Here is a 72,089-nt window from a genome sequence, read left to right on the forward strand (position 1 = left end):
ACAGCCCTTAGCGTATCTACTGGGCTTTCTAAGTAAAAAAATAAATAATGAATAGCACTGCAACTGTCAAATATATAGGAGAATGTAATTGTAACACGTCAATCAGAGTCAATAAATTGCTTTACTTTGTATTTTACTAATTACATGTTGTGTAATGTACTTTCTAATTATACAGGCTTCTGATGTTTGTACTTCATAAAGACTTGTCCTATTAGTTGAAGGATTGAACTTATTTTTTTAGGAACAAAGGGTTACAACAATTACAAAGTTCACATTTTTTTCATAATTTGGAAGCAGAAAACAAGATAAGCACAAGAACAAGTCAAGATTATTTTTCCATGTTTCTTTCTTTATCTTCAAATTTAATATTCAGTGGAGAACTCAAAATATTCATTATTTTTTTTATATTCATGATATACACATGCAGTACTATGAAAATTGTGTGGATAGTCAAACACAGATGAGTACAAACCGTTGGCATAATGTAAAGACAAGTAAAGACAAGTAATGACTATTAGTGGAGATACAGAAATACCCTTTTGGCAGTAAAGCTGATGTAGTAGATTGGCAATTACAGGGAAAAAGAGTGCACTGGACACAGGTCTGAACTTCATGCAGCTTTATTTACCCTAAAATGGCTGCCTCGGCATCCCCTATTAAACCACGGCTCACTGTGAGAGAGCCTGTAACATAACCCTTTATAGTACACCCCCCCCCCCCATTCACAGAAAGCAACATATCACTGTACGAAAATTCCCATTGTCAATGCATTAACAGATGTGAGACAGATTGAACTACAGTATATATTACAAACACAGCATCAAACTGTCTGTCAAGTTAGCTTGGACAAATGGCGCAGATGTGTCCTGTGTTGGTGTTTACATGGTGGGGGACCAACAAAACATTTATACTTCTTCCTTCCATTGGCAGTGTCAATTAGTTTCTGCTGACCATTAGGACATTAGGCAGAGATTGCACCGAACCAGCCCTTTTGCCATCTGAACAAGTTAAGACCTTGGAATTTCTGCCTTGCGGAACATTGAACCAGGACGATAGTTATCCAAACTCTCTGTCCCTGACTACGTTCTTACAATGCACAGGTACAATGTCATTAATTGTAATGTAACTCTTGACATCTTAGAGTGACTGCTTCCCTTCTTCGTAACGCTTTTAAGTTTGGTGATTTAAGGTTCAGAAAAGATGTTAGCTGCAGGACAGGGACATGTAGTTGTCATCCCATTAATAGTTGTACAGATGACAATCCATATAATAATGGTATTGCTCAGTAAGCCAATAGCACATTACTACGATCTGCTGCCTTATTCTACTTTACTCTTTACTGTTCCCACAGTTCTCCCAGCTTCAACGTTAGCTTGTTGGCATCATTGACTGATAGTCATTCGTGTAAATTCAAAGTCTTTAGCAAATGCCTGAAAGAATTTATTTATTTATAAAATATTTTACCAGGAAGTAATACATTGAGAGTTACCTCTCGTTTTCAAGCATGTCCTGGGCACAGAGTTAAGACCAATAATACATGGTTACAAATACTGTTGGTAGTATATAGGGGAGTGAACCCCAAATGTCCGGTGCTCCAAATGTCCACAACAGGACTGGTTCTGTAGAAAATCTCTGATGTGTATGTAAAATGAATGGCTACTAGGCAAGCATGAATATCCTGCACAGAGGGGAAACAACAGCCAGGCTCCGGCAAATAACGATATCAAGTGCAACCTGGGTGGGGGGCTAGTGCACAGGGAAAATCCGAGACCAGAGAAGGGGCAACCGGAGGATACCCCTCTCGAGTACTCACACTGGAGATGCCTGCTGCCCTTACCCGACCCGGTCTCTTCACCGCCTGTGCCTGGCTGGTCCCGTCTCCTCGGGTGTCGTGCTGGCGTCTGACGTCATCACCGAGGGCCGACGGCTATGCGACGGACGTGTGGAGGGAAATGCTGCATCTCAGCAATCCTGTATCTCCGTGAGCAGGCGGAATTTGAAGATAGAAGTCTGCTCACCAGGGGGAGGGAAATCTTGAGGGTCAGCTCCCAGCTCCGCGTAGTAGCCTGCGTGCTCCACACCGATAATTGCAGGAATGTAAAATGTAGTTGGTGGGTGGTCACAGCCTCAGGAACTCAGCTGGATACAATATGAATAAAAGCAATTTTATTGCACTGTAGTGCTGCACATCACATCACAGAGAACACCTCTGACGCATTTCGTTCCGTTCAGGAACTTTATCAAAGAGTAATGTACTCTTTGATAAAGTTCCTGAACGGAACGAAACGCGTCAGAGGTGTTCTCTGTGATGTGATGTGCAGCACTACAGTGCAATAAAATTGCTTTTATTCATACTGCTGCGGCACAGTTTATTCGAGCATTTGCCCGTTCTGTGCCGCAGCAGTAGCCTGGCGCGCGCCCGAGTGTGACGGGCGCACGCCGAAGCAGCGGAAGAGCGCCCTCCGATCGGGGCGCTCTCCCTACCGCTGCCGGGTCCGCCGGGTCCCCCGGAACTCCCTGCCGCTGTCCCGCGATCGCGGGACACCAGGGCTCCCTCGGGGAGCCCCTGGACACGCGTGCAGGGGGCGCACGCTCCCGATGACGCGTGACCGCGCGTCTATGACGCGCGGCACGCCGAGGGGCGGCCACTAGCAAGCCGGGAGATTTCCCGGCTTGCGGTACCGACCACACTTCAATAAAGTGTGTCGGTAGTGTATTGTATCCGGCTGAGTTCCTGAGACTGTGACCACCCACCAACTACATTTTACATGGTTACAAATATAGTTACATAAATGAACAGGGTATACATTATATACAACACATTGCATGCACAGTTAAAGAAAATATATGTTATGGGCGTATGAAACAGTTACAGACCAGATTAAAATGTGTGACAGCCTTAGATTTGAAAGAACTTAAACTGGTGGTGGATGTGAGAGTCTCTGGTAGGTTGTTCCAGTTTTGGGGTGCACGGTAAGAGAAGGAGGAACGGCCGGATACTTTGTTGAGCCTTGGGACCATGAACAGTCTTTTGGAGTCTGATCACAGATGATAAGTGCTGCATGTGGTAGGGGTGAGGAGCTTGTTCAGATAGCTGGGTAGCTTGCCCATAAAGAATTTGAAGGCAAGATAGGAAAGGTAAACTTTGCGCCTAGACTCGAGTGATGACCAATCTAGTTTTTGAGCATTTCGCAGTGATGTGTGTTGTAGTTGCATTGGAGAACAAAATGACAAATTGAATTGTAGAGGGTGTCAAGTTTGCTAAGATGGGTTTGAGGTGCCAAGCCATATACTATGTCTCCATAGTCAATAATTGGCACTAGCATCTGCTGTGCGATACGCTTTCTGACCAGGAGACTTAGGGAGGATTTGTTCTGTAAAGTACCCCTAGTTTGGCATAGGTCTTGGTTGTCAGGGTATCAATGTGCATCCGAATGTTAAGTGGGAGTCAAACCATATGCCCAGGTATTTCAAACTAGCGACAGGGGTTAGGGTGGTGTTAGCGTTGGTTCTAATCTGGAGCTCAGTCGCTGGAAGCTTTAAAAATTTAGTCTTGGTCCCAAATACCATTGTTACAGTCTTGTCAGTGTTTAAAAACAGTTTGTTTTGGGAAATCCAGTTTTCGAGTCTCAAAAAGTCAGACGGAAGTATGTGTTGAAGGTCAGGGAGGCTATGGCTGTGTGCATATAGGATTGTGTCATCTGCATACACGTGTATTGAGGCTTCCTTACAAGCTGTGGGAAGATCATTGATAAACACTGAGAAGAGTAGGGGCCCCAGAACAGAGCCTTGCGAGACACCACAGGTGATATCCAAGGGGTTAGAGTTAGAGCCTGAGATGGACACATGTTGGAATCTACCTGATACTGTAGGTAGGACTGAAACCAGTTTAAAGCATGCTTCCCTATTCCAGAGCTCTGGCGTTTGTTAAGCAGGATACCATGATTAATAATTGAACTGCGGACCATTGTCAGAATCTACAAACTCTTGAACATCATTTCTAACAAAAATTTAAAAATATTGATGACCATATCAGTTGAAGTAAAATAAAATACTTTTGCTATGGCTATTTAGGAAGGTTGTTGAGATGATTGGTTCTTTTCTTGGCATACCGCGCATTTGAAAAATGTCATGACTTCGATGTAAAACAGATCTGCATACTGAGGTCAGGCCATCAATTTACCTGCTCTGCCCAAGTTCTTCATGGCGTTTATCTAATATTTCTTGTCTCAGGTAAAATGGAATCACCAACCCTTTAAAAGAATGGTCTCTTATATGATGAAGGTCTTCCTTGACTTGCCAGAATTGAATCACACCCTTGTCTATGCTCCACGTTTCTGGTCAACAGTCTTTACAATAGTAAACAAAAACAGCAGTGGTATACCCAAGCAAGCAAGAAATCAAGATAACATAAGTCTGATATGGAAATGTGAGTCTGAAAATCTGCAGTAGCCCATCCAGAAATACAGGGAGGGACAAGCCTTGTACAGGGAATTAAAGTCAGGGTCTGAAATGGCGATAAAAGGTACTGCAGGGAAGGCTTTTTTTTTAAAAGGGAATTCTTCTCAGGGATAAAATGTCACCAAAAAAAACTCTGCAGAACCCTTTGCAGCAACAAAACCTTTAGGATCCCAACTGGGATTTCAAAAACCATAGTACTTATCTGCCTCCAAACGGATGGGATCAGCTGAAGCAGGCAGGAAAAGGATCTGTTCCAGAGAGGTCCAGAATTAGCCTTAGTTTTCTGTCACGGGTACTCCTGTAGTGGGTAGGACCTCAGTGGCCGGAACAGCGGGAGCAGGCAAAGATTGTTGGGGTCACAGGGTGAGGTCGGTGGCAGGCAGCAAAACAGGAACAACAGGGTCACACACTTAGATCAGAGGCAGGCAGCAAGCGGAAAGGTCGAGGTCTCACACAGAGGTCGGAGGCAGGCGGCAAGCAGGAACGTTTGGGTCACATGCGGAGTTCGGCAAATAGAAGGCAGGAGCAGGACAGGGGAGCATGAACTGGGCAGGGGAGCAGGAACTGAGACTAGGGAGCAGGGATAGGTCTGGGACTTGCTAGCAGGAAACGGACTGTGGCAATCTAGTTAAATAGCAAGGGCATTTAAAATGAACAGGACTCCAATACAGAACAGGACTGGTACAGGAACAGATCACAGGCAGAAGCATGGGCTTAGTAGTCTGACACAAAACAAAGGCAAGGGAGGAAAAGGAAACAGCAACTATAAGGACAGAGGACAGGAGCAACAAGAAGACAGACAGACAGAGGAACCCCAGAGTACGCAGAAAACAGCAGCACATCCAGTGGACATAGAATGGAACTGGAAGAGAGGGAGAAGTAGGAAAATATATGTCAGGGCAAATTCCTGACATTTTCTTTACTGGTACACAACTAAAAACATATATATACAGGCCTAGCACGGCCATGCCCACACAGTGCCCCACTGTCCAACCACCACCTTATACACCCTAGTGCGGTTCCCCCAAAGTACTGAGGTGCCCTTTGCACCTAACCACCCGGTGTCCACGGGAGCCAACCCCACAACAAAATGTGCGGTAGTGCTACCCAAAGAATGTGTGTGATCATTGGTGCACTTGTAGGGTGTGATACCTGCCTGGTGCTCCAGCACCCAGGTACCACAAATTGTTGACAAGACCAGTCTGATCACACATCGTTGTCATCAGCAAAGGCGTCCGCGTCTGCGTGGTGTGGACTCCCGCTTGAGTGTCCCACCTGAAGAGAGTCTCTGTCTTGTGGTGGTGGTGGTCTGGTCCCAGATCACAGTCCGCAATTCTATGCGCAGCGTCACCGCTGTGTCCCTGACACTATAGAGCTAAATAGAAACTGTCCCTATCTCAGGGACCTTTTCCTACAGCACTAACAAGCTGGTATGGACTCGGGGCCTAACTGGGACCTAAGGAGGCAAACTAGGCCTAGTCCAAGGAAACACAGCTCCCTGGACACTACCTGCTCTGTTCTTCTCCCCCTTCCATCTGTCGTTGCTGCAAACACGCCAAATGTTAGTCCTCCGTGATCATCACAGCCCTATTGGCTGTTGTGTGCCATGTTACAAGCAGCCCGTGGGGCTGCTGGAGATTGTAGTTCCCTTTTCAGTGCCTGTGTAATGGCTACCGCAACTATTGAGCCACTGCGCATGCGCAAGCCTCCTATCACGCATACGCGATATAAAAAATGGCGGCCCCCGCTTGCCGAGTACGCCACGGAGGCTCCGGAGCATCGGAGCGCTCCCTACATTGCCCGAACTGCTTTCTGCAACCTCCCTGACTACCGGTGGGTACGCATCTATCTCCGATGGCTCCCAAACTAGCCACAGCTTCCCGGGCCACAGCGGAGGTGTGTGGGGGCCAGAGGGGGGTACCAAGTGGACCCAGAGGGAACCTGGCTATACAGGCATTGGTGTATGGGATGTTTTGGGGGCTCTGTAAGCTGCAGTCTCACCGCCCGCTCAACATCAGCCGCTTACCTCCACGTCCGTGGTTCCCGTCATGTCACTTCCTGTTGGTCACTTTTGGTTCACAGTTTCTGATTTCGGCCTCACTTAGGGGAAGAGAAACACTGCTCGCACTGCCCAGATCCTCAGCTGTCACCGGTAGAACTCCAAAATTCGCTTCCTCGGGAGTCCCAACATAGCAAAAGTTTTGGAGTCACATATATCTCCTAGATCAGGGGGGCATAAACTTTTTTCCTTGCGCCCCCCTGCCGGCGGTCCCCCTCTCTCCGTACCCCCACCCCACTTACCTCGGCTCCGGCAACATGGCATCATGTTGCCATAGCAACGTGACGTCACATGACATGACGCTGCGTTGCCCAGGCAACACGTCTAAGAAGCCGCCAATCAGGTTTACAGAGGCCTTTGCTGCTCCCCCTGCACTTAATTTAAGTGCCTTCGGGAAACGCTCGGGGACTCTGTAAACCCTGTGCCCCCCAAAGGGGGGGGGGGGCGCGACCCCAGTTTGTGCACCGCTCTCCTAGATTGTGATATAGTTACCAATACTCAACATGCCTTTAAAACATCCTTGTACATGAAGCATTCTGTTTCCACGCTCATACAGATGTTTGCTTTGTTACCCTCTCAGACTTTAGTAAACAGTTCTGCTGGAATTGCTGTGGCAACTGCTTCCATATCAAGTTTAAAGTTTAGAAATTCTCCATTAATAACTAAATGTTGGAACCACTCTGTAGTTAAGTTTATTGCCACATCCCCTAGGGATACCAAATCATCCTCCTCTCCTGTGATTGCTTTATGTCCATGAGATTATCAATTTTCCTAATAGTGTGGCACACGGTTGCATTTTGTTATACCTGTGGCATATTGCCTTTTTGGCAAAGCATTCTTTAAAATTATGTCTTTTAGTAGAACCACAAAACACTCTCCTTTTCTGAAGCTGTATCATCATTAATCTGTTGTATTGGTTTATCACTGTGTCTCATTTGCAGACACTTCTCCTAGCATTACAAGTTCCTTTGACTCATATTGAGCTTTCTATTTCCATTTTATCTAGTGCTGTTTCATTCTGCAGTGCATATTGTATTGCTCTGGATAATGACAGTTCTAAATCAGGCTACAGCCTCTAAACTGTTTTGTGTCCCTTATACCAACTAAAATTCTGTCTCCTATAAACTCTTCCCTGAGAGAACAAAAATCGCAGTGCTCTACCAAAGTGTGTACATCTGTGATGAATGTTTCCACACTATCCTCTTGTTCCTGTTGTCTCATGTTACATCTGGCCCTCATCATCATTGTGTTTTGCCATAAAATGCAAATAAAGACGTCCTTAACTTTATCATACTGCTTTTTTGCTCCTCCCCCAGAGGTTGGGCACATAAGATGCCATCTGCCATATCCCCCAATACAGTACATACAGCAGGAAATATACTTGATATTCATGATGTGATCATTTGGCAGTGGAGAGGATACATTTAAAACCTTAATTGGGACACTGCGGTCAGGAATGGGCTGTGTTCTCAACTCCATGACGCTATTTGATTAACACTTCTGGAAACGTTTTGGTTAGTGTGTTTGTTGTGGTACAAATCCTTAACAACACACAGAAGTCCCATTCCATTGCTTAATAAACAGAATTACTGTTGAGCTGTACCAGTATATGGATATCGGAATATGGATATCGGTACCAGCAGGACAAACTGTGAGGGCAAATCACTGTCTGCATCACTAAGCATTTGGTTGAGTTATTCCAGACCCCAGGTTGTAAAACTGTCAAATAGCCAGGAGAAAGTGACAGATGACTACCAGGGCACAGCCCTAAAGATCATGACATCCTATGGGATTGTAGCATAGATAAAAGAGAAATTGAGTATACAAATTAATGTCTGAATCTCACACATCAGATTCATCTTGGGGATACACTTAAATGTGTGTGACTCTCCCATATTCTCCTCCTAATCTCCTAATTGCAGTGGTTCCCAACTCCCATCCTCAAGAACCCCGGACAGGTCAGGTTTTATGGATATCACCTTGCTCACAGTATGATAATAACTCTGATTTCCAGGTGCCTCCCCAATGGCTATTTTTATACAATTTCATCCATATGAAATAATGTAATTGAAAACTGTGACAAATTAATTTCCAGCGTATCTTTAAGAAAATTGTAACTACAGTATCAAGTAATAAATAACACTTTTATTCTACTGTGCATTGCAAGCCACTTTAGCAGAGAATGTGTTTATAAGTCTATAGTCAAAAGAATACATTAACCACACCATCAATTTTGAAAGCATGTAGGTATTTGAACTCCCTTGTTAAAAACACAGAGGATAGAAACATTATTATATTAACATATCTTGCAAAGCTGCATCCAATTGGCAAACCTGCTAAATTGGATTTTTTAGTAGTGAGATGTTAAAAGCAAGTCACATTGACATAACGCTCTGTTGCAAAGTACAAAATGCCAAAGCAATAAACAGAATGATGGTCCCTTTTGATTTAATATATCATTAAAGTTAACAAGGAATAATGTTGAAAAATGAACATGGCAGATCCCTCCTACTGTAACTTAAAATTAGTTTTAAGTTACAAAACGTGGGTTCAAAATATAGTTTCACGGGTCTGAATTATATATTTTATATCAGAGGGCTGTGCTCCAAAGAAATATCATAAGGAAACAAACAGCAATATAATCAAATCACTGACTGCTATTAAATTAAGCATTACTGTACATACAGTATTGTTTAGATTAGGGTAAAGGGGGGTTTAAGCTCACATAACGTTAGCAGTGATAAATCAAGTGAACACACTTGTGAATAGTGCAATTCCGTATAGATCAATATGTGCAATGATGACTGAAAAAGTATCTCACTCACAATTGTGAAGTTAAATATAGGCGGTGCGGTTATTCGGTGTCACCAACTCATAGAAGATTTCTTCAGATGTGTATTGGAGGGCATCGCTCAGGAACAGGATAGGAGGATGGTGAAGTTCCCATATGTGAAGAACAGAACAGAAAAGACACATTGATTGTTTTATATTGGTAAAATTAATCGGCGCAGATTCCGGCTTGGGGAGTTCAATAAAATGACTGCAGAGGAGTGTCACGGGAGACCAGGCAGTTTACTCATTTTTACCAGGATCATACATTGAGCAAAACAAGATAATGAAATAATTGTAGTTTATTCACTAAAAATAGTCATGCACACAATGGAGCACAAAATACATAAGAAATACACACTGAATGGGGGTCTGTGCTACAAAACTAACCTTTCCTACTGTAGCCACTGGGCATTTTAAAACAGAGTTTTACCTTGACCGGGACTTAGCTCAAAACGTCCTGGAACTAAAATCGGCTTGAAATCCCTGCCGCAACTGCAACGTTCGTTTTTGGCTTGTTCCCAAAACGCCGGACTTACAAAATATTTAGACTTGAAATTTCAGAAGCCGGTCTCTTGCTATTTCCCCAAGAGCATCTTTTGGACATTTCAAATTTGACGCTACTGTTTTCGCGCTTAGAATCTGCTGACCGGAATGGCTGAGGGATTCTTATAGTATTTTGCAACTCATTCACAAAATACTACAGCCAATCCCAGCATGGGAACTTTCTCACCAGCCAATCAGAGCGATGCCAATCTTCTGAAGCCGGGCAAGTGGGACTTCTGAATCAGCCAAGGGCATGCGCAAGTGTGCCACCTTAGACACTTGCCATTCAGAAGCCACCCGCTGGGTTAGGCTCCTCACAGTCTGGTGGGGCAAATGGTAGTCCCGGGGACTTCCATTCATCCCAGGACGTGGGTACTTGAGCCAAGTTATCCCGTCCAAATGTCCTTCACACTACTGGCATCCTCTGTGGTTTTCATGTCCGATGTTTGAGTAGATTTACTGGCACCAGTTGGTAGGCCAGTGGCCTGTCAGAACATTGGATCTAAAATTCCCAGCTCATAATACTGTGCACAAAGCATATATGTATTCTAAAAACACTTTAAACTATTCTTCTGGTATGGGAAATAGAATAAAAAGCTGCACATTATTTAGTTACTAGCCATATTCCCCATACACTATAAAATATACTTAGGCTTTGAAAACTCCTCACAACCTTATCTATGTTTGGAGCCCCTCAGAACCCCTATACAGGTTCTGGGTGATCTGGGCATTAACTGGGTATCCCCCTTAACCTAGGGCCCCCTTGACCATTCCAGGGACACCTGACATCCCTATGCCCCTTTTACCTTTCTGGGCTTTGCTGAAGCAGGGAATCCTAGCGGTGAGTCGCGCAAGTGTTCTCAAGGGGAGATTTTGCCAGGACAATGTGCCTATATGTATCCGGAAATCAAGCAGGATTCTCAGGTACATTTTTGGGGTATCCAGCAACTCTGGAACCTGACTACTGTACCTAGAAACATTCTGACAATACTTTCTCCACAAAACCCACCTTGCAACTCATAGCCCAGAAACCTCTGCTTGCTGGCTCTCCTGGAAAGGTAAAAACACATAAAATCTTTATTGTCGCATAATTTTACAATATGGTTATACAACAGTTAGGCTTAAGAGCTGACACTCTAGAACCCCAATACATGGATCAGAGGTAACCAAACGGGCTTAACCTTTGTTAGTGAGCCTGTTTACCCCCTCATCGTCACAAGGAGTAATCTGCAGTCAGTGTGACTTTGTAAATGATTGCTATAGAAACAAAAAAAGGCTTGTTCCATTGTAATCCATTAAAAATGTCATTCAGAGTTGTATAAAAAAAAGAAGTATTTTCTCATAGTACAGAACTGATTTATTTAAAAAAAAAAAAAGGCAAATTTAGGATATTGCTGGGTCTGCAGCTTTAATATATGACAATGTGTTGTAAACATTTGTATGACTTTTGCAAGTCATTTTTAGTGCCTTGTGTGTTAATGATATTCTATACTGTACAACAATCAACATACACATGTTGGTATCTTTGCATTTATCCCTTCAAAATACCCCATGATCAGTTCAAGGTTACCACTGAAAAAGTGACTCTGCGATGAAACATGTAAGGTTTATTTGGAAGCAATGTTTGATCCAGGACATTTTCTGATACACTACAAATTCTAGCTCTTGGGGCATACATAGGAATTTGTTTGTCTGTTTGGATATAGAACTTTATTGTCCCTATCTAAGTCAGACCTCTGGTTCTCGGCTAGTTGCTATCGAGGGCTGGGAACAAGATCACAATGTGGGGGCTATGCACTAAGCAGTGATAAGTCGTTTTAAGAGCGCAAAGTGCTTTTAGAACGTGAAGTTCCGCCGAGCGCTATGCACTAAGCCACGCAAACAGGCACTTTGCGCTCTAAAACGGGCTTTTCTTGAAATTTTTTCAAAGTCCAACTTTGATCGTACGATCAGCTGTTTGCGCTGAATCCTGCCCTTCTGCGGGTTTCACTAAGCAATGCAAACTGATCGTACGTGAAAGTTGCGCTGAATAAAGCTCACCAGCTAAAGGCAGGTGATAAAAAAAGCTGGACTTAGAAAAAATTATCTGTTTACCTTTTTGCAGGCGCAAAACCAATACAACAGGCCTGCGGGTGTCCCCGGCTGACCCCGCAGGGGTCCCCTAGGGAGGCCGGGGGTCGCGTGTGTCCCCCCGGCTGACCCCGGTTGCGTGTGTGTCCCCGGCTGACCCCGCGGCCGTCCCGGGGTCCCCGCGGGAGTCCCGGGGGCCTGCGGTACCAATGTTGTGCCAACAAAAATACTAAACAATATTTCTAACTAAATACACCCCCCTAACACATACAGTACAATAATGTGCAAAATTACTATTATCCAGATATGGATAATAGATTATTTTCCCATTATTAAACACTGCATTAGCATACCTAAATAAAGTCAATAAAAACAGTAGCCAGCTAATCCAATGAATACAAGCAGTAACAACATCAACAATGAATTAATGAAACCATTAACCAATGAAACCAATTCATTCCTAAACCAACTCAAAATGAATAGTAACACTAACCAATCAAACCAATTAATTACAACAACATTAATCAATGTAAACATTAAAAGACAAATAAATACATTCAAACAATCTCTGAAAGAACCATAAAACACATTAGCCAACATAATACAACATTAACTACAAACGAACATCAATCGCAAACATTTTATTACATTAAGCAGGAAAAATACAAACAATTACATCCACATAAGAAACTGACATTAAAAAACCAACAGTAATACCAAGCCAGAAATGCCCCCCAAATATTGAAATAATAATGTATTAATCTGTACCCTAAAGTGGTACAGATTAATATATTATCAGTCAATGTGCCTCCCCCAAAAAATCAACAATCACATCCAGTGAACAAACCTGTAAAAAAAAGACATTTACAAACATTCTATATATTACTTACCATTAGAATCGTTGGCCCTCTGACTCCCGGGGAAACAGGAAGCTCATGTACCTTGAAGGCCTCCAACAGCATCCGATACCATCCGCCATGAAGATCCGGATCAGGTACCCCAATCTTCTTTTTTCTTTCTTTAATCACCTTCTTCTATCTTCATCTGTAACCATTTCTTGTTCTTCTTTATCTTCTTTCTTCACCTGTCAATCCAAAATACCCATGTTAAATCCCAGCCGATGCTGTCTCGTCAGCTTCATGGGCTCAAATGAGGCGTCACGGCCTTAAATATGGCTTGTGACGTCACATTTAGCCTCAAAATGGTTAACAGCCACCTGATTAATTGTTCAAACCATGTTCCGACTTAAAAAAATTTTTTTTTACATGACGTCACTTAAAGGGAATGATGCCAGCCAATCAGAATGGCTGTGCTTCATTTGCCTTTAAGATGACGTCACGAAATCCAAGATGGCCGGCGTCACATGGTATTTCAGCCAATCAGAGTGTGGAATTGGTTCCCAAAATCTGATTGGCTGAAATACCATGTGACGCCGGCTTCGTGACGTCATCTTAAAGGCAAATGAAGCACAGCCATTCTGATTGGCGGGCATCATTCCCTTTAAGTGACGTCATATCAAAAAAAAAAAAATTAAGTCGGAACATGGTTTCAACAGCCAATCAGGTTGCTGTTAACCATTTTGAGGCTAAATGTGACGTCACAAGCCATATTTAAGGCCGTGACGCCTCATTTGAGCCCATGAAGCCGAGGAGACAGCATCGGCTGGGATTTAACATGGGTATTTTGGATTAACAGGTGAAGAAAGAAGATAAAGAAGAACAAGAAATGGTTACAGATGAAGATAGAAGAAGGTGATTAAAGAAAGAAAAAAGGAGATTGGGGTACCTGATCCGGATCTTCATGGCGGATGGCATCGGATGCTGTTGGAGGCCTTCAAGGTACGTGAGCTTCCTGTTTCCCCGGGAGTCAGAGGGCCAACGATTCTAATGGTAAGTAATATATAGAATGTTTGTAAATGTCTTTTTTTTACAGGTTTGTTCACTGGATGTGATTGTTGATTTTTTGGGGGAGGCACATTGACTGATAATATATTAATCTGTACCACTTTAGGGTACAGATTAATACATTATTATTACAATATTTGGGGGGCATTTCTGGCTTGGTATTGCTGTTGGTTTTTTTAATGTCAGTTTCTTATGTGGATGTAATTGTTTGTATTTTTCATGCTTAATGTAATAAAATGTTTGCGATTGGTGTTCGTTTGTAGTTAATGTTGTATTATGTTGGCTAATGCATTTTATGGTTCTTTCAGAGATTGTTTGAATGTATTTATTTGTCTTTTAATGTTTACATTCAATAATGTTGTTGTAATTAATTGGTTTGATTGGTTAGTGTTAGTATTCATTTTGAGTTGGTTTAGGAATTAATTGGTTTCATTGGTTAATGGTTTCATTAATTCATTGTTGATGTTGTTACTGCTTGTATTCATTGGATTAGCTGGCTGCTGTTTTTATTGACTTTATTTAGGTATGCTAATGCAGTGTTTAATAATGGGCAAATAATCTATTATCTATATCTGGATAATAGTTATTTTGCACATTATTGTACTGTATGTGTTAGGGAGGAGGGCGGGACGGGGGTCGTGTATTGATGTTTGTTAATTCTTTTTTAAATATACATTTTAATTATAGTGTAGATGTGCAGGGGGTCTCCGGAGCTGACCCGCATTGGTTTCAGGTCCGAGGACCCCTTACTTCAGGAGATACAGGCCCCATTATGGGGTGCCTGTATCCCCTGCACTTTCAAGCGTCCGCGTCACGTGACCGGGACATTGAAATTCTGCAGGGGATACCGGCACCCCATAACGGGGCCTGTATCTCCTGAAGTAGGGGTCCTCGGACCTGAAACCAATGCGGTTCAGCTCAGGAGACCCCCTGCTCATGTGCACTATAATTAAAATGTATTTATTTATTGTATGATCGCCTGTAACAGCCTTGCATGGAGATGGCAAATCTCCATGCAAATGTTACAAGCGGCTTTTTTTTCAATCAGCTAGCGTACGGGAACTTTAAGTGCGATAGCAGGGGGGAAATACATTGCACGCACGATAAGCCAGTTTTGGGCACGTCCGATAAAAAATGGGCTGCAGTACTTAGTGAATCGCGCCGCCGGCTTCATTTTTTATCGGACGTGCTAATTTTTTTCAGGCCAGCGCAAAAGCTCGGAGCTTAGTGCATTGCCCCCTGTGTGTGCAGTTCCAATTTGTCCTTCTCCCACCACCTCTAGTCTATGTGCGTGCTGTGAGAGCACGCCCCTTGTGGGGCAGAGGACCCTTTTTGAGCCGATTCTAAACTCCCCTACTCCCAAACGTGTGGTGTGACTCAGAAACTACCATCAATACAACGTCCGACTACCGAAGTGGACTCTAATAAGCTGATATTTAATTTATATTTTGTAAGGGCACTCGCATATATTGACTGTATTTTTCTGGATTGAATCATCAGTGTATCTGCTACTTTTATTACTTTTTTGTATCCACTGCAGTGTTTTCTCTTTTTACTACATTTCATTTTATTTATGTTTTTGTTACCAGGCGGTCTGGTATTTTTTCTAAAACCGTTTCATACTTTTACAGTTAATACATTAAATCTGGATCACACTATGGGAGTTTGCGCTTCTTTTTCTTTGTTTTTGCATGTTTTACTAATAGGACTCAAAAGAGTGTACCTATGAGCAAACAAGTACTTCCTCACATTTCCTCACCTCTTGTTCTAGTACTCCTCTTTCCTTGGAATATGCTTCCCTCCAGTACTTTGTTGAATCCCTTTATATATTTGACATGTTCTACCATACAGTATTCCTCCTCTCTCTTCTCTCCGTAAGCTGAACATAATAGAGTCTTGTAGTATTTCCTGATGTCTTATGCTTTAGATCAGGGGAGCGCAAACTTTTGCCGTGTGCCCAAATGCCTGCTCTCCCGCAGTGCTCGTGCCCCCCCTTACATTCTCTAGAGCGTCCAATGATGGCGCAAATCACGCGACCTCACGTCACGTGACCATGTGGCGTCATTTGACGCTGCATTGCCATGGCAACGCGGTGCCACATGACGCTGCGGGTTGTGTGACATCATGTGACCCCGTGGCGTCATTTGACACCGCCTTGCCATGGCGACATGTTGCCAAAGCCGTCTGAGTCAAGGAGAAAGTTACAGAGGCCTCGCGTGGTCCCCTGGCATTTAATTTAAATGCTTTGGGGAAGAGAGCGGGGCCTCTTTAACCATTTTAGTAGCCATTTTTTGCACAATCTCACATTTTGTTTCCTACCTTAATCTCAAGAAACGCATGAACAGTACAAAAATAGCAGTTGACTGTCACATGAGACTGGAAAAGCACAGACTTTCTGTTGCTTGATGCAGGAAGTCTATGGTAAACTCGAAATAGGGTAATGTGCTTCTTGTTCTTTCCTTCCCCCTGCACCCATCCGATAGAGGCTCACGTGACCCAAAACATTATAGGACTAATATACTCACCAGCTTGTTACGAAACAAACATATGTTTCCACCTTTTCTGCCTTAGAAAGTTAATTGGGTTGGACTTTAAAAACAGGCTGATGCAATTCATTGGTGTTTAAAAGGATATTTAAGCTGCTTTTGCTGATGCAATTACTTGATTCTGTATACTAAATTGTAACCTTTTTCCCTTTTGTCACTTTGTCTTTTGGAATAAATTTTGTTTGCATGTTTTAAATGTACCTGGGGAAGAAATTATTCAGAAGTGTGTGTCCTGGAGCAATACTCTGAAAATTTATGTTGTAACCACAGAACGGATAAAACCTCCGAAATTCTAATAGATCACAAAACAAATTCTATTAGAAGAGAAAGAGTCAGACTTATTGTAGGTCCTCAGGCAGCTGTTAAAGGAACAAGGGCAAGTTCTTAGTTGAATGGCAAATGCACATAAAAAAAAACTGTGCATTAATGTGTTTCTAGATTTTAGCATGGAGACACCATTTCATTAATAACCCATCAAATTTATTCATAGCTGGGATATCAAATAAAATAAAGACTATTTATAACACGTTAAAAAAAAAATAATAAAAAAAATAATAAGGGAGGTTGCAGAAACAAAACTGGATAATGTGCTAGAGTGAATGTAATCCCAATGCCCATGGTACAGTAGATGTGTCCTATTGAAACTGGGTGATGGTCAAATATTTACATCAGTGCATTTGAGAAATGGTTTTGGGCAGGTTCCCATAAGGTGGGAATTCCAGAAGAAAATAATATTTTGCCATTTCCTTTCAGGTACATTTTTTTCCCTCAATCTCATTTATACATAAGGAGCCTAGGACACATTCTTAAAGATAGTGGACGACAGCTAAATTTACTAAGCAGTGCTACGTCATAGGACTCCATAGAGCACCATAACACAAAACACAGAGCTATTGATTTGAATGGGCCCTAAAGTGTCCAATTGCAATATTAGGTGTCTTATGATATAGCACCGCTTAGTTTATATGGCCCCAGAGCTTATACTAACACTAATGTTGCTTATACTTACTATACTGTATGTGGTTCTCGGGGTGGTACTAAGGACGTAGCTTTTTATTTAACCATTAAATAATTGGACTGGGGAAAGATGCAGACAAGCCACTCCTCCGTTTCCAGGTGGCCATAGCCGGAAACTGCAAGTGACGCGAGCGAGACGGACCCACATACACAGGAGCGGTTAGACCGCAGATCACCCGGTTTATGAGGATATTGTCTATTCAGGAGGCTTTAAAGAATTGATGTTGTGTAAGCCTTGAATTCAAAGTATTTGTTCTATAAATTTTACATCTTTGCCCTTTCATCTGCACTATTGTTGTGTTTCTCTTCCTGAGATTTCCGGGACCACCTGATATCTTACCTATGTAGCAGGGTCCCCCCTGGCCTTCCTCACCTGTGCAGAGTAGCGGGTACCCCTGCACCATATCAGGCAGTTGCAGGGGCTCCAGGCGACATCAGTGCCAGGGCGCTGCCGTTTTGCGTGCGTTCGCGCATGTACGGGAAGTCGTGCATGTGCAGTGTAGCCCCAGGAGTACCGGTGGCCATGTTCCACTGGCGCGGGGTTCACACATGCGCGGTGCGTATGAGGAGTCGCAGCGGCCATTACCTGTAGTGCAGTGCCCCCTAGATGTTGCACATGTGCAGGAAAGTGGCGCGGCGGCCATTAGTCTAGCGCAGGTGCAGATAGAGGGAGGTAGGCAGACATTAGAGAGGCGCCCATGCAGGAAAAGCCCCAGAGTGGACTACAACTCCCAGCAGCCTCTGGGGACTGCACTTTCACTCAGATAAAATGCAGCCAGACAGCCACTGAGGCTTACAGATTCTCATGCTGCATGTGGATACATTGTTGTGTGCAGAGTCAGGAAGCTGAGAGTGAAGCACATGAGTTAGTTGGAGCTGGGTAAGGGGGAGGGAGGTACGTGTAGGGAGCAAGTGGCTTCTTACACTAGGCCAGGTTACTCCCAGGCCCCAGCTAGGCCCAACTCACCTTAGTTGTAGCTGCTGTGTAGGGAAGGCACTAACGTAGGGACTTTACCCTTTTAGCAGTAGCTTAGTCAGTGAGACAGACGCTGCTGTGTGCTCTGACAAGGAGGGAGCAGTGTGACAAGTGTGTCTGGGATCAGACCTGCATCACTCAATATAGAGACTGTGAGGTGATATTATCTGGATTGGGAGAGGACCCCATTGCTGCGGATTCAGCATTGGACGCAGACGGGTCCTTTCCTGTTGTTGCTGTATCCGGGCGCAGGAGCCTGGGCAGGTATTTCTACAAGTGCACCAACTTTAACCTACATACCGGTTTCCTTACAGGCGCTGATCACGCCTAGTGGGTGGGTTGCTGGACTATTGGGACACTTGAGTATAGTGGTGGGGTTTGTGGCCCAGTGAGGCCAGGTTAAGGGTGACACAGCTGTGTTGCTATTATTGATGTGATTGTTGTTATGCCCATATAGTAAACAGTTACATGTATATACTCCATTGTATGTGTTTCCCATTTGTGGGTCCTGTGTCAGGGGTCATTCTATACACCTGGAATCCCTGCACAGGTGGAGGCGCTGTAAGTATACGTTCCAGGATACACCCCAGGCTCCCACTGACGGAGATTCAGGCCTCCTGTGAGCCTAACAGGTATTGCACCACACTGGTAACAGATGTAGATTTCCCCACATGGTCCCTATCTGCGATTGGGGGGGGGGGGGGGGGGAATACCCATACACCTACAATTGGAATAACATTTTCCACTTTTTGGGATATGCTTATTCTCAACACTCTTTTGTGAGTAGAAACTTTGAAGGTTACATTACATGTTTCAATTGATGTACAAACAGTATTCACTATGTAGATTTGTTTCTTCTCTTCACATGGTGCGCTCCACCGCTCCCCTTACCTTTTGGGGAACACGTTCTGGAAAGACAGCTGGAAACAGTCTTTACGAGGGTTGAGTGGAGATTAACACCTCAAATATATTTTATACGGTTGTGATTTCAGCACTGACGTGTGAGGTCACTGTTTGATGACACATTTATTAGTTACACACTTGTTGTTTGAGAAATGCACATTGATTGCTCACTGATCACTATTGTGTCACTTTTTCACTAAGACCTTTACATTTTATGAGAGTATAGAGCGCCGCCCTTCGGTTTTGTTATTTAGCCTTACTGTATGACCTAGTTATCCATTTTATGTCTGTGGTACAAATATATGAATGATTGCATCATAGTTAAAATCAAATAGAGAGACATGGCTCAGTACCAACCCAGCAAAATATTGGACTGGAAAGAAGTGAGACAAGATGCTGTATTTGGGTTAAAGTCAAGTGGCCATTTAAAACTTCAACTAACAAGGCATAAGCTTACATTAATTTTCCTGCCCCAACAATAAGAAAGTAGCGAGAGCCGTTTATCAGCTACAGTATGGCTACAAATAACTTAGTATTAAAGTGAATGTGAAAATAAACACCTTTTAAGTAATTAATGACCACAACCTGTCTGCCATTGAAATACTACAATAACATCCTTCCTGAATTTCATCATTCCGTGTGTAACCTTAAATGTTTTCTTTTTTTTTGATAACTGTGAACTGCTTTCATTTTCATTGAGAGAAAAGCGCTATATAAATAAAGTTATTTTTGTTATTATTTTTTGCTCAGATTTTGACTGGCTAGTATCCTAAATATGTACCCAAGTTGTTAACTGTACAGTAGCTCTCCACATTTCAGTAGACAAGAGAATATGAATAATCCTTTCAACGTACATCCAATGTCACCGCAATGTCACTCCCCCTTAACCTCTACATAATTTAAGACAATAATATCAGTCTACACCCCTAGGGAAAAGTTCAATAAATATTTTGTGTGTCCTGCATAATATGTAAATATGCGTTAACCATTTATATAAAAGATTGTGTTGAGAATTTGCCTGGCTATTATTAGAAATGTGTCTAGTTTTTCCGTACTGACTTCTCTTATTTCTTCATATTGTGGGGAGCACTGAATCCCACCAATAATATAAGAGCCAGAGGAAACATAGTGACTGTAAACAGATGGCAATCTTATGATACCAAAACTCACATGGCCCCAATATGTTTACGGCAGTAGGTAAATTCAATGGATTAGGTCCAGGAATCCTCCCAAATATAACTCCTTCTCTTCCAACACTTTTAGACTGAGATGTGCTCAGGTGTATGTGGCTGGTGTAAGGGGCAGTAATCCAGCTCTCCCAGAGACAGAGGAAAACAGATTTGTGTAGATTGTTTTCAGAATTCTAAAAAATATATGCAATGTTTAAAAATTAACTCTCACATTCTAAACAAATCTTTAAAACTTATAATAGTAACATATTTGACCACTGCTGTATCCAAACACAGCCCCGTCTCTCACTCAGCATAGCTTCCAGTCTCATGGTCTCTGAGTCCCGAGGGTGTTCATCAGATGTGCTCTCTCCTCTCTGTGAATAGCAACTCACACTTTTCAAAATGTGACTCAATACAATAGAGAAGCGTCTAAGATTAAAAGCACTATTGCCAAACACTGACATATTTTGAAGAGAGACCCTATTTTAGGACCTTAAACCCCAGACCACCCAAAAATCATTTTTAAGAAGGCCCTGAGTCTCAAAGAGAAATTAGCACTGAGTACCTTCCAGGTTAAAAAAGATGAAGACACAACTTGGCTTCAGAAGCCTATCGGCTTCCAGAAATGTATAATGTGTAAAGCGTGCACTTTTGGTTCAATGGATAGGTGGAATTTTAAATCATAAAATACAGGGGAAAAGTGTCTCCTTCTGGAGTGCCCATGTGGGTTCCAGTATGTCGGACGAAACATGAGACCTTATGCGTTCACATACTGAAGCATATTGGTAGTAACAGGACACAAGTCTTGGCTCAAAGTGCATCAAAACACTCCCATCTAGTCCATCAGGATAAACCCATAGGTACAGTATTTCCTATAATGCAATAGAATCTGTAGAGGCCAATTAAAGAGGAGGAGATCGACTTCTCAGACTCACACTGTAAGAGACGTGTTCAGAGGTACGCAATGGAGATGTTTTTAAGTTGAAAATAAATTAGGCTTTATTGCGCCTGTCCCTTTAACACAGCAAAACATATAAAAATAAGCCAAACAAAACCCTATCTCCGCTTTGGAGACTATCTACACATGTAGCTCAGCCCTCTCTGACTGGGTTGGTTAGCTAAGCTATTTACCAGCCCCAAAATATAAACATATGTACAAATATATAACAGTTCCAAAAGAAAGTCTTATCTGTCTCCTGAAGCTGTAGGGTAAGTCCTCTCTGCTCTCTTGGGTAAGCACCTTTGTGTGCTACAGCAATGTCTGTCCAGGTTTTGAGGTCTGGTCCCCTTGTCTTGCTATCAGCATACAGTGCAGACTTTCTGCAGCTCAAGACAGCCGTTCCTGTGGTCAGTCCTCCCCAATTGTGAGACTCAGGAATCTCTCTTCCTGTCCCAAAGGCAGGCTTTTCTAACAAACCTCTAATCAGCCAGGTGGTGTTGGTTAATGGACTACCAGCAGTTAACCACCACACTGCTGGATTAGAGGCACATTTTTGAACAGGGACAACTCCCCTGTTACACACACAAAGAATAAAAAATGGGGAAAAAAACTATTTTGGTGCTGCAAACACTGTGTCAAACAATGTCCATATAATCATTGAAAAAGGAGACCACTGAGGTATAATAATGACAAATATATCCGGAATCAGAATGGCTAAGTTAGTGAAAGTCCATACAATACGCCAATTGTGTGTGGGATAATGCGGCAGCCACCTCACCTGAACTCCATCCGAAGACAGCAAACTGCAGGGAAAGACAGAATTAAATGACCACCCCGGAGTTGAACCCTGCAGCAATAGAGAAAATCTCACCGGGTGCCTGTCACCTCCCGCTGCTCAGCTGTAGATGAGACACAGTGTCGTGACCACACTGGCTGTGAAGGACCGGAACACTGATGCAAGAAAGCACTGACCATGCAGGTAATCAGCTGTAGTGCCTGGGATCCGGAAAGCGTGCTTCAATACCAGGAATGTAAGCAAAAATCGGTGAGATAGAAGGTAGAGCACTGCAAGGCAATATAAGGACTGGAGGCAAAACAATTAAATGTAAACTATTTTAGGCATGAGAGCCACAAAAAAAGGACACACAGTTAAAACGCGTTTCCCGCCGTGGAGGCGCTTTATCAAACTCGCAAGACTCACACAAAGGGAGACATTCTGGATATACAAATTAAAACCATTGATCCTGGATGGGTTGAATATAGATATCGACATTGGTGCTTTCATTATATGATTTATTATTCCCATCTTAAAACTTGTAATATAGGGTGATTTATATTGAAATTGCTAAGGCCGTGCCTATAGTGCCGTCGTTGGCGACGGCGACACGGCGGGAGACGTCACCCGTCGCCACCGGCGAAAGTTATGTTTCGCCGGACGGCCGGGAAGCGGGATTCCGGCAATTTGATTTGTTCAAAGGCCGTCACATGACGGCCCTTGAAAAATCAAATTTTGCCAGCTTCAGGTTTTCGCGACGTCGCCGTCGCTTGTCGCCGTCGCCTGCTCTATAAGCGCACGTGAATACAAAAAAGGATGTGCTCCCCCATCCTTTTTTGTATTCATTGCCTATAAGGGTCCTGGATAGATCCTGCTGGGGTCCTGAGTCACAGGAAGACATCAATTGAAAACCACTCTCAGGCATACCCTCCCTTTTTCTCTACATTTCCGTATATTCGACAAGCTCCACAGAGATAGCGCCCGGGTTTCTCTTCAAACAACTATAAGCGCACGTGGCGGTGGCAATGTATTTGTTTTCGGGCGACGTCGTGTCACCGGCACTATAAGTGCGGCCTTAGGCTTCATTCACCAAATTTATTATGATATTATTCTGCAAATTAATAAAGTGGTACATTTGTACTAGAATTGCTGATAATCCTGCCTTTTGTAGATTACAGTAGGTTCATTTTTGCTGTTTGAGAGTATTGCGTGAGATAAATGAGGGATTGTGAGACCACGAGATGATGGAAGAACAGGGCCAGGGCCACAGACTATCAGGGTCTGGTTTTAGAAAGTGATCTAGTCTAGATGTATATTGTGAATTGGGGGTGAAACAATTATATTTTTAAATATAAGTAAGATAATGTTTCGTTTTGAGAATAACACAAAAGCAAATATAATGTATAATCTGTTTATTCGTTCTATTATTGTTATTATTGTACTGAGGTTATTTTGACAGTCTAAATGTAAGGTTAACATCATTATTGTCACATGAAAGAAGATAGAAGAAAACGACTAAAGTCTATTTCAATAGCAGGACAACTGCTTTCATAGTTGTGGAAGACCTTAGACTCTCCTAACAGCCAATTATCATGGCAGCTGTTACAGATGTTCACAAGTGGAAAATTAAATAAGAGATAAGGATGGGAGCCGAGCTGAGAACCAAGGTCAACGTGAATGTTTTGAGTAGATCAGACATTGAATAAAATAAAAACATTTAGTGCCTAGTAGAATTGACTCTATACACTCAATAATTGTTATCTATTAGAGACAAAACACAAGGGAAGTTGTTGAGACAAAGCTGTTACATTTTATTCTATTACAGTGCTCTTTGTATTAACACTGTATAAGTTTAGCATTTTTATTTATTACTAAAAAATGTCATTATTAAAATTAATTGCTAGATTATATGTTTTTGCTAAAATTGCTAAAGTAGACTAAAATTGAACATTTCATTCAGCACGATGTGAGCAGTAACCGGATCTGAAAGACCATATATGGTGACAATTGCATTTTTAGGTTAACTTCGCATTTGCCTATAAATACTCTATATGCTGTTTTGATTATCTGGTGAGGCACTCTTTCTGCGAGAGACAGATGTCACCTGGAGCTTCGAAATCAATACAATCATCATTGCTTCAAACTTCCAGAGTGTCAGCCATAACAGATTTGTCCCCTAACAGTTTGGTGTTAGAAGTGGGATACTTTTGAGACTCGCCTCCCTGGTAAGTACAATTAATAATTGCTTATCTGAGGGGGAGGTGCCAAACAAGGTAACTCAGACCGGGAGTTGAGAGGTGATTTTATTGAAAAAGCGCCACCACAGCATAGTCATAAAGCAGGCTCTTGCCCGGCTGTCCAAAAAGAACGCTCCTGCTCTAGTCACATGGTTCCCCAGCTCCCACCGGTATCAGCAGTGTGCTGTATTCCTGCTGCACCCGCCGGCTCAATATGGATCTCTGCTGCTGCCACCACCACCAGCAGGACGTCTCCTGCTCCCACGATATCGCCGCGGTCCTCCTCATCCTCCGCAGCGGTTTTCCACACCCTGCAGGTAAGTACCATCTGGGTAACAGGGTACCCGGCTAGGCACAATGATTAATTTTGCTCGGGTACCCGTTACCCGTTTTTTTGGAAAATCTAGGACCCGGTAACACTAGTTGATGCACATGTGCTTCCTGTTTTTATAAAGTGCATGAGCAATATACTTCTCATTGCACGTGTACAACTCTATTATACAGTATGTTAACGTATATATGCGCCAAAATGTTTAACACACACGTAACAGAGCATTATGCCTATTCCAATACAGTAAAGTTGTACAACTGCTGGTGATTTTGCATATCTATAGCTTTGGGGATATGTGTTGACCTCAGGTAAAATAAAAACAGTTAATGATTTTGATAACGGACCCTACTTAGCACTGAGTTCATGGACCTCTGTGAATCTGGGACATAGTAGTAGTAACCTAAAGAAGCTAGTCTGCTCAAATAGAGGTGATGAATGTAAGAGGAGAAGGAAATGCTTTCCTCTCTCCTGTAAGTATGCTGTTTGATGTACTGTACATTCGCTAAAGTTTGACAGGTATAATGGCTACTCAAATTAATCACTATACATGAGCGATACTGCCAATGGCAATCTAGCAATTCAATCCTGACAGTGTACCAAATGTCAGAAAGGGGAATACAATATTTCAGAAGCTATTTCTGCATTTCTCTTTCTTTGCTCCAGTCTCTTCCAGTGTCAATCACTGAAGCAATCTTTTTGGCATTGACTTAAATTACTATTGGTATATGCATTTTTAGTTAGGTATTTCTCGGATGGTCAACAGAAGTTATTCCCTGTTGCCTTGACATTACATCATGACATTACATTAAATCTAGTAACCCTACTGAGAAATCTTGGTGTTAAAGTTCATTTGTGAAAGTGTACTGCATGTTTTAAAGCAGCAATCCCTCCAAAAACAACCCTTGGGGCAGGACTGTGTTAGTTTGTCTATGACATATACCTGATTCAGCAGATATACTGCTCCATTCCTACTAACCAATAAAAAAGGAGAAGGTAAAAGGTCAAAGATTACTCTGTAACATAAACAATCTACAGTTTACAATTCAATCAGATAACAGATCCAGTGGCAAAGCTTTATCATAAAAACTAGCCACGTATCCTTGGAGAGGAGGGTGATGAAAGTAATAACTCTATTTCCTGCATTTACAAATTGAGGCAGGGAGCTTGGGAGGTCATGCCAATCATAAAAATAAGGATATATAGGTAACAGTTCACAAACTTGCTATATACCATTTCTTGTCCTCCCACCAAACAGCTGAAATAACGTATCTATTATTAAAAATCAATTTCGTGTTAATCTCTATGTATATAGGCAATGAAAGTAAAACAATATTTCAAAGCTAGCAAAAAGCAAAAAAGGAAAAAAATGGAATCACGGAAACATTACTGTATTAGGTGCAGTATTTTGCTTGCGTCATTGACAGTAACTGATATGTGGGCTTCACATAACATTCCAATTGTGCCTTGTTACAGAAATGGTACAGTGCAAGAATCATAAGTAATGCTGAAAGCAAAATTCATCAAATGCTCCCAAGGCAATAACTGCTTAATGGCTCAAATAAAGGCTGTTCATAAAGTATGTTCTAGTAAGCAAGCAGGTGTTGTCTGTTTACTAGCACTATCTGAAAAGGGATGATTTCGCAGAAAAATGAAGGTAGCATTTTCATTTTGTAATCAGCCAAAATAATTACACCGTTTACAGAAAAGCAAAGAGGAAAAGGTAAGGACTTGCAATTTCAAAATCCAAAACAGAAAAGGTAGAAATAAAAATATACAATATTTACCCATTCCAATAAGGTTTGATTCTCAATGTTGTTTAGTTATTATTTTTGTTTCTTTAAAAAAAAAAAAGTCCAGAATGACCTGCTGGTAGTATTTGCTCCATAATTGAATTGCATCTTACTTATTTGTCGATATGATCTTCAAATCCTGGACTGGTACACATCTTCCGATATTCAGAAACTGTAGGCAAGAAAACAATGTGACGGAGAAAGCTTGCCACCAGTGAAATTAAAGTGTTTTCTTTGCTCTGAAATAAAAGGTAATTCTTTCCATTTAAATCCTATTTATATTCATGTGTTATGCTTCTAGCTATGTGTCTCTCATTGGATGTAATGTTTATTTGTCTGCATGCTTGAGCCTTGCAGTTATATACAGTGGATCTTGCAGAGACACTATCTGGATTCTCAAAGTAGAATGCAACTCAATAGGACATAACACAAATGAGTTTTAGCAGTAGAGCAGGAAAAAATTATGATAAGTAAAAAAGTACAAATTTGTTCTAAACCCCAATTGTATTCCCAATGCGTTGTATTAGATTATAGCATACATGAAATAATAATTAGTAATGTAAAGGTGTTCTCTGTTAGTCCATATTTGTTTGGAATGAGTTTTTTTATCAAGATCAAATTGCTCATAATTTATGCTACTTAAACTAAATTATAAAAAGAAAAATGGACCAAAAATATACTGTCGTATTTTTTTTAATGGCCTATTGTAGTAATAGGCAGCATATTTACAAGAATAAAACTCTTCATGGATTCTCTATGCTATGTGTGTCTGCCACTTTAAGCTATTACTAATTTGTCTTTCATATAATCAATGATGAAACTAGAATTGGAGGATGGTAGGAATTATTCTGTATAATAGGCAAACCTCTAAATTCAGTAAACTATATCCTGCTTGTACTATTGTCAGTAAAGAGAATAGCAGCACTAAGACAAAATCCCCTTTTGTGCTTTTACTAAATGTGACCAGTATTTACTACAGTCTTACTACAGTCTTTTGAAGTGAGCCATACAGGAATGTATTGGAGTACAGCATTATTATTGAACTTCTCCCTTTTACCAAACCCAATGAATTTAGAAACCAAAATGTGGTCTTGATTTCATTGTAGTTGATATAGCCATGCCATCTACATGCCATCTATGGCTACTAGTCTGCCCTACTCCCGGCAGTAAGCCCTGGTAAAAGCATGCCTGCCCGTAGTCATTATGGATTTTCCACACTCACTGGTGATGCTCTTGTGTGACAGGATAGGTAGTGACATCAGGCCTGAGCATGTCCAATCATGGGACAGACCTGGTGCTCTATTCCTGGTAGGTCACCCATTAGACAGGCTGAATATTGGGCCTTCTCTGGTCCTCTTCCCCTAGGGAGAGAGTGAGTGTGCACCATACCTCTGATAGAGGAGCAGGGAAGAGGTAGGACTGTTTTGGGTGCCCTTGGCCCGTAGTGAAGGTCCAGGGACCATCCTTCAGCTGGGTAGCCGAGCCTGTTCCTGAGTTATTATACCTCCTGCCTGTGCGTGATTTTACTGGGATGAGAGGGAGTAATTCTACCTTAGGAGATCGCCTCTGTTTATCTGGAGCCTGCGGCAGATGGAGGCGCTGCACTGCTTGAGATACACGTTAGTAATGTACCCCAGAAGCCTAGTCCAGTGTCCCCACTACCATCGGTGGACAACTCAGCCCTCCTGTTACCAGCCTGTTATCATGCACCACAATACCAGTTTTGGCAGAATCTCCCATAGGGTTGGGGAAACACCATTACAGTACATTAACATTTCACTTCAATTGACCTGAGGTACTGTAGTAGCACTTAACATCTTTGGTACCACAGCAGCTCTTGATCGCGCGACCACTATGGTTGTGGCACCAAAGGATTAATGGAGCGAGTGGGCCCTTTCAGAATCATGGACCCCCAGCAGTGCGATCATGGCAGACACTGTTCCCAGTGCCGCAGACTTTGTCCACGGTGCTGGTGACAGTAAGTCTTACTACATCTGTACTTCTCTAGAGTTCTGCTGAGACAGCGACTACTACTACTGCTCTTGTTGTTATGTAGGTGCAACACCCTTTCCCCTATCCCTATGGGAAACAGCGGTAAGTACGGTACTGGTGCTACCTGTTAGGTGTAAAGAAGGCCGGGCCTCCACTCATAGGGAGCCTGGCGTGACAGGGTGTTCTCTATAGCTCTATGGTGCAGCGCCTCCAGCTATGAGGATTCTGGGTAATAGGATGACTCCTCATAGGAACTCGTATACCTTTGGTCAGGGAAGCGCAAACTTTTTTCCCTGTGCCCCCTGCCAGCAGTTCCCCTCTCTCCACGCCCTCCTCCCTCTTACCTCGGCTCCGGCGTTGGCGTCCGCCATGTTACCATGGCAACGTGACGTCACATTACCTCACGGCTCCATTTGACATCGCGGTGCATGGCGATGCATCTAAGAAGCAGCTGGAGCCAAGGTAAGTGAGGTTTATAGAGGCCTTCACCGCTTCCCCTTCATATAATTTAAGTAAAAACAAAAAACAAAACTGTGCGCTACTACCTAACTACCTATAAAGTTTAAATGTATAAATATATACAGTGCAGTGACTATACCATCAATTTAGTGATAAAAAATTTATAAAAAATTAAACCACAACTCCCACAGTGAGATAATTATACATTAAATAATAAGTGCCACATAATCGTGTTGGGGATAATGGCGTCTGCAGCTGTAAACGCAGGGGTGGCTCAGCACCCACACACACTAAGAGAATGGAAACAAAAGAAAACAGCGCACAACGCCAAATAGTGAAGCAAATTCAACAATATATTATAGAATTAAAAAGGGGGTAATATATCTGCTTCCCTCTGCTGATGCAGCTCAGTTGATTCTGGGGCAGGACGTCAGTCTTTCACTCCCAAGGGGATTTCCCTTCATGCAGCCAGGTTCAGCAGCTGGTACTGGGGCTCGGTGAAATCGCTCCTGCTTCCTGGCCGATATGAAGCTGCTCCTGTACCTCGGCAGGTGTATCCTCTGCACAGAGGTTAAAACGCAGCTTTTTTCATGTACGCAGATATATTACCCCCTTTTTAATTTTATAATATATTGTTGAATTTGCTTCACTATTTGGCGTTGTGCGCTGTTTTCTTTTGTTTCCATATAATTTAAGTGCCTTCGGGAAGTGCGCAGGGCCTCTGTAAACCTCGCACCACCCACAGTCAGTCTCGTGCCCCCCAGTTTGCGCACCGCTGCCTTAGAGTATACCCCAATAACACACTTACAATCAAGTATAATATAACTCCTTTACTGCGTTCCCACAGAAGGCCTCCAAATATAATACTTAACACACAATACACAAACACAACAAGGATAACAGTATTTGCAGTAATATAGTCCTGGGATAGCTAGCCCCAATAGTACCTAGGATGCTCGGGCACCTGTAACCCAGTGTCCAGCAAGCAACCCCTCCCAGTGTGTGTTTGTGTGAGGGCAGTGCTACCCTCTCCCTTGCATTGGTGCACAATATCTTCCAGGCTTAAGGTCCAGCCAGGCAACACTTCCTAGCAAGGCAAGAATAGCAGCAGGGTCCCACACTGCGGGGTTTCCAACAACAAACCCCTCACACCTTAATGTCCTTATTTGGGTACACAGGCTGTTGGGGAGAAGCTTCCCTCTGTGCCCCAATCTGCTCCGCTGTGCTCCCTCACTAACAGGAGCTACCTATTCATAGGGCCAGCCCTGCACACTTCTCTGCTGTGAGAGGAAACTATCTGGGGCCTAGCTGCAGGCTTGGGCCTAGTCAGGGAGCTTGGCAGGCTCCCCGGAAACTACCTTCCTCTTCCCTTACTCCGGATACTCTGGGAAGGTCACACCTGTACCACGGAGGAAATTTTGTTAGTCTCTGCCTCTTCATTCCGGCCACGCCAACCCGAAGATGGCCGCCACGCATATGCATTGTACAGCCATGCCAACCATAACATGGCGGACGCAATGCTGCTGCTTCTCCTACTATGGAGCTGTTCTCTCCCCCCCAGGAGGTAAGAACGGGGATCCCTGCTACATAGGTAAAGTGCTAATAATTTTTGGCAGCTGAACTACATCTCATTTCATCTTGACCTCTCTTTCTTGTGTAGCCCTGGTAAGAAATTGGGCTATAGTTCTATCCTCCTCCTGGTATAATCCCTGCTAAGGGCAGGTTGCCAGGAGTTATCATGGGTTTCCCCCACTTCAAGCACTTGCCCTGAATGGTGGAAGTAGACCTGTGTTGGTGACCCTGTGTCCAATCAAGAGACACAGGGGCGGTGCCTGCTGAGATCATAAAGAGCAGTGCATTTCCTATTTAGTGAGAGTCTGACAGTGTGAGTCTGACAGTCAGTCAGGAGTAAGTGTTAGGGAGGAGAGGAGTGAGCAGCTCATGAGTAGAACTGATAGGATATAGTGAGGTGGACCAAATACCTCTCACCCTGCTTAGGGGGTGAGTGAAGAGCTAGCCCCACTCTGGATGCCCTAAGGTCCAGAGTGGAGGCAGGGACCATCACTAAGGAGAACAGTGGGTGGCAATGTAAATCAACTATACCTGTCTGCTGCTGAGGGAGACTGAATAATAAAGGAGTCTGCTGTTTAAAGATAACCTTGTGTGAGACTGGAATCTCTCAATCCCTGGGAGGGGGATTTCTGTGGTAGGGATTCCACCCCGCATCCTGGGGCTTACAACAGATGGAGGCGCTGCACCATTGAAGGAGAACGAAGGCATCCACCCCAGTAACCTGTCCTGTTGTCCCCCATGTCATCGCGGGAGACTCAGGCCCTCCTGTTGCCAGCAGGTAAGCACCACACAGAGACATGTAGCCAGGCCATAGAACACCTTAGCTGGTCCGATCTGCGACCGGGTGGGGGTCCATGGGATATACTTGTTTTTTTAACAAAAAATAATCCCACTGAATATTTGTATTTGCAAAAGTTGTATGATTGCGTAGGAAGCCCAAGGACAATGTTTGGAAATAAGTCAATACAGAGCTTCACTTACTTCAATTAAGGAGCTGACAAAGAGGCTCTGCAAAAGAGGGGGTACCAGCAGGCTGCCAAATGACCATGGAAGTCAGAGCCCCCTTCCTCCAGGTTCACTAATAGCCGCCATCTGCAGGCCTGCTCCTTATTTCAACCTCCAGAAATCCCCTCCCCCTCGCACCTAGTTGGTTAAACCTGCAGACCCAGCAGACAGGGAGGAAAATTTGATGATATTGTGTACAGGAATCACTGTTATTGAGAACCACATGAGGAACAGGATAGGAGGAAGTGTTGTGGCAGCAGATGAGGCATTGGCTGGGTGTCCAACTCTGCTTCCTCTCATCTCCCCAAAGCTGCCTGTTCCCTCCAGGCTACCACAGTCCCTCCCTGGTAAACATACTGTCTTCTGCTCCATCCACATTTAGACCTCCAATGTCCCTGCTCCCTCAGGTAGCCCCCCCCCTCCACTTATCATCATCCGTCCACTCTTCAACCTCCCGGCCCTCATCCCCCCACATCTTAACCACTTCCTCCCCCCTTCCCGTCCCTTGACCCCTCCCAATCCTGAAAAGCCTAGTCCCAGCCATGTAAGACCGCCTCCTTATTCCTCACTCCTTAACAGCTCGTCCTCCCACTTTCTCTTCAGCCCCCTCCCCGGTCATCTGCCGGCCTTGGTGAACCTGTTGACTGGCCTACGGTATGATATATTATACAAAGATGTGATACTCGATTAAACTTGAGAGCATATTTCCAATATCTGCAGCACCACCTGTTCTACAATTATACCATAAATGTGAGCAGGTGATCGTTTTGGAGCCTAAGATTGTTAATATATTAAGAAGCAAAGTTGAGTTTATTCCTTACTGAGTAGACGTGGCTACTGGCTAGGACTAATGGTGGGAATGGTGGAGCTGTGGCAGATGAGCCATCACAGGTAGGAAGATGGTTAACTGTTGACAGGGGAAGCAAGAGGCCAAAAAAGAGGAAAGCCATATCTTTGCTGAACCATCCCAATATATTTGCCAGATTGAGTGAAGATATTGGAGGGGTAAGATTCCTTTGTTTATTTAATGCAGCAATTTATTATAATAACTCTGGCTTTTCCTGTCAGTCTCTTGTCGTACAAAATAATCGTATTTAATTGTAGTTGTTCTCAAACTTACTGTAAAGAATTGTGATGCCCCTTTAAGTGGAGGCCTGAATTAACATAAAAAATAAATGATGACGAACCCCCATCTCTAATTATATTTGAATTAAAAAATCTTCACTATATGAGGTGCTAGTATAGTTCTGTACTTTTATAGTACATGGTTAAAGCCATCTGGTCCCGGTGTTTTATTTGTCTTCAGTTGCATAATGGTTTCCTTCACTTCCGTTTCTGACATTGGTAAATCTAATTGAGCTATAGCCTGAGGGGAAGGTTTTGGAAGAGACAACTGTTGTAAATATTCAGAAATCTTCATTTCCCAATGTGGTCTTCTATCCAGTTTATCCTCTAGATTATAAAGAGATTCATAGTAAAGTTAAAACTGTTCTCTGATTTTAAAGCAATGATACAATAAAGTCCCAGATGGTGAATATATGGATCTAACTGCATTTTGCATCTGCACTGCTCTAAGTCTATTGGCCAGCATTTTATTTGCTTTGTTTCACTTCTCATAAAATGTTTGTCTAGTCCATAAAAGGGCTTTTTCTATTCTACGAGAAACCAATAGATTAAACTTCCCGCTGAGCTCATCAACTTTTGATTGAATAGAATGAAGGTACCATCTCCTGAGAGCAGCTTCCATTTTCTGTAGTTTGTTTGAGAGTTGTATATACAGTAGTCTGTATTTCTCTTTCTTTTTTGAGCAGAAGAAATAGGTATAGCTTGCTCTCTTATAACAGCTTTAAGTGTGTTCCACAATGTAGAAGGACTAACTGCAAGGGGATATTGATACATTTGGCACGCTGTTAGCCACGCCAGTCGGAGTTGGGACGCCATCAGGGTTGGGTGTGCGTGCGCAGGGTGTCAATGACCCCTGCACTAGGCCAGAGACCCCCATTAGGCCCCAGTTAGGCCTAACTCCCCTCAGCCTGTGGTTGATGTAGGGACAGGCCCATAGATAGGGACACTGCCCCTGTAGCATTAAAGTGAGGGACACAGCCAGGACGCGGCGGCACCCTGACCTCAGGTGATCTGGGACCAGGCATCCTGCAAGAAAGAGATTTTGCATATGGTGGTACAATTCGAGCGGGACCCACCCAACGAAGAGGCGGAGGCTTTGCGGTTACCGTCACTGGATCTGTGGATCCCATCAACATCACTGCGTGCCCGGGTGTGGACACATACCGGCACCACATAACGGGAAGCAGGGGGTCTCCGGACCTCAAATCAATGAGGTTCTGCTCCGGAGACCTCCTGCTTCAAAACACTAGTATTAAAACCCAAATAAATAATTGAACTAATTTGTTACCGTAGCGGCTATCTGCTATGGTAATGAAGATGCTTTCATGTAATTTTTATTAATAGTGTGCGGGAGCAAAGGGTCTCCTGAGATGAAAAACATTGATTTCAGCCTCGGGACCCCCTGTTCAGCCTCGGGACCCCCTGTTTCCCGAGTTACAGGACCTGGTATATGGTGCAGGTATCTCCTCCAGTGTTTAAATCCCATGGTCACGTGTCGCTGAAGATTTAAAAATGGCGGCGATACTAGCACCTGAAGCCCCATACCTCGGTCCCGTAACTCAGGAAGCAAGGGGTCCCTGAGGCAGAAACCAAAGCGGTTCAGCTCAGGAGACACCCTGCTCCCACACACTATAAATAAAAATTACATTAAAGCAGCTTCATTACCTTAACCTTTTGCCTTAATGCTGCCAAAATGATCCTCGATACATCACTGTATTCAAGTATGCTGATCTAAACATCTTGTTCTGTCCCATTGCCAACTCGCAATACCATAACTTCTTCAGATAGACTTAGGGGACCCCAAACAGGTTTTATATATGGAATCAAAATTAAATCAATTAGGTTTGGAAGCAGGAGAACTGGGCAGCCTATTCAATCAAAGGCTTTTAATTCCATGCCGCCATGAGGTCCCAGTCCAAGTGCATAGGCCGCCAATATAAAATATATATTTTTAGTTCTCCACATATGCGTGGTACAATGCTATGTTATTCCACCATTGCTGTATACTTAGCCAATCCACATGTAACAGATTATTGAGCAGCTTGTGGGAGGTTTATAGCCCCTCCCTTCATGGTATATATTCTTCTAGCAAGGTTCCTGCAAATTCACTTTTTATGTCTCTTTCCACTTCACAAGTTGTAAGTGTCCTAAGACTTCCCGATACAGTATGTGAGTATTTAAACTGGTATATACCCATTTTAACTGCACAAGGTCACTGAAGCAAATGTTTTATTTATTGAGCCTTCTGGGCATATATCACTAGAATTGTTATGCATTTCGCATTGGGACCTGCTATTGAGGCTTACCTTGACATTGGTTAGCAGGCTTGTCATGGTTTGATCATAAGATGCACCAAAAGTCTGCTTTGTCATACAGACTTAGATTTAAAACGTATATTTTTCACCATATATTGTTAGCTCAATGGGAAAAGCGCAGGGATTCACTTTTTGTTTTCACATATGTATGGCCAATGTTTTTGCCAGCAGCAGACTCCCTACACGGAGAAGCGTGGCGAATATATTTATTTGTTTTACAACTCAGACTACACACCTTAAACCATGGGGCCCTTGCCTTACCAACCATAGTGTAATGAGATCAAACAAAGTTTGTGGATGCGATTCATACTGTTTCCCTTCTTCTCTCTGTCAGGCATGAGATGGCATTAATCTGTGTGTTTAAAACAAATCCACAACTCAAATTACCAGTTTAACAAATGTGACCCAAATACACACTAACCCAGATAAACCTATGATTGGTCAATTTTAAATAAGGGGCAGAGCCAAAATGACAGTTAGGCTAGTGAAGAGATTATCAAAGCAACCATTTTGTGTAATTATTTTGCCAGTCAGATACATTTTTACATGCAGGTGCAAATGCATCGTACTGATATACAGCTGCAGCAGCCATTATTCAAACAAATCACGGCGCCGATTTCGTGTGCTCTGCTGTACTCCATTCAGCACGAATGTGGCCTATCGCCCCGGGCACCCGCGCTTACCGCGATTGCTTTGTTGAATTTCATGGATTCTGTTTCATTGGGTGCAACAAAATGAATGAATTACAATGTGTACAGTACTCTGCTACTGTGCTACTGTGTCAATTTAAGTTGTTTAAAAACCAGATCTCTAAAATGCCATTTTCTGCACTCGCCGCACTCACGTCTTAAGACGGTAAGGTTGGAAGACATCGAGCGTCATGACATCGTATGCCGATGTACACTAAGCGTGATTTCTTTGAATAATGGCCGCTGCAGCTATATAACACCACTGAAATGTTCACATGGTAATATTCAGCCTATATATACTCCACATAATGTACTATAATAAATTACTCTAGTAAGCTTTTTGCATACTACAAACAAACACAAACAGAGCCCAGTGCTACATCCAATGGCAAAAATACACAGTGAAATACCTATATATCTCTTGAATAAAAGGGTCATTTAGTTTAATACTTTGGCCAAAGCATTGTAAGCCTGTGAGCCCCTTCAAGGCATGACCACAAAATCACAGGTCCTAACACTAATTAAAATTCCTAATAACCTGTACAATACTAGGAAGAATGATCATAATTGATCTGTCATAATCAGCTGCATAGTTCTAAATCTGATTGAAATTCTTATTTACCTGGACAATACAGGAAGAATACTCTGTATTAGACCTGTCGCAATGAGCTGCATGCAAAGACCTGTGCATGTGGAAAGTGGGATGGGACGAGCTTTAAACCTGGGAGGGAGGGGCCAACCTCCAAATCAGCTGTAACCAGCTGGACAAAATTAACAAACACACAAATACCCAGTAAGCTCATACAAGCCCCAAAAATTACCACAAAATATACTGTACTGTAAACAGTATGCATATAAATGCCAGAAATTGAGTGCTACTGGGCATGGCAATATATACTATAAACAAACACAAACAGAGCCCAGTGCTACATCCAATGTCAAAAATACACAGTGAAATACCTATATATCTCTTGAATAAAAGGGTCATTTAGTTTAACATTTTGGCCAAAGCATTGTAAGCCTGTGAGCCCCTTCAAGGCATGACCACAAAATCACAGGTCCTAACACTAATTAAAATTCTTAATAACCTTTACAATACTAGGAAGAATGATCATAATTGATCTGTCATAATAAGCTGCATAGTTCTATATCTGATTGAAATTCTTATTTACCTGGACAATACCAGGAAGAATGGTATATAATTTTTGGGGCTTATATGAGCTTATTGGGTATTTGTGTGTTTGTTAGCTTTTTACATATCATTACTGGGAGTAAAAAACATGCCGCCTTGATTCTTTGTTTAGCAATATTACATGTATAGCCCATAACTGTAGAGAGTGTCATATTTGTCAAGTCACGGAGCTCTGCTGGCAAGTGCACACCAAGCGGTTCCCACAGCCAGGCCCGCTACTACACTCTGCCCCGTCGGGCACCCCACGCTGCAGCATAGAGTGGATCTTCATCCACCGGCGGCCTGTGTGGAAAGAGGCTTGATGCCAGTGAACTGCCTACATATAACCTCCTGTCCCTAACACATCACTAGCTCCTCCCCCAGGCTCAACCCCGCAGACGCCAGCAGGGAGGAGTGGAGATAGAGGGAGGCAATTTTGTAAATACCATAGAATGGGGCAAGAGAGGGCTTACACCCGCCATGAGGTACCTGCCTTAGTGCAGGGAATAACTCTAAGATTGGTATAATCTTATGGTAGGATCATGCTCCCATAGAATTTATTTTACAAAACCCTAGTCTGCACTTTAACAAACCGCTTTGGAGATTAAATGACTCAATTCTAGACTTTCGTAGCAATGTAGAAGCTGTCATGCAGTAGCTGCAAAGGCAAAAAAAGATCTTGTCTTGCATCAAACGGGCAATGGCTGGAAGGGAAGTAAACATAATTACGCCCCTTTACAAGACCACACCATGAATATGGAGTACAATTATAGCGATTTCCAAATTCCATTGAGAAAGTCAGAGTTATACTGTATGCAATGTAATCATGGCCACTCGTTTTACGTCAAAGAAAATAGTAACAGAACCAAAGCAGAATTTTTCAGAGACAGCTGGCTGCACTACAAAAGGATGGGTGGGAAAAAGGGGGGTATCATGTGTAAATTGTGTGAACTGTGTGTATAGTGTATCTACAGTCATGATTTACACAAAAACCCCCCTCTCTCAATGAACTACAGAATGCAATGTGGCCATGACGAACAAGATAAAGACTAAAAATTGGTATTACTGTTTTTATTATTATAAATGGGCATTATTCATGATTAAGTGTATTTTTCATTCTTCCATGATTATGCACCGGCCCTCAAATTTCAACTGACAGAAGTACTACTGTACACTACTGTACACTACTGCACGTGTACAAAGAAGATAAACACTGAAAATGATTATTTGTATTTTTTATTACTGATAAAATAAAATAAATATTTCATTGCATTTACATTTTTTTTCTTTGAACTTTAAATTCACTGTGAAGGTGTGTGTGTGGGGGGGGGGGTTCTTCAAGAAGGCTTACATTTTTATTCATTGGTTACATTTTTATTCATTAGTTACATAATCAGATTAACATATTCAATTCGAGAAGTGCGCATGTGTTACCGTAAACAAAGCCTCAAAGGGTTGGGGGCCGTGGGGGGGGGGGGGGTCATCATAATGGATTAGCATAAGGGATTAGCCAAGCATTTGAAAATGATTGTGAAGTTATACATGCATGCGCATTAATCATCAACTAGGTCCCTTCCCAAAGAGGATTACACACAGGCGTAGAGATGTGACGCTCGGCTCGGGACGATTAAAAGCACAAAGCCAAGCTTTTGAAAATTAATGGTTTTCGAGAGGTGTCGATAAGAAGTTGAAATCCTTGAGCCTTGTGTGTGTCTGCGTGGGGGAGGGGGGTAAAGCTGCATGAAGGATTAGCAGTACTGTACTGTAATTCAAAGACATATTTTCAACAGGTCATCATAATGTTTTGATAACCAGACCCCCAAAACAATAAAAATGACATAAAGCATGTGGATGACCAGTGTCACATTAAAAAGCTACAGTACCGATAGAATATCAGAATAACAAGAATTTTTATGCAGGCACACATGTCTGAAAACGAAACATAAAAAATAAAAAATAAAATATTTTTTTTTCCAGACTTGAACTTCCACATGATTGTGAAGTTATACACGCATGCGCATTAATCATCAACTAGGTCCCTTCCCAAAGAGGATTACACGCAGGTGCAGAGATGTGACGCTCGGCATGATTAAAAGCACAAAGCCAAGCTTTTGAAAATGAATGGTTTTCGAGAGGTGTCGATAAGAAGTTGAAATCCTTGAGCCTTCTGTGGGTCTTCGGGGGGAGGAGAGTAAAGCTGCATGAAGGATTAGCAGTACTGTACTGTAGTTCAAAGACATATTTTCAACATGTCATCATAATGTTTTGATCCCCAGACCCCAAATCAATAAAAATTAAAAAAAGCATGTGAATGACCAGTGTCACATTAAAAAGCTACAGTACCGATAGAATATCAGAATAACAAGAATCTGTATGCAGGCACACATGTCTGGAAACGAAACTTAAAAAAAAAGAAATATTTTTTTTCCATACTGGAACTTCCACATGATTGTTAAGTTATACATGCATGCGCATTAATCATCAACTAGGTCCCTTCCCAAAGAGGATTACACGCAAGCGCTGAAATGTGACACCAGGCTCTGTACGTTATACACGCAGGAATGTGATGACAGGTTCGGGATGATTGAAGCCAGAAAGCCATCTGGCTGGGAGAGGTGTACTGAACTGTACTGTAGATTAGAAGTTGAAATAGTACTTTAGCCGTGTGTGTGCGGGGGCAAGAGGGAGAGCGCTGTATGTGCCGAAATGTGATACTGTAACACGCCTATGCATTTCAACAATGTTCAAATGAGACATACAGTACTGTAAAGTACTGTACGGTACACGCATAATAAACTGTAAAAAGAGTATGAAAACAAGTACAAGTAAAAGTACTGATTACAAAATACATACAGTACTGTATAGAAATGTGATAATTTTATATTCGAAGAAGAAGCAACGCTATTTTTTGTATAACTGTATACTGTAAATCCTCCATTTTACAAATACTGCATGCGCACACACAGACATAATGCATTAGACATGCATTAGACTTATTAGACTTTTAAGACAACAGCTCACGAACATCCACCTGTGTTTTTAGACGGTATTGCAGTATAGTGGACAGCGCTAAAAATCCAAGCTCTAACATACCGGAAAGTGCTACGGAAAAAAATATACTGCATCTGGCCGCGGTTAACAGAGCGCCACAGATCCGGCCGCATTAGAATAAAGAAGGCCGCAGCTGTATGTGAATGAGATATTTATATATATTTAAATGACATTAGTACTTTATGTATAGTACTGTACGACTGTAAGTGTATCTAAACTGTAAAAACAACTTTTATTTTCTAGATTTATACTGTACAGTACACTATATACTGTATGTCAGTATATTTAAATGCCTTTAGTACTTTATGTATAGTACTACTGTAAGTACTAAACAGTAAAACCATGAACACACCAAAAAGTATTTTTAAAGAATGACAAGTTTTATTTGTATAGGGTAATAAGGTAAAAATAAATAATACAAAAATACGTTGCCTGTTCTTCCTAATTTACAATCTTCTTGTCTTTTTCTTCTTCACACTGGCTGGCTCTTCTTGGACATCTTGGTCTGTAAAGAAATACAATATTCAATATTAACAATCACACCGTACATTATGCAATCCTGAGTTTAGGGGGTTTGGTGAGAAAGGACATGGAATGGGGTACAATACTTTACTGTACATTATGATTAAATTATGACTTCACATTGCTACACATGAAAAAATTATGACTACAGTACATTATATTTTTAAATCCTTCGATTTTTGGGGGTTATGGGAGAAAAAGCATGCAGGGCTCGTTACATTAGGACTAGGGGTTTGCATTAGGTTTTTTAGCGGTTTGGGGGGAAAGTACATTTCATGCATGGATTTTAGCACAGTGGCAATATTGCTGGGAGAGTTTCCTGCATCAAGGGGTGTGTTTTCTGCGCATTGTCTTCGCCCAGCTCCAGGCATACAAAATTTAAAAGAAGCATTAAACAATGAAATAATTTTAAAACAATCAACTTTTTTTAAATGATATTAAAAAACATTTGTGACACATCTTTATTTGTAAATAAATTTAAGACATGTAGTCATCCATCAAGTCGATCGACCTCCATGGAAGAGCCCTTTTATATCTCAAAAGGGCATTGGTGGTGTCTCTCACGGTTTTCATAAGAAGCATGTTCACATTGAAATAACGCGCTACTTCTTCCATAATAGTTCTCCTTAAATTTGCAGGAAGCCGCTACTTGGTCTTATTGCCTTCATAATTTACTTTTTGGCTCCACTCGCTGTATATCGGAAAACTGACGTGGTGTTTAAAAATGACCATGGCAAATTTGTGCGGTAGTCCACTGCATTTGGTCTTGTATAACTCCTGAATACTCTGCGGGAGGTCGTTCAGCATGATGTCCGGGAGCTGTACAATTCTTGGTGCTTGACCGGGTATGCTTCTGGCAGCAGTCGGGGGCATATGGTCTGGGAGGATGCTTTCCTCTTGTCGTGGCCATCCTCTTACCGAGGTTGTCATCGACTCAAACAGAAAGATATACGTGTATCCTGGAGATGGAGGGGTGAGCATGGGGGTTCCCGTGGTGTACTTGGTGTTGGCACTGTGAAGGTCAAATCCAGGGGTGGGGAGGATGCATGGGGGGTGTATGCGGTTCTTCCATGGGAGAAGGTACCTCCCGATCGCCCTCCTGCTGCTGCATCGGACATACAGGGGCAGGGACTCCAAGCAAAGAATAGAGCCCTGCAATGTTCCTTTCAATCCTCTCATGCACCTATCCATCCTCTCCATTCTCTCAAAAGGAAGATCCATCTTGGTCTCCATTCTGTCCCTGTATTGTTCGCTTGTGTTGGGCAGGAGGGTGGTCCCGGAGGTCCAATGACAGTGCACTGCTCAACAAACGACGGGGGCTGCAGCCAGTTGAAGTAAAACAGGTTTATTTAAGTGGTCAGAGCGAAGTACATGGTGACTTTGACGCGTTTCAGGACATAGCGTCCCTTTATCAAAAAGTAGATTCGCGTCTGCCTGCTACTCCATTACATAGTGCAAGCTCCGCCCCCAACGATGACGTCACTGAGCTCGAAAACTCGCGAGACTCAGTCTGAGAGAGCCGTCCATTGGCTAACATAGCCACCAATTGGATGCCCTGTAGCTGACTCACTATGTGTGAGCCGTGGGAGCAAGAGATGCCTACGTAACGGCAACAAGCAGTAATATAACAAAACACACAGTGATGAGTTAAAAACAAGGATATTCTAAATCATATATTCAAACTTAAAAACACGAATATAAAACCAATATACAAATGGTGGAACTGGATATTGTATCAAGGAAATGGCAGATAATGGACATGGAGAACATAATATAATATGCAAATAGATAAACGGACAGAGCAGCATAGTATATATATATAAACATAGTGCAGAGTGCAATTTGATGAACAGAGAAAATAATCTAATAAGGTGTATATAAATATATGACATTCTTTTAGATACATAGATATAAACATATGCATTAGAGTTAATTGTTTTGGCTGACTAGTCAAGCCTGCCATAAAACCGTATAGCATGAAGAGAGAACATATCCTGCTGGAATTAATATCATAAAGTATTATTATTAAGTATTGAAAAGATAATACATGGATGCCCAAATTGGGTGTTGGAAGATGACACTAATACATCCATGTATAAGTGATAATCAAACACTAATGAAATGTATATTCCTAGTTACAGACTAGCATGTTACAAAACTGGCATGAAATAACCAAAATCTAGTCCATGTATGATTGGAATGAGGAGTGATCAAATGAACACATGTCTAAGAGAATTACATTTTATTTAAATGTTATCATATGGTGTTCATAAATACATGTTAATTATGTAGGGAAATCTATGGTAGGGAAATCCATGTGTGTTATCGCAAGAAGTGTTTGAGTTCCCAGTCTAGATTCATGCCCCTGGGTGCCATAGCCCCAAGGGCATAAATCCAGAACATCTCTCGTTGGTTCAAAAAAGATTCCCTATCTCCTCCTCGAGCGTTCGGGTATATGTGTTCAATTGCACTGAAACTAAAATTGTCTATGGAACCAGATTGACATGTCAGAAAGTGGCGTGCTACAGGATATTTATCATCTTTTTTCAGAATGGTTCTCACATGTTCTGTAATTCTCTCTTTAAGTGGGCGAATCGTCCTGCCTACATAAGTGTGTACACTACAAACTACAAACTTGGTATTACCTCTATGGCATATATAGAGCTTTGAGTAAGCCTTTCAGCATTATTGGTACTATTATACCTTGTCCAGATTGTCTGATAGAGTCTTCCCAGCACTCATGTATGCTCTACAGCACATGGATTACAAACATAAAGACTGATATCAATCCCCATGCTTGGGACAGCTGAGACCTGATTGGGGGCTTATACCCCTCACCTAATCTTCATTGATTGTTCGCTTGTGTTGCCAGGTATTTCAAAACCACTAAAAACATCCAGCATGTGGATGACCGAGCTGGATCTGGTGCAAAGTATGATGGTGTTTTCAGGTCAAGTCTCTGCGTGGCTCTATGGTGGAGGTGAGAAGGGGGTATCCGGTCGAGCTTCGGCATGGCTGGGTGGTGGAGGGTATGCCCTCCTTATTGCTTTTTCTGTTTACTGTTTCCTCACTCCTTTGGGAATGTCTCTGTTCTCTTCAACTTCCCCACTCACCACTGCGCCATTATTTATACACCTCTCTCCCAACAACTTCTTTACCCCTCAATAAAAAAACACCCACACAAATCCTCTATTCACACTTTTATCTACCCCTTCCTGCTGCTGGGGATCTCCCTGAAGCCAGACATACACACTTTCTCTCATTCATGCCTCCCTGCCATCTCCTCCCATGCAAATGATGTCAAACTTTTCATTTAATACTGACTAACATTAAAACTTGCCCCACAAATCAAGCATCCCAATAGCCTGCATTCATGGCTATTGTCCCACACCCAGTCACTCCTACCACATTGTGGCCAATCACAGCCATCTACAGCACTTATTCCCTAACCTGTTGTCTCTGTAAGTTCCCCTCAAACCTTAGATTGTAAGCTCTTCGGAGCAGGGATTTCCTTTCCTATTGTCTGATTCTGCTGCACTTACTGTATTATTATAATTCCCTGTACTGTATTCTTTGTGAAGCGCTGAGTACACTTTTGGCACTATATAAATAAAGACATACAATACAATTTGCCACTTTTACCTTCCGCAAAAAAAAGCCACCTATCACTAAAGCCGTGTCCCAAGCATCCACTGAAGATGCATGTGTGGGGTGCTATCTTTTTTTTTTTTATAACTTGTATTTTATTGTGAACAAATGCATGGTATACAGAATGAACATTATATGCATACAAAATATAAAATAGCACATGTAATGTGGGCCTTGAATCACGTATATTAGGTTCGCACAACTTTTCAAGCCCTACTCGGTCGTGTGAGTGCAGGTGAACAAATAATAATAAAAGAATAGGAAAAAGGGGAAAAAAAAAAAAAACAAGAGGGTTGGGGGGGTAGAAGGGAAAGGGGAGGAGGTAAGGGTGGTTGGTAGGGAAGGATATAACGAAGCTAACTTTTCTTGAAGATGTAGTTATGGCATATGGGTTGCAAAGCTATAACTAGGGCTCTATTCAGCTTTAAGTATTTGATCCCATTGTGTGTGTGGGGGTAATTATTTTACTTTCCCGTAGGAGAACGCACCTCTTACTATCAAAGCCAAATTGTGTCACGCTCTACCCCGGGGATGTCTGTCTGTGCTAACCAAGGGGTCCAGACTTTTAGAAAGTTATCGCCAGTATCATTAACTAAACTTGTTAATTTTTCCATCTGGCAAATAAACCAAATACGATTCCGAATCTTTGGGATAATTGGAATATCGGGGCGTTTCCATAGTGCTGCAATCTCACACCGTGTGGCTATTGTAAAATGAGCAATTAATTTGTTATGTGACTTTGATAAATCCTTTAAAGGTCTGTTTAAGAGAAACAGCCAAGGGTCAGGGGGAATAGAGAGGTCAAAAATCCTCTGGATCCAATTTCTGATTTTTTCCCAAATTTGGGTTATCAACGGGCAAGACCACAGCATATGTAACAGATCAGCTGTTCCTCCACATTGTTTGGGGCACAATGGGGAGGACCCTGGTACGAATTTCGATAATTTTAGTGGGGTGAGGTACCATCTCATAAGAACTTTATATGCGTTCTCCTTCAGTGTGGTGCATATGGAACTTTTGGCAGTGGCTAAAAATATGGAGTCCCAATCCTCATCTTCTAGGGATTCCCCTAAATCTATCTCCCATTGGTTCTGGAATGAAGGTGTTTGCTGTTTAGATGTAGCAGATTCGACTACCTCTCCATAGATCGTAGATATAAGTCCCTTAGTGTCGGTTTCTGCCCGGCAGAGCTTTTCAAATTTCGTCAGGGGAGGGTACGGGGCGAATTTGTTATAGAATGCTCTAATCTGGAGATATTTATAGAATTCTGAGTGGGGCAAGTCTTTTTCTAATCTGATATGGTCGAAATGTTTTAATTTTCAGATTATATCCTTCCATATCCTTGATTCTATTATATCCTTTTAGTTTCCAGATTGAACTATTTGTACCAATTAGGCCAGGTGCAAAACTTGGGTTGTTCCAAATGGGGGACATCAGAGAACATCCTGATGTGAGTGAGTTTTTTATGTTCGTTACTTCCCAAACTGATAGGGAGTTGGTCATTGAGGTGAACGGTAGGGCAGCGGTTTTCCTCGCTTTTTTAGTTAGCCAAATCAGGTTGCTAAGCTCTAATGGAGAGCAAGCAGAACTTTCCAATTCCACCCATCTTTTCAATTTAGGGTCAGAATGCCATTGTATAATTTGACTTAATTGAGCCGCTTTGTAATATGATAACAGGCAGGGTATCGCTAAGCCACCTGCTAAGGTAGGTCTTTTCATATTTAGTTTATTAACTCTCGGTTTTTTTCCTCCCCAGATAAAGTTAGATATTGCAGACTGAAGTGAGAGTATATCCTTCAGTTTGAGTGGCACAGGCAATGTCTGGAAGAGGTATAAGATACGGGGAAGTAGATTCATTTTAACGCTATGTATCCTACCTATCCAAGAAATCTTCTTGGAAGACCATCTGATAAGATCTTGTTTTAATGTCCAAATCAGGTTGGGATAGTTTGCATTATAGATGCTTTTTGCATCTTTGGTGATGTGGATCCCTAGGTATTTTATAGATTTCTTTTGCCAATTAAATTTAAAATTCAGTTTCAGTAGTTTCTCCGTATGTCTAGGGAGATTGATATTCAAAGCTTCGGATTTGGATTGGTTTATTTTGAACCCAGAGACCTTAGAAAATTTGTCTAGTAGGTCAAATAGGTTAGGTAATGAAGTGAGGGGTTTTGAAATGATTAGTAGGATATCGTCTGCGTACAGGGCCGCTTTATGTGATTGGGAATAAGCGTTTAACCCTGAGATGTCCGAATTATCTCTAATACGTGCCGCCAGGGGTTCTATACATAGGGCAAACAGGAGGGGAGATAATGGGCATCCCTGTCTTGTGCCACTTTGAATTTGTAATGAGAGTGAGGGGAAGCCCTGATGTATAACCCTGGCGGTTGGGCCTGAGTACAGCGACATAATCGCTCCACTCAACCGATCCCCAAAGCCAAATGCTGCTAGCGTCTCTTGAAGATATGGCCAGTCTATCCTATCAAAAGCTTTTTCTGCGTCCAGACTTAATAACATGGTTTGAGCATTATTTTTGTTTGCCAATTCAAGCAGATCAATAAATCGTCGGGTGTTATCCGCTGCCTGCCTCCCTTTGATGAAGCCGACCTGATCTGGATGTATTAGTCTGGGTAGGATTAGACTTAATCTGTTGGCCAACAATTTAGCATATATTTTTATATCGGTATTGATTAAGGAAATTGGCCTGTAGCTTTTACAATTCAGCGGATCCTTGCCAGGTTTTTGTATTAATGATATAGACGCCCGCAGCATATCCCCAGGAATTGGAGCTCCTGCTAATATAGCGTTGAACATGTGGAGCAGCCGTGGGGCAAGTATGTTGGAGAACTTCTTATAATATAGCCCCGAGGAACCATCTGGTCCTGGCGCTTTTGATGGTTTAAGTTCTTTAATGGCCTGTGACACTTCTTCTAATGTGAAGTCGGCGCCCAGAGCCTTTCTGTCCTGCTCTGTCAATCTCTCCAGTTTTGAGCTAGCTAAGAAATCTCTCAATGCTTTGCTCGTGTTGTTATTATGTGCCACTTTCTTTCCGTCATATAAGGAACCATAAAATGAACCGAATTCTTCTACTATCTTTTTGGGATTGGCTGTTTGTATGCCCGATTTTAAGCGTATAGCTTGGATGTTAAACTTAGATTGCCTATCTTTTAGCGCTCGAGCTAGCATCGTATCCGGCCTGTTAGCTTTTTCGTAAAACTTCCTCTTGGACCAACTTAGGGAATTATCTGCACTGGAAGTCAATAACATATTCAATTCTATTTTTGTATCTTTTAGATCCCTTGTTGTTTGTGGATCAGGGTTGGTTTTGTGGTTTGAGAGAAGAGAGTGTAGTTTGGTTTGGAGCGTTTTGATTTTGGAATCTCTTTCTCGTTTTCTCTTAGCTGTGATACTGATTAATATGCCCCTTAAGGTTGCTTTATGAGCCTCCCAAAGAATCATATGGGATTCCACAGAGCCTGTGTTTATCTCAAAAAATTGAGCTATTTCTTGATCTATAGCATCACAAATTTCAGGTATCTTAAGAATAGATTCGTTAAGTTTCCAGTTTGCACCTGGTCGATTGGCCCGGATATTGTTGCACCTTAGCTCTATTGGTGCATGGTCGGACCATGAAATATCATGGATCTCTGAATGAGTGACCATAGGAACCAGATGGCACGAGACAAAGAGGTAATCAATTCTACTATATGAGGTGTGTGGGTGGGAATAAAAAGTATAATCTCTGGTAGATGGGTGGAGCTCTCTCCATATATCCACTAACTGGGTATCTTTTAGGCCTTTGTGAAGGGTGAATTGCGCCTTTTTATTGTCAGAGACTCCTCCTCTATCTATCTAATGCCGTATGCGTTGTAATATTACAATCTCCTGCTACTATGATGCATCCTTTAGCTACTGAGTTTAGTATTTTGAAAAACTTTTCAAAGAAAATTGCATCTTGTATGCAGGGGGCGTATAGTGAGGCCAATGTGATAGGCTGTTCATGGATCGTTCCAATTAAAATAATAAAGCGGCCTTCAGCGTCTTTTTTAATTGTCTGGGCGATAAATGGGACTCTGTTACTGAACAGGATGGCTACTCCTCTTTTTTTGGCTGAGGCTGAGGCGGTGAAATATTGGGAGAAGCCCTTATCTAAGAATTTAGGTGGATTTTTGTTACTGAAGTGTGTCTCCTGTAGGACTATTAAAGCCTTTTACATTGTGAGATATTAATGTTAACGCCATGTGTTGTAGTAAAAGAGGTAACTAGTGTAACGACTCATATACTCACTTTTAGCTATATCACCGGTGAATCTATCTGTTGTGCTTGTAGTTCTCATGCCATATAGACCCGTCTGCAGGGCTCCGAATGTCCTTAGGAGGGGAGGGAAGGGGAAAGAGAGGGGATAGGGAGACAGAACAAGGGAAGAAACAAGAGGGATACCACAGGGAAGGGAAAAAAAAGTAAAAAGTGAACAAAAAACAAGAGCATACCACGGGAGCCCCCGAGGATAGCCCCTGCGCCCAGAAGGTAGGTCTTTTGGCTCCACCAAATGGGTGGGCCAAACTCCTGTATTGGAGACAGACATCTCTGGGTCTTGTGGTCGGTCCTCAACAATTGGGAGCCGAAAAAAGGAACACATGCGCGACGCCGGGGATACTCCCCCCGGCACAATTTCCATATATTTATTATCTTGTTAATTGCGACAGATAAAACTGGGTGTTATAAATGCCAAATAGAAATAGAAACCTTAAATTAAACAGGAACCATAGAACAGAGTATCGTTACAGCTGTAACTTTAGCTGTATGTAATAACAACTGTGTGACAATTAATAGACTGATCTAAATAACTTCTAAGAACTGCCTGACAAATGGGACAGGGAAGACATATGATATGATATGACAAACAAGACATATGATCTACAAGACAAATAAGGCATATGAGACAAATATACAGGGTATACAATATAGGTAGGGTGTTAACATTTCTGTGATTTAGATAAACGTGTCTAAATCCCTTACTATGTACAGAGAATTAAGTGTATTAGCTGTGAAACTGATCATCTAAAGTTTATATGAGACATAACAAAATTACGTATCCCTTGAGTAATGTTTGGGATGTAATAACTATATAAATATTACACATAAAACTGAAAGCCTCCAATTCCTGATAATATATCAGCTTAACCATCTGTCTTTTAACTAAACCTTCACTAACGTGGATATATTGATGGTAGGATTAGAACTGCTACTAATACTGGTAGAGGAAAATAGGAGATAATAGTATACAGTATATATAGCCCCTATATACATATACATATATGCCGTTCTCATCATGTAGTGCATAGTACAAAGCATATTAGTACAACGCATAGTATACATAGTCCCTATGGTACTTAATATATAGTATATACTGTGTATGATATATAGAACATAGTGCATAGCTTACAGTATAGGACAGTATATATAAAGCGCATAATACGCAATGCAATATATATTTCAGTATATCACATATATATCAACCATTGCACTATGTGTATAGTACATAACATATAGTATACAGAGTACACATAGTATTCATATACTCCCGAATCGCATATGTATATCATATGTATATCATATTATACAACCTTCACATATATATTACGACATATATACAGTATGTATATATAGTGCTCCTATAGTACATCTAAACACATGAACATACATGTATACAGATGCCTACAGATGCTTATAGGAACATATATACAACAGCACATATATATATAGTATACAGCACCTTGGCCATAGTGTACAGTGCATGTATGTATTTATTTATTGTTTGCTGGTTTGTGAGATTTTATTTTTATTTTCAGAGGTGTAAGGTGATTGGGAACGGGTCAAGTGTGGGACTAAAGGGATAATATGGGACACTAGATGGAACGAATTAAATGTTGTTTATTGTGTATTTTGTGAGTTTCCGGAGGTGTTGCACCTCAGGATGTGCAGCCTCCTGTGATGGGTCACATCCGTGCCAAAAATATGCGAACTCCAGGAAGTAAACAAGATCTCGCGAGAGGGAGGTGCCCGGCGATGACGTCAGATCCCTCGCGCGGGAAAAGCCATTCTGTTTCCCGCTCGGCTTGGAGAAGGATCGTGGGAAGATGGCTGCCGTTCTGAAGTTGTGGACGGAGCTGCTCCGCGATCCCGTCTCTCTCCCTTGGTCTTGGTAGGTCGTCTTCGTGTCAGATGGAGTGCGAGATATGTGTTTAAGTCTTAGAAGATTATGGGAGGTTTCAAATGGAACACAGCTGCTTGGGACGGACTCAGTCAGTGTCCGGAGTCACGGGTGCCTCTGCGCCATTCTTGGAACGGGTAGACCCAGCTTTGTTCCCGGTGGGAGCGGGTCCTTTCGAGTTGGTTGGCGGGGGGTGAGACGGACTTTGGGGAGATCTTGTAACGACGATTTTTGCTAGGAAGCCCTCCTCGTCTTCTGGACTCCTCAGAGTATGTGCCACGCCATTTTTAATGGAAAGTAAAGCGCAAGGGAATAACCATCTGTATTTAATGTTGTTATCTCTGAGTACTTTTGTGACGTGAGCCAGAGCCTTTCTTTTAGTCAGGGTAGCAGGGGCAAGGTCCTGGTAGACCTGGAGTTTGACTCCTTCAAACTCCAGAGATCTTGCTTCTCTGGCAATCCTGCACACCTCTTCTTTGGTGCGATAGTGATGAAAACGGGCCACAATATCTCTGGGGGGATCGCCTTTTTGAGGCTTCCTGCGTAAAGCCCTGTGGCACCTGTCCAAACGTATTTCAGATTCTGGTTTATCAGGGAAGAGATTTTCTAGCCAATTATTCGTGAAATCCTCTGGGTCCAGGACGCTTTCAGGGACCCCCCGCAGTCTAATATTACACCGTCTGTCATGGTTTTCTGCATCTTCCACCTTATCTTCTAACAGTCTAATCCGATCATTTAGTGTGGTAACTTGATCTTGTGCTTGCGATATGGCAGCGGTTGTTTCTTCCGTGGTTGTTTCTAGGGTGGCAGTTTGCTCACCCAGTGCATCTACATCCTTCCTGATGGCCCAAAGTTCTGTTTTAAAGAATTTTTGCATTTTGGAGCAAAACTCTTTTAAATCTCTGCGTCGGACCATCTCTTCATCTCTGTCCTCCTCAGCAGTTGGATCGATTTCGGGATCCATTTTATTTGAGCGCGCGGGAGATTCCGGCTTGTCCGGTGGGGTCACCCCCTTTCTCTTGAAGTATGTGGAGACCGGCTGGCTCCTGGTCCGCGCTGCCTTGCTGGATGCCATATATGGGTGTTTATATTTATTTTGCTGTGTAATATGCCGTTAAATTTTCGTTTCTGCCGCTTTTATTTAAATTACATGTGCCGGTGGGAGCGGAGCTCAAGAGTTAGTACTCCATTCTCCTCCTCGTCGCGCATGCGCCTCTCGGGGTGCTATCTTTTGACGTGGACTAGGATGCGTATTGATATTTGAAGGTACTGTATAGTAATGCACAAAGTCACATGCTGTAGCACCGTAGTAATGTATTCTGTACCATAATGTAAATATTTTAATAATTTTTTCGTCTCTTGATCCAGAGATGATGGATAAAGTATTCTTCTAAGAGCAAATTGTATTGTATTGTATGTCTTTATTTATATAGCGCCATTAATGTACATAGCGCTTCACAGTAGTAATACATGTGGTAATCAAATAAATAACAGATAATATAAATAACAGATCATGGGAATAAGTGCTTTAGACATAAAAGTAACATTAAGGAAGAGGAGTCCCTGTCCCGAGGAGCTTACAGTCTAATTGGTAGGTATGGAGAACGTACAGAGACAGTAGGAGGGAGTTCTGGTAAGTGCGTCTGCAGGGGGCCAAGCTTTATGTATCATGTGTTCAGAATATCCACAGTGCTATTCATATGCTTCTTTAAGCAAGTGTGTCTTAAGGTGGGTCTTAAAGGTGGATAGAGAGGGTGCTAGTGGGTACTGAGGGGAAGGGCATTCCAGAGGTGTGGGGCAGTCAGTGAAAAAGGTTTAAGGTGGGAGAGGGCTTTAGATACAAAGGGGGTAGAAAGAAGACATCCTTGAGAAGAACGCCAGAGTCTGGATGGTGCATAACGAGAAATTAGGGCTGAGATGTAAGGAGGGGCAGAAGAATGTAAAGCTTTAAAAGTGAGGAGAAGAATGGAGTGGGAGATGCGGGATTTGATCGGAAGCCAGGAGAGGGATTTCATGAGGGGAGATGCTGAGACAGATCTAGGAAAGAGTAGAGTGATTCTGGCAGCAGCATTTAGGATAGATTGTAGGGGAGACAGGTGAGAGGCAGGAAGGCCAGACAGCAGGAGGTTACAGTAATCAAGACGGGAGAAACTGAGGGCCTTAGTCAGCGTTTTAGCAGTCGCGCAACAGAGGAAAGGGCGTATCTTTGTTATATTGCGGAGGAAAAAGCGACAAGTTTTAGAAATGTTTTGAATGTGAGGGGCGAATGTGAGAGAGGAGTTGAGTGTGACCCCTAGGCAGCGTGCTTGGGCTCCTGGGTAAATTATCGTAGTTCCAACAGTAATGTGGAAAGAGGTAGTAGGGCCAGGTTTGGGAAGAAGTATGAGGAGCTCTGTTTTAGCCATGTTGAGTTTAAGGCGGCGGAGGGCCATTGTTAAATACATTATGCATGATTTCCCATCTGGTTGTCACTGGTTCTTCCAGGACACTGACCCGAAACATACCGCCTCGTCTGACTATATTCTTGCTAGTGGGATCAACTGGGATAAAATGCCACAAGAGTAAGTGCTCCAGTGTACAGTAACTGTTTCTCATTGTTTGAAACTGTTTTGATATTTTCAAGTAATTTCTCATTTTATTTTCCTTACCATTCCAGATCACCAGATGTGAACCCCATGGAACTGGGGTGGCATGCACTGAAGGATTATCTAAGAAAGGTTGTAAAAATGGCCAATAAAGAGGGACTAGTAAATGGAATAATGAGTTTCTGGAGAGACATCTACACTATACAAAAATGCAACAACTACATTAATAATTATCAGTGATTTGCCCGTTATCTTAGAGCATCGTGGGTATGCAACCGGCATGTAGTAAGGTGCAGTACAGGTAAGTAGAGTACAGGTAAGTATGGTACTAACAGGAAGCACTGTAAATGTTAGCCTTACAGTACTCTAAAGTTATCATTTCATGCCTGTGCTTATTCTCCCCGTTTTATATTTTATATTCAGTATGTATTTATATTCGACATCTGTATTACCTAGTATTACAGGTACAGTAACTAAAAGTTTATTCGTTTTGTGTGGATGTCAATACAGTTAATCAGTCAAGGCCTTTAATACACTAATCCTGCAGCCATTTTTAATTTATTTTCTTTCACAGTAGAGGCAGCACTCCTGTAAGAGGGGGGGGGGAATTTGCAATCTTATTGTCTTGTTTGCATACTAACAGTCAATAGTTTGGCCTAATACCCCTCTCTTTACACCCAGGGATTCAGCTAACCCCCATGGAAATATAAGCCCCATAAAATATGCATACAGCACTGTAGCCATCGTCAGCTAGTGTGTGTGGAATATTTCTGTAAACAGTATGAAAAGCAGACCAAACCTATCAAAAGTTGAGAATGTTGGTATTGAATAGTAAAGTCGAAAACCCCCTTCTAATTCAGCATAATTACACATGCCAAGTCTAATTATACAACATCACTGAGAAATAAAAATGTGATGATTTAGAAATGTAGCATGTATTTCAATATAAAAACTATTTATCACATAAGGTTTTGTTTAAACCCCACAATAATTCTCTCCTTCTCGAGAAAGGAAAAAATATTCCTATTTTTTTTTCGGACTTCAATGTCCTCGAGTACTGTATTGCCAGCGAAGGCTTTCAACACTAATTCCCCAGGAACTTTTTGCCATGTAATCAGGCAACGCAATTTCTCAGCCAACCGCTAAAGCATGCAATTTTCTGAGTCTTTCTGTGTGAAGGTGTTGATAGTGAGTCGAATGCCTTTTTTTGGCTTTTTTGAGGGGGGGGGGCAGGAGGGGAGGTGCAATTCAGTTGGTCTGTCTTAGTCTACTGCAGGGATGAGTGTGAAGGATTAGAAAAAAATAGTTTGAACTGTTTGAAAATGTAATAAAAGTTATCACTACAGTGCCAGAGACCTTGTGTGTTTGTGGAATATTTCTGTAAACAGTATGAACAGCAGACCAAGCAAAAGTTGAGAATGTTGGTATTGAATAGCAAGCCCTCACCCCCCAAAAAAATATTAATATTTTTTTTCCCCCAGAGATTTTTAGCTGGCATAAACTACAAATGCAAAATCTAACTATATAGCAATATGCAACATCACTTTTCAGAGTCCCATTATTTGTGAAGGCATTATACACAACAATAACACAGAAGTTGAATAAAAGCATGAAACATTTCAGTGCGAAATTGTATTTAAGGTTATGACATAAATCTATCAATCGCATGCAGTACATTACTGTATGTGTTGTCCCCAAATAAAACGGGAAACATTTTTAAAACCGTGAAGGTGGTAATATATATATATATATATATATATATATATATATAAAACTCAAACGATGTTTGTCTGTGGGTTTGTGCGCGCTCTCATTTTCTGTCATTGGCTCTCATTGCCTGATTGCGGTAGGCCTTGGCTCTCATTGGTTCTCGCGGTCTCTGAGTGCAAGGCAGGGTGACGTTATTATATACATAGTGATTCTCCAGCGGCGGAGAGGAGGAGAGCTGCTGTTTCTGAACTCTGCATGTAAACTATGGGGGGAGGAGAGGCTGCTTCTTTTGCTGTAAACGTTACTTGCATGAGTCTGTGAGTGACAGTGTGTGTCAGTGTGTGTCAGTGTGTGTGTGTCAGTGTGTCAGAGTGTGTGTGTCAGTGTGTCAGAGTGTGTGTGTGTGTGTGTGTGTGTGTGTGTGTGTGTGTGTGTGTGTGTGTGTGTGTGTGTGTGTGTGTGTGTGTGTGTGTGTGTGTCAGAGTGTGTGTGTGTGTGTGTGTGTGTGTGTGTGTGTGTGTGTGTGTGTGTGTGTGTGTGTGTGTGTGTGTGTGTGTGTGTGTGTGTGTGTGTGTGTGTGTGTGTGTGTGTGTGTGTGTGACTGTGTGTGTGTGTGTGTGTGTCACTGTGTGTGTGACTGTGTGTGTGTGTGAATGTGTGTGTGTGTGTGTGTGTGTGCATGTGTGTGTGACTGTGTGTGTGTGTGTGTGTGTGTGTGTGTGTGTGTGTGTGTGTGTGTGTGTGTGTGTGTGTGTGTGTGTGTGTGTGTGTGTGTGTGTGTGTGTGTGTGTGTGTGTGTGTGTGTGTGACAGTGTATGTGTGTGACAGTGTATGTGTGTGACAGTGTATGTGTGTGACAGTGTATGTGTGAGACTGTGAGAGAGAGAGTGTGAGAGAGAGTGTGAGAGAGAGTGTGAGAGAGAGTGTGAGAGAGAGTGTGAGAGAGAGAGTGTGTGAGAGAGAGTGCATGAGAGAGAGTGCGTGAGAGAAAGTGTGTGAGAGAGAGAGAGCGTGTGAGTGTGTGTGTGTGTGAGAGTGTGTGTGTGAGAGAGTGTGTGGGGGAATGGAGCTGTGAAGGAGGGAACGGAGTTGTGAAGGGGGGGACGAAGGTATGAACAGGGGGGCCACAGCTGTGAACATGGGGGGTGGAACGGAGCTGTGAAAGGGGGGGCACAGAGTTGTGACATGGGGGGGGGGGCGACCAGAGCTGTGAATGGAGGGGTGGCCGCATTCATGTGCAGGGGGGGTGCTGGATTTCTGTGAATGGGGGAGAAATAGAGAGGGGGGAGAGAGGGGAAGTGGGAGAGAGAGAGGTGAATGGGGGGAGAGAGAGGGGGGAGCAGAGAGAGACAGGGGGAGCGGAGAGAGACAGAGGGAGCAGAGAGAGAGAAGGGTGCGGAGACAGAGGGGGAGTGGAAAAATTACATCCCAGGCAACGCCAGGTATATCAGCTAGTACTGTATAAAAGTAAAAGAGGCAAAGTATTGAAAAAAAAGGAATTTCAGAGTTCCATCGAACTTCTTCCTTATCATCTTTTGACTGTCGATTTCAAACTTTCATTTCAGAAGGGAAAAAAATTATGCTTTAGGTAATGTATAGAGCTAGTGTGCATGCATCAACTCACGCTCTACTGCACATGTGTACAAGCATTGACGGGCTATGGCAGGCATAAAGGACACGTTTCTATATAGATACTGTATACAGTAGTAGTGTATGCGTGTCATTATGAATTAAAGTTACTACTGTATAGTATATTATATTTACCTTCATTATATACTTTGCCAACCGGGTGGAGATTAGTCAATATCAGGGGTGTTTTGTGCATAACAGCTGGGATCACTCATGTAATCAGCATTAAAGTTGATCACAACTTTTCTCCTTTTGAAGTTGCCATAATCAAACATATCGGCAAAAGCTAGGAGCACTGACAAATAACCTCTGGTACTTCCAGGAGGTGGGACTGTGCAAAAAAGCAATCATTCATAGTTAATGTTTGCCTTATCGAATTATTCCACCCACAATGGTTCTGTGAAAGTTTGAAGAAATTATATTTGGCAATGATAAACCCATATAACTCTACTAAAGACCCTTCTTATCTGTTCCAGCATTAAAGACTCCAAAAGACTGTTCATGGTCCCAAGGCTCAACAGAGTATCCGGACGTTCCTCCTTCTCCTACCGTGCACCCCAAAACTGGAACAACCTCACATCCACCACCAGTTTAAGTTCTTTCAAATCTAAGGCTGTCTCACATTTTAACCTGGTCTGTAACTGTTTCATACGCTCATAATATATATTTTCTTTAACAGTGCATGCAATGTCTTGTATATAATGTATACCCTGTTCATTTATGTAACTGTACTTGTAACCATGTATTATTTGTTTTACTCTGTGCCCAGGACATACTTGAAAACGAGAGGTAACTCTCAATGTATTACTTTCTGGTAAAAATATTTTATAAATAAAATAAATAAATTGCAGAAAATATTAAATATGCGTAACTGCAGTCTGGTCTGTTATAAGGACTTGACATGATGCACTGTTCATTGTATGTCCATTCAGCAATTGTATAGCAATGTAAAATAATGTCCACAATATTCTATTTTGATAAAAAAAAATTATAACTCAAATGTTATTGAAATGTATTATCATACAGCAAAATATACTTTCGTCTTCATCTTAGGCAACAGTGTTATACAGAAAAAGATATATTTAACAAAGAATAATTGAAAAAAAAAACACAAAAGAAGAATTGGAACATACAGTAATACGGAAGGGGGGAAAAGGGGGAGGCGAGTCCATCCATCCTCCTCTCAATTCTCTCCTTGTTCCTCTTCTGAGCCATGGTTTTCAATTTCCGTAGCTCTAGGCAGTTCCTCCCACGTGGCCTGATCTTTTGCTCTCTAATCTACTCCTTTCTCTAGGTCTCAATGGTCTATCTCCTGTCCCCATTGAGTCAGCGGAGAACGTGTTTCTGAGACTATCATAGCTAAATTGTAGTACCGTTCACTCCTGGAATGTCTTTTTGTGCTAGTCACATAATCCATACTTTTAGAAATTTTATGCCAGTATCATTAACCAAACTCATTAATTTTTCCATCTGGCATACAAATCAAATTCTGTTTCTGATTGAAGCAATAGTTGGGATTTCAGTCTGTTTCCATAGTGCTGCGATCTCGCACCTGGTCGCTGTTGCGAAATGCCCCACTAATTTACTTTCTGTTCTGGAAAGCCCCTCAGCCAGCCTTTTCAGGAGGAACAGCAAGGGGTCCAATGGGATTCTGAGGCCTAATATCCTCTATAACTAATCTTTGATTTGCTCCAAAATGGGCAGCACCCAAGGGCAGGACCACAGCATATGTAAGAGATCCGCCTCCCCTCCACATTGCTTTGGATGCAATGGAGAGTAGCCTGGTTAGAACTTTATACGCGTTCTCCCTTAATGTCATACAGATTGAGCTTTTAGCCGCGGCCATAAATATATCCGCCCAATCTTCTTCCTATAAGGTTTCCCCCAGATCCTGTTCCCATTGTGCTATGTAACTCAATTTCCTTGATATGCCACCCCTGAACAGACTACCTCTCCATATAGCTGATATATAAGTTCCTTTTTTTCTGTTTTCAACATACAGAGTTTTTAAAAGTTTGTCAATTGGGGACTGGGCGCAAATTTGTTATAAAATGCTCTAATCTGGAGGTATCTTAAAAAATTCTGTATGTGGGATGCCTTTTTCAGACTTAATTTGTTCAAATATTTTTGATGTTTTTTTAATGTAAAACGCCTACATTTGATAACGTCTTCAGTGACCAAGGTCAATTAACAATGGATCACTGTAATGGACACTGTTTTATCTGTTCTTTAAACACCTGCACAATGACTACCCACTACCCAATGTACAGTACTGTATAGTCTATGCAAAGAGATTAACTTTTGCCATCTGGCGGATACACGCAGAACTGCAACCAGACAAATCAGAATCCAGGTGATCAGCTACGGTAAACAAAAGTGTGATTGGCAGACTTCACGGAAAGATGATTGAGTCATGCTGCGAGGAATACAGCAGACGTCACAGATTGGTAAGAGAAATGGTCGTATAACGGCCGCTGCATATGTATAACATCTTAAAATTGCAGTAATAAGACATGTTCTTTTTTTGTTTGCGTGGTGCGATTTAATTGAGTTTGATGTATCCAACCCTTATTGTCATAAAATGAGCACATACTGTAAATAAAGCTATGTTCGCTTTTTTGAGCAGCACAGTGAAACAAATATACTGTAGGCAACTTCAACAGCATGGCATTTGACATTCTTAATTGCTGCTTTATACAGTGGACTCCGGCTGCCAGGTGCAAATATTGATTTTAACATATCTTTCCAATTTATTTTAAAAGCATTTTTTTTTAATAATATTTTTTGCAAAGTCATTTTCTTGGAAATATAAATGATCAGTTTACAGTAGTAATGAAATATCTAAACTTCCTGTAAATATATTATTTAATATTACATGATTAAAAATCATCAGTTTGCACAAAAAAACATGATCTACAGCTTATACTGTACTTAGTTTATAACTAAGTTCTTCCAAAAAAGCTTTGAAAAAAGTATTACTTTGTAATAATTTTATTGAATGGTACCTTCAATTACAAATGTGCAGTCCTCTAAATGAGACAGAAAATAAATAATTCTATATCATAAAATAACATTTAACTAGATTTAAAACTGCAGAGCTCTGTAATTTAAATTTAGAGCTGAAAAATAAACATGCTGCCAACAGTACAAAAGAAAGTACTTGAAATGAGCGTTTTAAATCACTAGTGGCGTGACAAGCAAGGATTTACAAATATAACACAACGGCATAAATTTCTCTAGAGACAGATGACATTTTCAGATTGTGAGTCAGCAGAAAAGTTATACGTGTCTGTTCCTTTAGGGATATTTTGAATCCTGACATAGTTGGGGGGTCTAGAATGGCACATGTAATGTTCTCAATTGCATGTCTATGCTCAGTATCTTATCTTCAGCTATGACAGTAGGGAACATGGAATATATATATATCTCAAGGGACATTAAAGCAAGGGGTTACAATGTCCTTTGTGCAAGTGGTCTGGTTATACATGGCATGGAGTTCTGGAGTTGAACTGGAGTTCTGGAGTTGACGGAGTTGGACAAGCGGACATCTTCTTTTTTTTATTTTAGAGCACCACCATTTACTGTATATGTTACTGTTTTAATGCCTCACATGATGCTCTTTACCCCTTTCCTTAACTTTATTTTCACTGCCCAGCCCTCACCCTTCTCTCAACACTAACTTAGCACTTCTACCAATACGGTTCTTCCTCTACTATTCTTTCTGTTTGTGCCAGTCTCCCCTTTTCCACTTGTAACCTCACTTCTTACTACACTTTTCTTTCCGTCATCGTCACTATTCCTCTAACTCCATTCATACAGTAAGTCTCCATCTCTCCTTCCTTCTCCATTTCTCTGTTGAAATTAACTATTTTCCTAGTAGCACCCTCTTGTCCTCCTTGTGGTGTAAACCCCTCTATCCTCATATCCATACCCAGTATTCTTCCTTCCTTTCTCCCTTTCTTCAGTGCCCTTTGGAATGCCTTCTCCCTTTCTAAGAAGTTCCTGTCTATACAGTACATTCCTTTTTTTCCCCTCACACTCACAGCTCCTATTTGCTATTAATGAGACTTGGCTCACTCAGTCAGACTCTTCACTGGAAGCTACCTTCTCATAGCGACCTTTCATTCTCCCACACTCCTCACCCTGATGGCAGGGATGGAGTCATGAGGCTTCTCCTCTCCATAATCTGCCATTACCTAACCCTTCCCATACCTCTCTCGCTTTCTTTTCCTTCATTTGAGACTCACACTGTCCTAGTTTTCTCTCTCCCTCTCTAGATGTCTATCATCTATTGCTGACTTAAATCTACTGATACCCCTTCTGTTTTCCCCTTCTGTCTTTCTCTCAGACTGAATCCTATCTCTTTCATTCTTGCCTCTGGCTCCCATTCTGCCCTCCTTGGTTACTTCAACTGCTATATTGATGACCCATCTCTCCCTTGGGCTTTCCACTTTCTCTCTGTGTCCCCTTTTTTGGTCTTCACCAATCAACTACAGGCAGCACCCACAAAGATACTTACCATCTGGACCTGTTTTTCCACAAATAACTGTTCTCTTGATCTATTTCTCCCTTTCCTTTCTCTGACCATCACCTCATCTCATTTAGTCTCTCCCAGTTCCCCTCCATCTACCCCTAATTTCTGCAGAGACCAGCGTTCCATTACTTTACCAGCTCTTGACTCCCCTTTTCCCTTTCTTGTGTCTGCTTCTCTAAAACTCCCGACAACCTGGTCATAAATTACAACTCTTCCCTATTCTCCCACTCTTGAGCTATGTGCCCCTATTTTTCTCTGCCCTTCTAACCCCAGACCTTGACTAAACTGTCATGCATGCAGCTCCGCACCTGCCATCGCTCCTCTGAACGCCTCTGGATGAAATCTTATACACTGGCTGACAAGGGGAGGGGGTTAACCTTTGGTACTAAACCAGGGTTCATTTTGAAATACCCCTCTACAAATATTGATGCACATCATAATCTGGGCATTTTATTATACACCAAACTGCTTATCCATCCTTCCTAATTTTTAGTATGAGCACTATTTTTCGTCATTACATTTTTGTCATTTTATTTTTAGTCGATAGTGTTAGCCTTTTTTTTTAGTGTGTAAATAAAAGCTATGTTTCATATAGTTCAAGGATGTGCTCCATTAGTGCATTCTTTATTAGAGGATGCAGTTATTTCTTCCAATAACGCTCTAATTCTATTGTTGTATTGCTTTTAATGCACAGGTAGCAACCCTTTACCATGGTCTAGTGGCAAACTGTCACATCAGCACACTCTAATTACAAATGTATATGTCTCATATTTACCTGTTGAGCGTGGTTATTCTCCACTATTCTATATAGAAAACCATGAATTTAAAAAAATCACTACTTTAAAGATACTTAAAAATAAAAAATAAATGTTAACCATAAAGCCATTGATGGTCACTGTGGCTACCTAGGCCCTCACAATGGCATCCTAGATAGTCCTATGAGCCAAAAGTGGCTAATAGTGCTTTTGGAAATTGAAAAGCATTACAAGATTCGTTATTAAATAAACACATTTAAAAAAACAATCACATCATAAAACATTGCCTTTAAATCAATTGATTGTCACTGTGGCTACCTTTACGCTCAATGGGGGCATAAATTACCATTCTGGCTATCCATATTGACAATTAGAAAAAATTGGATTACTTACCCCAGCTAGGATGAAGGCACTCCAACCCACTTCAAACACCATATGTGACGGAGCAGGGTGTAGGCGTGGTCAGAGAAACACATACACAAAGATCTTGTGCTTAAACAAGCCCTCAGCAGGGTTTATTTACAACACAAAGCAACATAAAGTATCAGGTACTGTCCCTTTAAGACAAAACAAAGCATAAAATCAAAGCCTACTCCATTTTGGAGACTTACTAGACTGACCAGTCCCTAACTATCTGACAGGCTGGATAGGCCAGTTCCCAGTCCCAAAAACATATAACAATTTATCAGGGAGCAATATATATGAAAGTCTTATCTGACTGTGTTGGTCCGGCGTCTCCGGTTTCTCCAGATGCAGGCGTTGCAGTCCTGCTGCTCCCAGGAAGTCTCTTGCCCTATTTCTGTGCAGGCTTCGCTGCTGTGTGGGGCTTTGAGTTCCCCACTTTTCCCAAGCAAATCCCTCTGATTAACAAGCCTGGATCCCTGCAGGCTGGAGCTCCGTTATAGCTGGGTGTAAATCCCAGCTGGGTCACAGGCGATCCTCTTTGACCCTCCTCTCCTGCAGACCAGGAACTGGAAGTCTAACAGAGCCTGCAACAGGGACAGTAACAGGTGTTCACTTCCTGTCTTTTAAACCCTGTTTAATCAGGAGTTCCTTCCATACACCTCCTAACTCAGGTAGGAAACCTGATACCAGTGTAGTTTCCTACCTTGTAAAGGGAGTGAACTCCTTCACTCCCGTACATGCATTTATCAAGCTCTTTTGACATTTGTTTTTTCTCTCCCTAAAAACAATCAGTACGATATATGGCAAAGTAATTAAGACACTGCTTGCCAACTAAAGATGCACAAAATATTTGTAATGTACATGTAGCCCCCTGTAAGTAAGAACGGGCTACTTATCCTTCTCCTACTGGAGTAAGCCCTGGTAAGGGCAGGCGCCAGTAGTGATCATGGGTTTTCCCCCTTCAAGCCCTGCCTGGAGTGATAGAGGAGGGGCCCCCTGATTCTGTGCAGGCCTAGACAGAGGGGAGGTCCTGCTGACATCATGAGGGGCGGGGCTGAAGTCTATTTAGTGGGCTGTCCTGTGTGTGTGGTGTGTCAGTTGGTTGAGGAGTTCTGAAAGCTGCCTGGTTGGAGTGGAGTGTCTGGCTGGAGCGTCAGAGTTTGGAGAGCAGTGTGTCTGTTCTCTGCAGTGGAAGAACCGTCAGCCTGAGAGTGCTGAGAGAGAGATGACCCTGTGAAGGTTGAGCGTTCAACCAGTCAGTCTGTGGAGTGATATCCTGTGAGCTAGGAGTGCCATGCTGGTCTGAAGCGGAGTAGGGTCCAGCAGAGCTATGCATGAACTGAAAGACCACATGTAGAGTGAGAACGGTGCTTGGAAGAGACCTCAAAGCCCCTCTGAGTAGAGCGGACAGGACTATAGAGGTGGACCAATGCCCCTCACCCTGTTTAGGAGGTGAGGGGAAGGATATCTAGCCTCACTCCTAGGGCCTACCCTGTAGAGTGGAGGCAGGGGTATTGAGGCCCCATCCAGACCATCCTGCAGGGATACAGTCTGGAGGAGAAGGAGAGGAGAGAAGGAGGGATTACAATTGGGAGCCCTGCTGAAGTGTATGAACTGCTGTGCACTACCTCAAAGTGTTACCAAAGAATAAAGACATTGCTGCTGTTTACCTATGACTGTGTGTGAGTTCTGGAGAATTCACCCTGGGACCAGGGTTCTTTCTCTGTAAGGGTCCTACCCCACATCCCTGGGGATTATAGAGAATGGAGGCACTGCACCGTTGCTAAAGAATGAAGGTGATTACCCCAGACGCCTGGCCCTGTTATCCCCCACACCAACGCGGGAGACTCAGGCCCTCCTGTTCCAAGCAGGTATGCACCACCATACACATGTAGCCAGCCCTCAATACACCTAGAGGCACGATCTGTGTCTGGGGGGGGGGGGGGGTGGAACATGGGTTACATACAGTATATTAAAAAATCTGACAGTCATGTATATTTATACCCATCTTTTTATTTTATTAAGCCATTTAATAATCATACAGAAGAGCACGGTGTGTCTACTAATTCTTCCTTCTCTGTGCAGTACTGTACATTTCAATTCCCTGATCTTGAACTTTCATAGGGCAAGTATAAAACAGTATCAAAAAAACTCTACACACACCAAAAAAATAATTTTTTTACAGAATTAAAACCAGGGCTGTAATAAAAGCCAAGTCTCACTCCCATTGGCCAATACAAAACTGCAAAGTCATCAGCCCATGACATTACAGCTTTTTATTGGACGACCACGGCAGCCACCTTTGATTTTATTTTTAATTTACCATCATTAAAAAAAAAAGGTAAATTCTGAGGAACTGGGGAGTCCCCTAATCTAGGAACAGCATAATTCAGTTCTGGGAGACCTTAAGGTTTCTATTCTGTAACAACAAGAAAGTCCAAGAATGGGGTGGTTGCTGCATACTGTAAATGTCATGTCAACACATGGTAGAATGAGAGTCAAAGAAAGTCACGGTCATCCCTTCACCAGCTTGCAATATTGTGCTGTTCCTTTTCCCCACTTTGCTTTTATCGACACTATACAGTATTAGCATTTTTTCATTCGTAGCCTCAAATACAAAAACGCAAATTTAAAAATCTTTTTTTAAGGAACGTAGAATCTTATTTGTAAAAAGCTGTGGGCAGCTTCCCACCAGCTTGTGTTTCTTTCCCACAGCTGTTCTCAACCCCAGACACGTATCCCCTGCAATGGGTGACCTTTTGTCGGTGTGCAAATAAGCAGAAATGGGTACAGTAATCTGGGATACAGCTTTAAGTCTTACAGTATATTGACAATACTCAATATTCATACAGTACAGTCCCAGGGTGGAAAAATATATATATATTCATTAAAGGATAATTACTTGTTATTGCAAATTTAAAACATCCCTAAAGGTACTGCAAAAAAAATCAAACAGAAATCAGTCCTTCTCAAATCAAATACAATAAAAAAAAACAATAAGAGTCCATTGGCACAAAATGAAAAAGAAGAGAGAAAAGTGTTCAAAAAAATACTTTAGTATGTTAGTAATAATGTGTTATTCAGAATAAAAAACGGGGAGATATACAGTGCACTCATAATCTAAGGACTACAATAGAAGCGTGTCACAGGGTTAGTAGATCTTCTTATATGATCTTATGTATACATTTTTATTCAATCTCACTTATAACATGATGTGGCTGAGGTAGGGTGGCTCCCAGTCATCCTACTGTTAGAGTCCTGTCCTGAGTTTACCAGCATTAACTGAGACTACCATATGATACTCCATCCCCAGGATGTCACCTCCGAATGTCCCACACGTTTCGAGGATCACGTGATGTCCTTTTCTTCAGGAGTAGAGGACATCATATGATCCACAAAACATATTTACCAGAGTTAGATGCAGAGAAGGGGCCGCTCCGGTGGAGATCTGAAAAACAGCTTGCGACATTTGGAAGTGACGTCACCATTGAGATGGAGGAGCTATGCGATATCCCCGGTAAATGCCGACAGCACTTCTGCAAAAGTAGGGAGCCACAGAGCCACGTGATCTTCATGTTATATTTGGCTTCCGATTAAATCACGTATCTCACACTCAATTCTCCTGCTCACTTTTAAAGCTTTACATTCTTCTGCCCCTCCTTACATCTCAGCCCTAATTTCTCGCTATGCACCGTCCCGACTCTTGCGTTCTTCTCAAGGATGTTTTCTTTCTACCCCCTTTGTAGCTAAAGCTCTCTCCCGCCTTAAACCTTTCTCACTTTCTGCCCCACACCTCTGGAATGCCCTTCCCCTCAATACCGGACTAACCCCCTCGCTATCCACCTTTAAGACCCCCCTTAAGACACATCTGCTTAAAGAAGCATATGAATAGCACTGGATAATCATGGACACATGATACATAAAGCTTGGCCCCCTGCAGACGCACTTACTAGAATTCCCTCCTACTGTCTCTGTACGTTCCCCCTACCTACCAATTAGATTGTAAGCTCCTCGGAGCAGGGACTCCTTCCTTAATGTTACTTTTACAGTATGTCTGAAGCACTTATTCCCATGATCTGTTATTTATATTATTTGTTATTTATATGATATGTATTATTACTGTGAAGCACTATATACATTTATGGCGCTATATAAATAAAGACATACAATACAATAAAATATTTACTGTATTATAGAGATGTAGCGCTATGGTTGGTCGCATGGCTGCAGAGAATATGCTGGTGCACAGTGTGCAATGCCTTGACAGTCCACGGCGCATAGAAGACAGTAATGGTCCATCGTGTGTGTGGATGCAGGAGAAAGTAAAAATGGCGGAGATACTGGCACCCCATAATGGAAGAAAAACACAGTACAAGTGCGCAACTATAATGAATAAACCGAGTGAATTGAAATAAAGTGCATTAACCACTTAATACCCAAGTGAGTATAAGTAACTAGGTTACCAATAAGGAGCGTCTGCTGCTGTGATAGGGTGGTCCAAGACCCTGAATCTAGACAAAACAAAACACAAAGCAGCGCACAACGCTCATGGTGAAGTAAGAATGAACAATTTATATTAAAAAGTAATTCAAGGTTCTGCGTACATCAGATAAAGGTAAAACAGGCATGTAACTGTAACTATGACAGTTGTTACCACTCAGGTATCAGAACACAGGAGAAGGCTGCAGCGGATCACCTAATGTCAGGAATCTGCAGTCATATCAGGCTGTGCTTTCATCTGCTAGGCTCTTTAGAAGCGGAGGGTTCCCTTTAGGGTTCCACGTAATCCAGGTAGATAAGTCCCAAGCTCCGTTTAGGAGTAGCTGGTAGAGGGACAGTCTCACCGATCAGGGTCAGCTCAACCAGCAAAGTGATAGAATACTAAGGGTACTAGTAGATCAATAAATGTATAATTCCAACTAGTTTCGTAGCAACTATAAAGGCCACTTTCCCTGATGAAGTCTGAACTGGGTTGGAGACAAGTGGCACAAGATTAGTTGCCTCGCAGCTGGGGAGCGGTGCACGACGTCACGTGAGCGCACCGCGCTCGAGAGAAGCGAGGCACATCCGAGGGGGCGGAGCTAAGCTCCGTAGCAGCACTAGAAGAGCTGCGTGTGCGCGCGCGCTCTGTAAGCAGAGCGGGGGTGCGCACACGCGCTGGTGCCAGAGCGGAGGTCTGTGCAGAGACAGGTAAGGAGGAAACACGTCGCAAAGGACGTCCCGATTCCTTACACATACTACACTATATTTTGTATTTATGTTTATTTTTTCTTTTTCTCTCTTTTTTTAAATTTATTTTTATTTTGCGCCTTTTATGGACTCATATAAACTTTGATTTTATAGGTGAACCTATACCTTGGGGGTATGGGGGGGTCAGAGTTAAGCTGCAAGGAAGGAGTTACAGTATTCATGTTATTTTATATTATTATATAGCCTGACACCTCATTAACACTTTGTGGACTCATTGGGATTTTATGTTTAAACATTACCGCCATTTATTTTATTGCCTTTTTATGTATGATTGGCTTTACGTCTGAGGATTTTAAGTGCCATTTTATTTAGATATACAAAAAACAATGATCCCTCCTAAATAGCAGACTTTACAATGGCACTGCAGCAATGATCAGCAGAGCATCACTGTGAATAAAATGTGTCATTCTTGCGAGCACTACTGCATCACTTTTTATGTTTAATGATTGCAACCGACATATAGTAAATTTGATGCATGATGTTGTGGCTTGTTTGTTCAATCCCATATCGCTGACAGACACAATTTCCAGATTTTCTATGTTTTTTTTAAAAATATAATTATTTCTAATCTCAACCACCCAAGATATAGGTTTGTTAGGGTAAGTCAATTTAGCATAAACCTAGTATAAATCAGCTTTATACACTGTAAGTCAAGGTTGGTGTTTGCGACTTGTTTATTGCAGTAAAAATCTGAAATATGTGATACACTGACCCATGCTTCAGAATCATATAGATATGAAAAACCAAACTTTTCTACTTTATAGGATACATAGTCTCAAAGACTTAGTAGCGACCACATAATATAATAATGGGCTGAAATGTAAAGACAATGCAGCACTTTTGAAGGATCCAAACAACACAAAATTGACAAGTGTCAGAATCACATAATGAACTGTAACAACACTATTGATGTAATAAGTAACACATAGAAAGAATAGGTCACTATAACCTAATAACGTTAAACAATATTATAGCCACAAACAATACTGCATGTGAACAAAAATTTACATTTATATCATTTGACAGTATGAATGAATATAACTCTCTACTAAATCTAGTCTTGAGATAACAACTACTGTAATTGGAATCAGATAATGTTGATTGGTCTTTGACAAAGGGCTGAAACGCGTCAGAGGATCCGTTAGTACACTGTGCCAATAAAGTTTTTTTCAAGTCACTCCATCAGCCTTCTTTCGTCCTTCTACTTCGGCTGTGCTGCATCCACACCTCCTGTGGGAGGATTTTCTACGGTCTTGTAAGAGACTATAAAATCAAACTCTGCAAGTCTTGCGTAAAACTCAATCCTATAGCTAATGCTGCTACAGTATACAAATGAATTAATCTAGTCAAGGGTTATTACAAAACCAGATAAAGCCAAATAATAACCTGGAACTGGTGTAAAGAGAGCTACAAACTCAATACAACAGATGTAGCAGCTTTATCTCAACCTTGCCCCGTAACATGTGCTGGTGAATTGCGCCCAAATGTGGAGTGATCACAGCCAATTGCCCATCAGGCTTAACACACCAGGGGTACCTGCTTCTGAATGGGACCCCCGCAGTGAGAGCAGACAGAAGCAGTCCCTCTCTCTGCGCATCTTTAACAGGCGATCGTGCTTCTTTTAATATTATTTTATTTACATAGTATTGAAGCAGGACGTCTTTGGAGCTGAACTTCATTCATTTCAGTCACGGGGACCTCTGCTTCCAGAATTACAGACCCCGGAATGGGGTGCAGTTATCTCCTGCAAGTTTAAATGTCCCGGTCATGTGATGTGGGAGATTTAAACTTGCAGAAGATACTGGACTCCCATACCAGGGGCTGTAAACCGATGTACCTGGATTGTTAGATGTATAGGGGGTGGTTGAAAGGGGAAGTTACCCCAGGGCAAGTAGGCTTATCGGGAAGGTTGCACCGCTAAGTTAATTAGCGGGTTAACCACTCCCGATACCCACCTGAGAGGCCTAACCGCCCACCCTTGGGCAACTACCCCTTCACCCACCCCCTCTACCCCCCATCAACCCCATCCACAAAGGAATGAGCAAATGTCCTAGCAGTGCAAATGTGGCTACTGGCAAATATGACTAATAGCGCTTTATTTAAGCGAAATGACATGCAAATGAGCACACAATGTGTCACCTTTTGCCTGGAATATCCATTCACATGGAGCCCATTTAACACGTCTGTGAGTGGTTTGTACTTGCTTTGCTAGTCCCATGTTGTGCATAAAAGCTGTGGGAACGCCGATGCATCAGCTTAAATGGGCTCCATGTGAATGGATATTCCAGGCAAAAGGTGACACGTGTGCTCAGTTGTATGTCATTTCCCAGAATGTGCTCACAAGTGATTTTATATATATTATATATATATATTTATATATATACTTGATTGGGGTGCCATTTAAAGGCAATGTAAGTAACATGGGCCTGTGATCCCGCGCTAGAAATAGCCATTGAATTTTTAAAATAAAAATATGGGGTTGTTTTGAATGACTCGGCTGTGGGTTATAGGGTCATAGGAGATATCTAGCTAACTAGTATCTAGCATGGAGTTTGAAAGAGCCGTAAATGATTGTGGTAAAGGCAATAGTGAAAGGTGCTTGGTGACTGCAGTAATTACTAAACTGATCTGTGAAAGGAGGTAAATAAAGAAATGTCATGCTCTGTATTCTATGAAATGTCATGCTCTGTATGCTATTAAAATTACATTATCTTTCATTCACTTTGTCATTTGCTTAATTTCATGTCATTTGTAATAAAGTGTCAATACTCGGCCAAAGGCATGTTTAAGTCTTCCTGGTAAGGGATGAAGAATGTCATGAGAGTGTGTGGATTATTATACAATTAATGTGGGTCTTCAGTGCTAAAAGACTCAAATGTTTGTTGAGATTAATTAACTGCATACAATTATACTTAGAGATGTGTACACGGAATAATTGCGCTGTCACTACTTTTTATTTAAACATAGCCATACATTAATAATGATTGCCTCATTGCTCCTTCATAGTTTGGCCCTATCTTTTCATATGTCATTGTTTTATATATATATATTCCTTTTAGTCGTCCCACATTTGCCTTCCTTTCATGTTTAATTAATTAAACTCTTATTAGGTTTAATCTCTTCCCCATGTACTGTAGGTTTAAAAATTACTCACCTTCTGAAAAGCATCTGCTTAGTGAAGTGTACAGTAGCAATATGACAATTAATTTTTTTATTAGCATAAAGTTCACAGATACTAAGGGAACTGCAGAATGAGAAGAAATCCACATTAAAAAAAACTTGTTTTCTGTTAACGAATATTCTATTTTATTTGTGATCCTATCTGCAAAGCCAGCAGCAGAATATAATTTTAGAAATTATTGTTTTCAAGTTAACTACATGTAGCCCTCTTTCCCCCTAAATAAAGAGACTACCGGTATTGCCGTTACATGTTGGCTCAGAGAGGGCCCAAGCCTCCGCCTCTGGGAGCCTGGGGTTGTATAATTATCGTCTCGGTGCAGCACCTCCACCTGCGAGGGATCCCAGCGTAGTGGGAGGAGCCCCTCACAGGAACCAATAGTAATAGTAAACACACACAGTATATAATAACAACCTTTACTGACAGCACATATAACATAACACCACCACACAGTATAATGAACTCCCCGCCCAGTACCACCTGTGAGCGTCCCAAAGTACATTGAGTGCTAGGCACCAATACCCCAATGTCCCTTTCCCAAAGTTCAGGCCCACCCAAAAGTGTAGGGAGTAGCGCTACCCCGTGAGCTGTTGGTGCACTTTGTTGAGTTACCTGCCGAGTACTCTAGTACTCGGTGCGGCCGACTTAGCAACGAGGATCCGTCGGATCCAGCGACATGGCCCTCCGCGATGGCGTCTGCCTCTGCGTTGGGTGGACTCCAGTTAGAGGGTCTCACATTTAAGAGCCTTTGATAACACCGCGGTGGTCTGGTCCACGACCACAGGCCACGATCACCACACAGCGTCTTCCTCGTGTCTCTGACACTACAGTAATATGGGTAAGCGTCCCTATCTAAGGTCCCTATCTAAGGGGCCTTCCCTGAAGCAGCCACAAGTTCCACGTGATTGGGACTTATCTGGGACCTAAGGGGATTCTCTGACCTAGTTGGAGTGCCACTGTCCAAGCACGCGAAATGTATCAAAACGTCACAGTAGCTAGCTGCAACCCTATTGGCTAACACTGCCCACCTGATTAAGCCAGCCCAGGGGATCCTGGGATATGTAGTTCCCTTGCAGAGCCTGTATCCAATGGCCACCGCAACTGCTCCCTTCCGCACATGCGCCGGGTCCCGCGCATGCACAATTGTGTTAAAGATGGCGGCGCCCTATCTCTCCGCCCGCCGCAGGAAGTTGGTGACCCGGTCACCCCTCCACTACCTCCTACATGCTGCAATACCCGTGCTGGGTCCGCCTGCCATTCCGGCGGCACCCAACACCTCTCTACAGCGCGCCCGCAGCCGCAACAGCCTACCCCCTTCCCCACGCCCACATCGGAGGTAAGGGGGGGAGGCAAGGGGGACACGGATACATACAGATACACAATTGTATCTTATATTTGATATTTAGGGTAGAGGATACAGAAAGAAAAAGTGGCAAAGAGTGACAATGTGTAATAAATGTCTCCAAAATTACAAAATGTAAGCACATGCAACAGGAGAGACTAATTTATTTTAATTTAGATCCGGGGATTTTATGTAAATAATCCAGGTTTAAGAAAAACTAGAATAGGTCTTCAGGACATAACCCATGGAGAAGGAGTGAGTAAAGACACTGACTGGCACAAAGCTTGAAGTAGGGGAACCTGGTTCAATTGCCAGTGTCGGCTCCTTGTGACCTTGGGCAAGTCATTTTATCTCCCTGTGTCTAAGGCACAAAAAAAAAACA

Source organism: Ascaphus truei, chromosome 1 (assembly GCF_040206685.1).
Source record: "Ascaphus truei isolate aAscTru1 chromosome 1, aAscTru1.hap1, whole genome shotgun sequence".
Classification (NCBI taxonomy): domain Eukaryota; kingdom Metazoa; phylum Chordata; class Amphibia; order Anura; family Ascaphidae; genus Ascaphus; species Ascaphus truei.